We start from the raw sequence: 71,329 nt of genomic DNA, 5'->3' as shown, positions 1-71,329 counted from the left end.
CAGGATGTTATTAATGACGTCAAAAGTTTTTTACATACTTGCTTCAGGCTAAAAGACTTAGGCAGTTTGAAATATTTCTTAGGTTTGGAAATTGCTCGCTCTTCTGCAGGGATTGTGCTTAATCAAAGGCAATATACAATTCAGATCTTAGAAGATTATGGTTTTGCTGGATCTAAACCAGTCCAAACACCAATGAATCCTCGTCATACTTTGGCACAAAATGAGGGAGATCTTCTTCCTGATCCAACTCATTATAGGAGTCTGATAGGCAGACTTTTATACTTGACTATTACTAGACCAGATATTTCTTATTGTGTCAATTCTCTTAGTCAGTTTATGCAAGCCCCTAGGACAGCTCATTTACAAGCTGTTCATCATCTTCTCAGGTATTTAAAGAAGAATCCAGGTCTAGGCCTGTTCTATCCTTCCTCTTCTTCAACTCAGCTGCGAGGCTTTTCAGATGCTGATTGGGCGACATGTCTTGACACAAGGCGATCAGTCACGGGATATTGCGTGTTCCTTGGGGATTCTTTGGTTGCCTGGAAGTCGAAGAAGCAATCCACTGTCTCAAGATCATCTGCCGAAGCTGAGTACAGATCGTTGGCTGCTGTGATGAGTGAAGTGATATGGCTTAGACAACTCTTGTCTGACTTCAAGATAGATAACTCTCTTCCCACAGTTATCTACTGTGATAATCAGGCCGCTATTCATATCGCCTCGAATCCAACTTTTCACGAGAGGACAAAACATATTGAGATTGACCTACACTTCGTACGGGATCATCTCAAGTCCGGATCCGTTAAGTTGTTACCGATTCGAACTCATCACCAGCTGGCTGATATTCTCACCAAGCCGTTGGCCTCTCCGGCGTTGCGTGACATACAATCCAAGATGAACCTCAAGGATATTTACCGTCCATCTTGAGGGGGAGTATTAGAGTTAATTATTATTCAGTGTTTAATTAGTTTTTATATATAGCTGTCGTTTGTAGTTTTAGTCTTCGAGTAAACGGTGTGTCGTTTTGCTCTTGTTTTTAGGTTTATATATAAACGTTGAGGTGATGTTTTTGATTCATTAATTCCAGAATAATATTCAGTTGTGCAATCATTTTCCTGATTGACACAATCGATTCTCTCTACTCTTCTCTCATACAATTCAAGCTCTAGAATTGTAATAGTTGTATGATATGCTCGTGTGATTAACAACCAAAGTGAAAAGAACGAACATCGATTCTACACTTGGTCATTCTTATCCATTTTTGGTGTGTCTCGATGAAAACATTTGTTATACTTGTGAGTCATTCATCATATCATATGCCAACTTTTTACACATCATACAAGAAAATATTTTTTATTATTTATTTATTTATTCATATCATCAATTATATTACTTGGGATAAAAATCACTACAATGATGATAGCATCAAAAGATGATATAAATAAGTTCCACTGTATTCATAGTACTGTGTGTTTATTATTTTATTAATTTTTTATTAAAAAAAAATAGTGAACATCGGTGCTAAAAGTGACACCATTGTCATAATTATTACAACCAACAATTTTAATGTGTAAAAAAAAAAGTGACATGATATTGTCACATAAGCAATAAAGCAACTTTGGTTGCTTGCATTAGAATTGCTCTTAGTGGCTTTTATTATGTGTGGCTTCTAGATCCTTTACCCAATCCTTAGCTTTACATTCTATGCTTCAAATTTAGATGTGATTTTACATCGCCTTTGCTTGTAGAATTTTTAGAAAAATCACATTTTTAGGCTGAATTGGCTATGTCTAATAACTATCTTGTCTCGTTTCATTCTGATATAGCTATTTTGTTAAAATTGTAAAATTTTGGTTATTTTGTTAGTAAAATTTTGGTTATTTTGATAATCAACTGGCTGAATAATTGTGGATAAAATAAAATTAAAAAAAAAAAAAAAAAAAAACAGCGCACGCACAATAAAAAAAAATAAAATTACAAAGTGATGACACTATATAAATTAGACTAGGTAGATGAGGACAATAAATAAACAGCCTGGATCAAATAGTGTACGTCTTGAAAACAGTATGCTAACTGTTAATCATAATTTTATGTGAATGCGGTTATATCATTTGTATCATTATTAGTATTTGAAAGAAAAGTAGTGCACTCGTGCGTATGAAAGCCCCAATGATGTTTGAGTCGCAACAATATTTCCTGATACATAAAATATGAAACAGATTACGGTTTTTCAAATAAAAAAAATGTATTATAAAAAGGAATTACATTAGAGTCTCCAGCATCAAAGTTAGATACTATATTGCTACCGACAGTTGGTGGGTCGTTACTTTGATTAGGATTTAGGATAAGTAAATAATCATCATTATGTAATAGATTTTTTAAAGGGCATTGATATAATCATATGATTATTTTGGATGATTTTTATCTAAATAAAAAAGAAATTATATCTTAATATATTTATTATCAAATATTGGTCAAGAAATTAAACCCATCATAAAATACTAAATTTTATGATAAATTTATCATATAAAATATAATTTTGTGAAAATTTATAAAATTATGTGACAAAGTTAACTATAGATATGAAAAGAAAACAATTTTAGTAGATTTTGGTAAAATAATATATATATATATATATATATATATATATATATATATATATATATATATATAATCTAGTAGTACTCGTGTTCATTTTTAGGAGACCATGTATGGTTAACGGAGACAAAGTTCTCCAAATATATCCAATGAAGCTGCTTTAGTTGGCTAATTCATACATGGATACGATTACTTTTTTAACACGCGTTACATGTCGTAAATTATTCCTTGATATGCTCCAGTATAGTATCGATACCCAAGTTTCACCGTAGACTTAAACGTATTAAAACGTATATGTTATCAAGGCTATCAAATCTATAAACATTGCTTTTGAGTCATCCATGTTATCGAATAGAAGGAATGATATGTAACTAAATTATAGCATATATTCACTAAACACCAAAGTATTATAGAACTAAGTAAATAAAAATATTATAATATACTTATTCGGCGCAAAAAGAACAAGATATGACGAAAATTCTTTACGACAGGCGTATCTAATCAAAGAGAGAAAATAAATATTGACGATGTTGTGAGAATACGTGATTGATGAGTTCAAATGTAAATGTGAGAGTCCATTTTACTTTTGTAAAGATCCGCAATATTTACATTTATCGAATGTGAACTGCCGGACGCGTGATTTTATATACTTATTTTCTAGTGATATCTACCGAGTTACGTGTCCTTGGTCGTCTTTAAGCTTGTAATTAACAGTCGAGTCGGATATTTATTTTCTTGGTTTGCGGTCTCGTTCTTTCTATGGTTTGGCTATTCCTATTGACCCACCAATTCCTCATTTATTCAAGGTTATGCTTGTAAGGTTACACTTACATCCTTATTTTACGGACTAAACGTTCTTTCACTTTATCAGCTCCTCGAGTCTTAAATAGCTCGAACTCTCTGGGGCTATTATGGTGAGAATGTCGATGTTGTTTTAAAATGGTGACAAAAAAATTATTTGATTGTCTCATCCAATTTTAAAAGCTACTTACAATCTAAGAAACAAATTCAAGGATGTGATCTAGCATTTTTACGATCAATTTTGTAGTACAAAGTACAAGCCTTATGAGCCACAAGACTTTAATGAAGTGACATTCATGATTCAAAATCAATTAGACTTTAATGTCTATGATTAATGGGCTACATATTCGCCGCTAGATATTGAGGCTTCTTTGAGAAGCTTTGACCTAGATTTTCAAGAAAGATATACAATTCCCAATTTTCATTTTATGAAGCTTTATTTTATTTCTCTCTCGGCTTTCTTCACTCATTGAATTTTTCTCTCGATTCTCACCGAAATAAACACGATATTCATCGTATTTTGTCGCGTCTTAATTATTTCCTCTCATAAACTATTGTTTTCTTTATGACTTCGATGCAATCAATGTGATCCTTTCTCTTCTGCATTTTCTTATCGAAAATTTTAAAAATACATTTATTTTAGATTTGTTTACTTTCTAATTTTTTCTTGGACACCAGTTAATAGGACCTAGCTTTTACTTTCACTAAGGGTGGTCCGAACATACATTTTGATTAGAGTATTGACAACCGTGGTGTCGAGTATGGGTGCCTAATTCCAAATATATATTGACGGAAAAAATCACCTCAAAGCAGTCTCGACTATTCGTGATAAAAAATGAGTCGATTTAGATTTATAAAGATGTCTCAGAATTCCGTAACGATATTAAATCCAGTTCCAAAATTATGAATAAAAATGAACGAAAGAAGCTAAATTGATAAAATATGGCTGTGAACCTTTTTAATGGATATGAATGTTGAAGAACAATAGCTAAACGATTGAAAGTTATAGAACAACGAGCTCAAGAACATAAGATGAATATCAAAAGTATAGGTTAAATGTAATGTGCGGAAATATGTTTCATGATCTTGTATTTATAGCTGCAGGAGATGATGGTTGGCGAGCTCTTATCTTCTTCTAGGGCCATGTCGCGTGTCAAAAGCGGATCTCGTCGGTCTTCTCGAGGCCACGTGTCACCTTCTGACCCAGTCTGGATAGAACAATTGAAGGGTTTGTTATGCGGTTAGTATGCATTGTCCGGATCTTTAGGGAGACGGTTGAATGGTTTGATGAACGAGTTGACCTTTGAAAAATATTACATTTCTAGGTTAGGATAGATAGAAATTGGATTTGAGAATTGGGGAAAACTAACTCTCATCTTGAATGATTGAGAGTGAAAATGTTTATTCCAATCTTCTGAGAAAAGTACAAGTATAAGGCTTTATATAGCCATGAAACATAAAGAAAATAAAGGAAAATACATTGAAACAAATAAAGGAAAAACAACTTGTTCAACTTGTCGTTTAATAGACATAAACGACACTTATGAAAAATATTTGATCTCTAATAAAAAGATGAACTCGAGAATGCGGCCTATCTGACCTTTATCAAGGTTAGCTCGGCTAACGAATTGTTCTCGAGATCGAATTGGGGGTTAGTATGCGGGTTAGTTTCATGGGTCTAGGTCAAATTAATTTTAATTTGGGCCCAAATAAATGCGTGTGAATGGAGAACGAAGTCCAAAAATCAACACCATTTAAAATTTTTATTTTGCCAAAAAATTATTAATTGTTTCTAATTCCAAAACTATTATCAAGTTTGTCAATAAACATAATTATTTAATGACAAATTCCTCAATTATTAATTATAGTTTTCGAATAAAAACCAATTAATAGATTTTAGTAAAATAAAAGTTTTAAAAGATCATGGTTTTGATATAATCTCGTATTCGATTTTTACGTACCAATCATTAGGTTTGTACCGAGGCCCATTCGAAGATGGTCCTTGGTGCTCCCCCGAGTCTCCCGCCGGTTAGCTAATTAATATTCTAGTCTCAAGAGCATCATATCTAGATACTATATTGCTACCGACAGTCGGTGGGTTCTGCAGCTTAATTCCTTCAATAATTTGAGAATCCTTTTATTAGGAAAAGTAAATTCATCGTCAAAGCCATGCATATAAGTCAATATAATATATTATTTTATAGGGCACAAGAGAATGACACTGTTGTTAATGGAGACAAAGCCCTCAAAGTATATCTAATGAAGCTGCTTATTTATTAATTTTTCAACACGGTACATTGTTCTATGTCTTTCTTAATCCGCTACATATCAACACCCAAGTCACACCGTCATCTTAATCACACACACACACACACACAAAACCCTATATATCATTTTTCTTTTTCTTTTTTCTTGCTTCTTTTTAATAAAGAGATGAAATTCTCATTAAACAGCTTGGTTCTCCAATACATAAGCTTGGTTCCTATATATCAGCTTAAACGTTGCTTTTTAAGCAATGATATGTAAAGAAACTATAACATATATCTAATACGTAAATATTATAATACTAAGGAAAACATATTCTAATTGATCTCACCCCAAATGAGTATTTTATGCATGTATTTTGTCTGCTAATAATCTCGACATCCTACCGTTTACAGTGGCCCCCATATCGGCTATAAATTCGTCTCTAATAAATGACAATCTAGTAGAAAACTATATAACAACTAATTGCAATCTTTGATTAATCAAAAATGGAATCAAATAGATATAAGAGTGGGTTGGGACGTTAAATAGAGACCTATGGATACTATTGTCTGTTTTTGTATACTACAACTTTAAGGGACTTTTAATATATATATATATATATATATATTATATTAAGACCGCACCTTTAACTGATTTGATAAAATATTGTGGATCCCATTGGCCTTCTTTACAAAAACTAAGCATATGCAGTGACTATCATTGCACGTTAGGAATAGAGGAACAAACGTGCATTATTATTTGACCAACAACACAAAATATATCACTACAAACAATATGTTAAATGGTGTCAATATATCCCTATATTTTCTTATACAACGGTAAAATTAGTTGGTCCTTTTATGCAAAATTACAACTTGCCCACAAATTAATGAAAAAGTTTATAAAATAATGATAATCGGATATAGGCTAACATATTTATTATTTCTATGAAATTGTTAACATTAATTTAACTATAAGAATTAATTTACGAGCGTATATAGAACGACAATAGCTTATTGGAATGAACGGATAATTTGTCGGTGTAAAAAGTTATATATGATAGAATTTTTGTCACTGAAAATATGGGTGGTACGAAACAGCTATATTTATTATACATGATTTAAGTAAGCTTCTGCATTACTCGTTAATTTGATAAGAAAGAAAATAATGAAAGAAAAAGACAAAAAATGATTCTTCCATAATTGATTTAGCATTATAAATGTGGAGCCAACCCACCAATTACCAAAGTGAATTCTGATTCCCCAATTTTCCCAAAAAGGAAATACTCATAATTCAATTTTCCGATTGAATTTTGATTCTTGAACAGAGAAAACTATAAGATACACTTTACGAGTAAGAAACATACCACCATAGTTTTATTGGAATGTAATTATGCAAATGGATAATTTCTTCTTTTTTTTATTCCTAATCACTATCGCATGATAGAATTTCACAGCGTCACTGAAAAATGGGAAATATGCAACAACGTTGTGATATATATATATATATATATATATATATATATATATATATATATATATATATGTAAATATAAGTGAGCTCTGCTCGTTTGGAAACAAAGAAAAAAAAATTGCAACTAGTCAATTTTTTTTTTTTATATTTTAGCAAAAATTTTATTTTATTAAAAAAATAAATAGTTTACCAGCCGAAATAAATTAAATCAATTTAACTAATTTAATTTACTTCGATCTATTTTTCTAAAAAAATAAAATTTTGATTATTTTTTAAAAGAAAATTGTGCTATTGAACTACTAGTTTACCACTAATCACCAAAATAATTCCGATTCCCCACTTTTATTAAAACAGGAATGAATGAATCATAATTCAATTTTATTTTTTCTGGTCGATAGGCAATACATGTAGAGTCTACCTGTTTTGTAAGGAAACATAATGTGTATATAATTAAAGATTTTTACATAGATACACGGTATAGTTTTTGTATTTCATTAATATATATTGTAAACATGTAAAATTCATATTAAAAACTCAAAAGGAATCAAATTGTATTAATTTCTGATATATTTAAAATTCAACTATTATTTTTTCCACAATTCCAAAAGCTTATAACTCTTACATTCTAAATAATTCAAACTAAAATAAAAGATCAATTTAATGTTGTGAACTAGTTACGAATCTATGAAGAAGAAGAAGAAGAAGAAGAAGAAGAAGAAGAAGAAGAAGAAGAAGAAGAAGAAGAAGAAGAAGAAGAAGAAGAAGTTCAGTTCAATTAAAGCAATTCAAAACCAAGAATTGAAATTTCGCTGTAATCGGATGGAAACTGGACGGAAATCAGAGTTTTGGAGAGTCTCAGCACCAGTTCTTACAAAACCGAAACTTTCCTTGAATTCCGTAGTAACCCAGATGGTAATTAGGATGGAAACTGTTCGTGAAAACCGGCTTGGTTCAGTGATTTTTTCCAAAAAAATCATGATATTTAAGAGGAAACCGGGACCAAAATCAGAAAAGTGTCGAAAAGTTTTAGAATTTTTTCTGCTCGGCTGAAGGCGATTTATCACTGTTTTCTGTCAAGTCCAAGAGATTCCTTCCTTTTTTTGGTAGTTTGAAGGAGACTCTTCCCTACGTCCTGACGGAAAGCGAGTGTGGAGATTGGTAAGTGTTTAAATCCCGACGAGCTTCAAACCTTGATGAAATATAGTGTTTTTAATGAAGTTTCTTATGAATTTTTTTTATAATGAAGTTCAATTTCTTAGTTTCTAACATGATTATTGGTATTAATCTGAATTTGTATCCAATAAATTTCAATTTTTTTTGTTAGATCCGATAATAGGGTTTTGATTTGAAAGAGTTTTTTGGTTTTTTTTGTTAAATTAATTGTGGAATATGAATGTTTATGTATAATTAGTTGGTTTTAAACATGAATATTATCATTATTTTGATTTTATATTCAAATTTGTTTAACTTGTTTGTTAAATCCGAATTTATTATAATTATAAATAAATATTGTGTTGTTAATCTTTGATTCTAGTGTTGGTATTTGGTTTATCATTATGTTGAAGTATTTGAATTATAGCTTGTAATGTAATGAAGATATTGTAAACTATTTCTATTTTTATCATATGTTATGTATGAATTTTTATAAATATTTCTTCACTGGATTTTTCTCGATAAATACGCTAATTGACGCAATTCCTTGATGATAATACCATTAAAATTCATTGATGGTAATATTTTTTTACGGTAATACTATGGTACATCACTGGCTTTGGCTTATCATATTCATACTAGTAAAATTTGAGTCGCGAAATAATAACGATATTTCAATACTTGTTCAAATTGAGATGTGTATTTCACTATTTCATATCAAGTCCATGGACCAATGAGCCTTTAAATAGGCAATACACGGTGTACAAATCAGAATATAAAGTACACTACACGTGGACAAAATAGTAAAATTGTAAAAACTGTAAACGACATTGTTCAACTTAAAAGTTAAACCTGTGGGAAAAAAAAAACAAAACAAAACAAAACAAAGAATAAAAGCTGACCTAAAACGCAAGTAACTTTTTATTTAAATATGCTATAATATCAGGGTCAGAGCCCAAGGAAAAAAAAATCAGAAATTTATTGGAAAATATATGAATTTTCTATATATCTTAACAAAGCAGAAAATACAATGCATCATAAATATGATAAAATAAAAATAAAACTTAAAAAAAATAAAAATAAAAAAAATAAAACATTATAAACATATTTGAAACTTACTATACTAGTAATAATAAACCAAGAAAAAACTTATTCCATAGTAAAGCCCTACCAATGGACCCATGTCCCAATCACCACCACCCAAATCCAAGCTGTCACTAACCCAACTCAACACATCTCTCTCTCTCTCTCTCTCTCTCTCTCTCTCTCTCTCTTAAACCACCACAACATTATATTATAAACCACCACAGCACAACACAACCAAATCCTCCACCCCAACAACAACAAAAAATCAGTTCAATTTCTCTGCCGACAAGGTATTCGACGAAATGCCGCAGAGAAGCCTCCTGGTCGTCCTCCTCGGCGCCGTCACAATGACGGCGTTCTTCTCCGCCCCATCGGAGGCGCACAACATAACCCGAATCCTGGGAGCCCACCCACAGTACTCCTCCTTCAACAAATACCTAACCCTAACCCACCTCGCCGGCGAAATCAACCGCCGGCTGACCATCACCGTCCTCGCCGTCGACAACGCCGCGATGTCCGGTCTCCTCTCCAAAGGCCTGAGCCTGTACACGATCCGGAACGTGCTTTCGCTCCACGTGCTGGCCGATTACTACGGCACGAAGAAGCTCCACCAGCTCACCCACGGCACCACGCTCGTGTCGAGTCTGTTTCAGGCCAGCGGCGACGCCACCGGAACCGCCGGCTACGTCAACATCACCAACATGCGCGGCGGCAAGGTTGGGTTCGGAGTTCAGGACAACGAGAAGCTCACGGCTCACTTTGTCAAGTCTGTCAAAGAAGATCCGTACAAGATCGCTGTCTTGGAGATCAGTCAGGTATACCATAACCCTGTCTTTAGCTCCCGTAGATCAGAGTTTTACACTACTGACTAGTAGGTGAGAGAGTAGATAGATAGATCTGTTGTGGTGTGAGGTCAAAAATTAGTTTGTCGGCAATGTGCAAATTTATTTTTTTTTCTCCATTAAAATGGCTCTCCAAACGAGAAAATATATTGATAAAAAGAAAATAGAATTAGAAAAAGAAAAACCTTGGGTCAAAATTTTTGTTGTCGGCAATGTACTTTGATTACTAAAAAATGAATATTATTCTTCTTTTCTGGATCTGTGACTAAGATTTATTAATTTTTTCAAATATATATATGTATGACAGCTAGGCTAATTAAGCGAATCTTCTATTTTATTCAAAAGGGGTGAATTATTGGATTGTTGATTCGGCGATCGCATGTTTTTTATTCTAAACAACTGAACGTTTGATTTACAGTATTGTTTATATTTAATGGGAAAATAATACATTTATACCCTGTGTTTTAGTGAAATGTCGAGTTTAACCCTCGATTTTCAAAAATGTCGAGTTCATACCCTCTGTTTAACTAAAATGACGAAATTATACCCTCTGTTTAACTAAAATGACGAAATTATACCCTGAAATGAATAACAACGTCACAAATCTCCCTTTCATTGATATTAACTCTTATATAAGAAAAATCGAATCAAATCTAAATCAGTACCCTAACTTCCAAATTCTCAATTTTGAAATAAAAATAGCCTTAAATTGAAATTAAATAATAAAACTCACTTCCTAAGAAATGACTTCATTCTGTGTTCGAATTGTAACTCTAAATCCTGGATTCTCTGTTCGAATATGCGATTTTGATGACTACCAACTATCGATGTTTACCCCTTTGCCTCTTTTTGTGTTCTTCACGATTAAGAGACTGTTGTTTATTTTTTAGTTTTTAACTAAATTACATATATGGCGCGAATGAATAAAGATAATTGGTGTTTATGTATAAATATTATAGTCAACGTCAATGAAAAGTCAATAGAAAGAATATTCGTGACACTGTTGTCTATTTCAGAGTATAATTTCGTCATTTTAGTTAAACAGGTGGTATAATTTCGTCATTTTAGTTAAACAGAGGGTATGAACTCGACATTTTTGAAAACCGAAGGTTAAACTCGACATTTCACTAAAACACAGGGTATAAATGTGTTATTTTTCCATATTTAATTAAAGGAGGAAGAAGAAAAATAAGTAATGAATTAAAATTCTACACTATTATTACTATTATATGTTCAATCGACTAAAAAAAAAATCGATTTATTTTTAATCTTTTTTTTTTACCATGTTACAATTAACTTTGATTTTTTTTTATTACTTGAAATCAATCTAAAAATATTTATACCTTTCGGACAGTTTCGGTATTCAGAAACTAACCAGTTAACGATCGCCTATAATTTTCAGATAAAGGGACCTAAATATTTCATTTTGTGTAAGTTAAATCATTGAGATTATTTAAACTTTAATCTCTATTCTTTGTAAGTATACCCCTAAACTATCTAACATCAAAATACACACACATTCGTAAAAATCCATCAATACCATATACAATATCATACACCACAGACACAGCTCATATTGTCACTCAGCACAGTTGTCAAATACTATTATTTATAGTCAATCAAATGACTTAGTTTTAGTCTAGGTGTCACAAGACTTCATTCATATGAACTTAAATTCCCATGTCTTAATTACATGTCTATATATATAAATAGGGTGGGTTTTACTTTTATATAGTTAAATAGTACACTGAAATTGCTAAACTCATTAAAGTTTGTCTAAAATTAATTTTAAAACAATATGTAAATAGTTAATTAAAACGTTTGAAATTGTTAAATAATCAACGTTTCGTAAAGTTTAGGTAAATATCCATAAAGATGATGTGGCTTAATAAATGTAAGTGACTATTTACCTAAAATTTACGTATGTAAATTTATGAAAATGATTATTTACCTAAAATTTATAAAACGTTGGCTATGTCAAATTGTAAATGTGTCTATTTACTTAATGGACCAAAAAAAATATGCAAATTCTGAGTTTTTACATTTTTTTTTGTATTGAGAAATTCTTGTGATTAAATTTTTTAAATCAAATACTTAAAACTTTAGCTATTTTACTTTTAGCTTCAAACGACGATTTTGTATAATTTTTTTTTTGCGACAACGTATCTGGGATTCAGGTACTGACGTCGGAGGAAGCAGAGGCTCCGACGGCGGGGCCGACGGAGTTCAACCTGACGACAATCCTATCGAAGCAAGGCTGCGAATCGTTCGGCGACCTTTTGAAATCGAGCGGCGCCGACACGACTTTCCAGACGAGCATCGAAGCCGGGCTGACGGTGTTCTGCCCGAGCGACGGCGCGATAAAGTCGTTCATGCCCAAATACCACAACCTAAGCGCAGGAAACAAAACCTCGATCCTCCTCTACCACGGGCTGGCCACGTACAACAGCCTCCAAATGTTCAAGCAGAACAACGGGCTGTTCAACACGCTGGCCTCGGACCGGTCCTCGAAGTTCGACTTCACCGTCCAGACCGACGGCGAGGACATCACCATCGACACTTCCGTCGTCACCGCCAAGCTCACCGGGACCCTCATCGACCAAGAGCCCCTCGCCGTCTACAAGGTCGACAAGGTTCTTCTTCCGCACGAGATTTACAAGGCTTCGGGCTCTTCTTCTTCTTCTTCTTCGCCGCCCAAGAAAGGTGGCGGGTCGAAGACCGACGATGACGTGGACGCTTCTGCGGATGGGCCGGACGCGGACGCTCCGGCGGATGATTCGGATGACCAGGTGGCGGATCAGGACGCCAACGGGGCGGGCTTCGTCGAGGTTGGGAAGTTGGGTTTGAGTCTCTGTTTTGGGGTGGTTTTGCTTCTTGTGTGATTTTTTTTTTTGTGTGTTCAAGGGTTGAGTTTTATGTTTAAGAAGGAAAGGTTATAAAATTTGGGCTCTTCTTGTGTGGGGCTATTGAAATTCTTTTCTTGTCGACGTTCTTCTTCTTTGCTGTGGAGAATAATCATGGAATTGTTTTTTTTTTTTTTTTTTTTTTAATCCTCTTTGTAAAACATTTGTATAGGTGCCTTTTTGTTTGGTATGATGATATGTGAAATGCAGATTCTTTGCTTTTTTATTTATTTATTGTGAACTGAGGATTGTGAGTTGAGTTTATATGGATATAAATTCTTTTTTGCTCGGACTTTGTATGGTTATTTTTGCTCTTCTTGGGTGGAGCTTTTTCATCTTTGTTGTGGAAAATAAAGATGGTTTATTTATTTATATATTTTGGTCAAGTCTTCTTTAAATATGATAATTTTGGAAACTATGACTAGTAGTGCAAATTATTAGGTAATATGTGTTGTATATTTTTTTACCTTTGTACTTTTTATTTTCAGCGCCTGCCTACGTAATACAGTATTGGGTATCGTTATGTAACTAAAAAAAATAGTTACACGAAGGTAATAATAAGATAATAATTACGACTATTTGTCACCGACAAAATGTTTGGCTTTGATTGAAAACCGATAGTAACTTGGCTTGTGGCCGTTGGCTTTTTTCTGGCCGTTGCCATTGCTTTTTAAATAACGAAATTTGAAAGTCTATAATTCTTTAATAGTTAATGATGATCATAATATATTTGACTTCATCATCAAATCCAAGGCTCACATGTATAAGTGGACGTTTCGTACGAGCAATTCAATTCAATCTGTCACATGACATTAATATATTATTAACCTTAACGTGCATTTTTCTCAGTTTATTTACCGAAAATATTCAGTTAAAAACTTACAATTAATCGTTCAGTAAATTATTTCAACCAAAATGTTTTGCTACCTAATTAAAAATAGTTAAATAAAAAATGTTAAGTATACAGAGTTTGATTAATGATATATAAAAATAAGTATGTAAATTGTGATGAGTATGATTAATAATATATGCATTTTCAACATCGAAATGATACACATGGTTAAAGTCTTCAAAAATGGATATTTTAGTATAATTTCATTTTAAATGCACATAGATGATATTATCAGACACTCTTTAATAACGTATTTTTAAAAAAAATAATAATAACAATATGAATTTTTAAAAAATATACTATTCACTATCACCTATCCACTTGGTGCTAGTTCATGTCCAATGAAAATTGATTTTTTTCTTAATACTTCATAGATGTATCATTTAAAAAAAAAAATCTTATTAGTATTTAGTCTTCAATGAATTTCAAAAAAATCGGTTGTCATTTTAAATTTCAAATTTCACTAATTTTGTAATGTTATAGATCTCCGATTATTGAACAGAGATTTTCAAATGTTGTTAGTATGGATGCTATAAAGTTTGAGTTCAAAATTCATTTTTTTTTAATTATTAAGTATTTGTTTTAAAATGATCTTAACAAAATTGTTATGAATTTTGATTATTATGTTCTTTTGATCTTAATATTTACTAATACTAGTTTTTTGTAGGATATTTTAATTAAAGATAGTATGGATCTATGGATAAGTATTTCATAGGAGGCAATATTGCGCGTCTACTATCCCTCCCACTCATTTATATAGAGGGATCCTAAAATATTGAGTGTCGATCATAGGAAATTTGGATTGACAGCTGGGAGGACATAGTTGTACCACAATGGTCGATGATATCCTATTGTGAGGAGTTTGAGGTCCAACACAATTTGTAGGGCTAGCAACCTGACACGCATGTCGTGAGCACGCATGTAGAGATCAAAAGGATGCGGGCTAGATTGTGAGCTGCTCCTTCGAGCATTAGATCACATGAGTTGTGAGTCAGGATGTCGTAGTAAGAGACTTCGGGTGCGGGTGTCGCCCTTAGTCAAGCATATGCCTACTCGGTGCGGTAGAAAGAACCTCATCGAAAGGAATTAATGTTGTCTTGGTCTTGTCAAGAGCTTAGAGCAGGCAACTGGGTGGAGAGTCACTATTGTTGTTGGTACGACATGCACCCTGATGATCAGGAAACACAGAGATGAGGCGAGTGTCATAAGAGACGACGCACATGCATGTCGTGGCACTGGGATGCAATCCTAGTCCTATTATACTATACGTGGCCATGAGCAAAATATTTGTGAGGTTTCTGAGGAAAAGCAAATAAAAATAAGATGGCCTTAACTCCCAGAGTCATGACACGAGCCAATTATTCCATTGCAAAATTCTCAGCTCGTGACATCTTGAGTGTTAATCCAGAAAATAACATTAATATATACCGACTAAAATTGCAGAACTAGTCTTTGATTTTGGGTTGTTGGGGTAGTGGTGTTGACATAACATATGCAATGTAAATTAGAATATATGTATATATTAATATAATTACATTAACAAAATTTATATTAGGAAAAATGACATTTTTCCCGCTCAACTATGTCACCTTTAACAAGTTGCTCACTGAACAAAAAAAAAACAGCATTCTCACTCCTTAGTGATAGTCACAATTTCACATTTACTCATTCTATTACAATTTCCGTTAAAAAAAAAAAAAAAAAAAAAAAAAAAAAAAAAAAAAAAAAAAAAAAAAGTTAAATGGGCATGTACATGTCATGTGATGACTAAAATGGAGCAAATTATGATTATACCCTTCCAAATATAAGTCTGCCTATTATTAACAAAATCTCTCTCTCTCTCTCTCTCTCTCCTGTGTGGTACTTAGGATAGCTTAGTGGTAATTCCACACCACCTCCTGTGTGGAGGTCGTGGGTTCAATCCCCACTGCAGCAAAGCTGCTTCAAAAACAAAAAAAACAAAAACAAAAAATCTCTCTCTCTCTCTCTTATTGTTCCCATATTTCCAATCGAAATCAAGTCTTCCTTTCAGAGCTTGGATACCAGTATTTCAATGGAGGAATATTTTGCTTGATAATCTAATTATCTATACAAGCCTAATAGCCTATTTAGCTCTTCTCTCTCTTTGTTATCCTCGAAGACAGAGATATGTGTTTGTGGGCGAGTCCGATGTCGAGACCAGTGAGCACAAGACCCACGGCGAGTCTTCGACCCATGGTGAGTCTTTCTCTCTCATGTGGGCAAGATGAAAGCCGCGCCTCTGCCTTCGTCCCCCAAAGATGCTTGGAAGCCCAATCCCAATGAGCCACACCGTCGTTGAGAGAGAGATCACCACCACTCCAAGAATTTCAAGCCTTCTATCGTCGGGAACCACAACCAATGACTGCCAGAATTGAGGTCAGACTGAGTTACCACGTTTTTGTGCTCTTCGTCATCGTCGAGAATCCCGTCAAAAATTTGAGCAGTCATTTTCCATTCATGACAGCAGTGAAGGTGTTTGATGTCATTGATATTGATTAATTTGTTCTTTTTTTTTTAATAAATAATGGTACTTGTTAATGTAAGTATGAACTGGGTTTAAATTGTTCTCTGAAATGGCATTTGACAATTGGGTTTGCCGATGTTCCAACCATTCAAGTCTTGAGTTAAAATTTAGGTGAAATTGGTTATTAAATTAATTGTTTCATCAACCTGAATGTGAGAGAAACAATAGATGAGTGTGTTTATATGTGTTAAATCTGAGAAAGATAGGGAACTTTTTTATATTTGTTTTTATTTTTTGTTTTTACATTTTAAAACAAAGATTACCATAACTTTTTTTGCCCAACACATGATAGACACGTGGTCAATTTCTAGCCATTTTGACGCCAAAAATTACAGAAAGACTAAATATGAAACTGTGACTATCACATTGAGGAGAGAATGCAATTTCTTTTTAAAGAGCAACTCGTTAAAAGTGACATAATTGATGAGACAAAAATATCATTTTTTTCTTGGGTTATTAAGTTATATAACCATACGGCTATAGTAAATTGGGATATAGCCCACCTTTGATTAATTTTTTATAAATAGCCAAGTGGACTTATTAACAAATTAGTAACAGACATATTTAACCCAATCGAATTCCCGCCCATTATTTCCATCCCATTAATTTAAATGGAAAATAAATATTCGGTCATAACTATTCGCGCAAATCGAGGGAGCACCATTAACACCGAAAATCAAACATCACACGCAACCATAACCTTCACGCGATCCAAAAAAACAAAACCCAAAAAATAAACCTCTTGACCGAAACCCTAAAATCCATTGAAAGTTCTAATAAAAAATATCTACTGGCGATTGAAGAACAAAGAGATTTGAACCCCGACGGCAAAGAACAAGGTAAGAAAGAGCCATTAACGTTCGGGCGATTTTTTTTAATATGTTGGTTGTTCTGAGAATTTTTGTCGATAAAAAAATATTTTCGTTATATCAAAAGGGGCTTTCATAATTGGGTTTCAAAAAATGGAAAATGACTGTCATTTATGGGTGTGTAAATTAGTTCGAGTGAAAGTGTTAATGGTTTGGAATATTTTGTTTCGAGTGAAAGATGTTAATGGTCAAATGGGTTTAAAATCCAAAAAAAGGGAAAAAAAATGGGTCTTTGGATTTTATTTCTCTATGCCGAGTGTTTATGAGTGTAAGTGTGTTTAAATTTTTTTTCTTATCCTTTATAGTTTTTCAAGTTTTGATTTATTTTGCATGCGTGATTGTTTTGGTTTTCCAGACCGAGATTATTTACACAAATAAGAAGAAATGGCTAAAAAGTCTCCCGCCAAGAAGAAGGTCAACACCGAAATCAGAAAAGAGAAGGAGATGAAGTGAACGAGAAAGAAATTTAAATAGCCCAATGCATGATGTTAATGTGTTAATGTGTTGAGTATTGTTAATTGTTTCTGTATTACTGTTATATGACGCTAATTTACAATGACTGTAGTAAATAACAAATATAAATATGTAAATACATTGTAAATGTAAGCTTATTTTACAGTGAGAAAGAAATTTGGACGTTCAACAATCTGGAATTATGAAACACGCTGAAGGGAATACAATTTTAATGTAAAACTGGGGCCAAAAAAATGGATCAGGAAAAAGGCGGCCAAAATAAATATCAGATTTTCAAGAAATGGAAAATATTGAAAGATTGTAATTTAATGCTATTAACCGAAAATAGAAACCAAATCAACTAGAAACATGCGGTTGGAACTTTTAAAATCTGCTGAAAAATTCGAATTCCACGTTTGAAAACTTGCATGATCTGTTTGAATATTTGATTCAATTTTTTTAAAAAATTAACTGCCTAATATAAAAACTTGGCCGAAATTATCAAGGGCAAACATGTAAAAAAAATAGGCAGTTAATAGGCTGCCACATATTCCAGTTGGCTATTTACAAAGTATTTACCAAAGATTGGCTAATTTACAATTCCTATAGTTTAGGTGGGTTACGTAGCCAATTTTTTGTTTTTTCTTTATACTACTACAATTACATTAACATTGGCATTCATAAATCCCTTCCACATCATGATTTGTTATCTTATGTAAAAAGCAAGCATTATTTATTTTATTCTAAAGTGCCAAATATTTAAAAAGTTTATATATATATCTTTTCTTAGAGTCGGTCTCTTATTACACAAAATAGAAGAATCGGAAACATACATGATTTATTACCCAAACGAAATAACACAGTCATTAACTTCTTGTTTACTTTCCTAGCAAGGAGTGAAAAAGAAAATGTCACCAAGCCTATCATTGCTAGGCGAATTGCCTCCATATACCAAAAGGCCTTCTTTGCCATCCAAAAGCCCACCAGAATAAGCACACCACCCACGAGGCCCGGGATGTTGGCCCAATTCCAACCCATCATCCCATCTCTTCCACTCCAAAGTCTCAGTGCTCAAAGTATACACCTCTTGGGCAAATTTCCCGGCCCCCATGTGGCCCAAGTCACTCGGGTCCACTTCCCCGCCGTAAATAAATATGTAATTTCCGATCCGCGCCGTCGAAAACACGCTCCGTGCCGTAGGCTTTTCGCCACTTGTCTCAACCTCGGCCCAAGTCAAATGGGCCGGGTCAAAACAATGCACATCGTCCGCTTCTTCGCCCGCGAAGCCGTAAACGACCCATATCTTTCCTCGGGCCACCACCAACCCGGGCCCGCCTCTCCCTTTACATTTCTCGCCAGCCGATGGATATTCGATCCACTTTTGATCGACGACGTCGTAGGCCCATAAATCGTTGAGCCGGCCCGTTACGCCGCAGCCGCCGAAAATGTACACGTGGCGCTCATCGGATGCCGTGGAGTGGTAGCTCCGGTTCGGGGGACCAACATCCCCGGAGGATAGTAGGGTCCACTTGTTTGTACACGTGTCGAAAGAGTATAGCTCGTTGAGCTCAGTGTGCTCGTCATCTCGGCCTCCGAAAACATAGATGGTCGATCCGACGGTGGACATTGTGACACCCACGCGCGGCGGCGGAACATCTCCGGTGGTGTCGACCACTGACCACGTGGCGTCTTTGAGATCGAACACGTGGATGTTGTTGTCTACTGGGACACGTGGCGAGTATTCGCCTCCGAAAGCATAGGCCTTGTTTCCTACTAGGGTAATAGCGTGCGAACTTCTTGCCCCGGGCCCACTTCCTTCCTGATCAATCTGATTCAGATTTCCAACAACAAAATAAAAGTAAATTGCCTTGGATTACACCATAATTTTGAAGTTAAATGCAATCAGCGGACATTTATCATTATTATGAAAATTAAGAAATAAAGGGCACTGAAACATGGCTCGTACATCCAACAATTAAAAAAGTTGTGTAGTATTATTTGTTTTTGGTGGTCACTATCAGACAACTTGTGTCGTATTATTGGCTCGTACATCCAACAACTAAAAAAGTTGATGCACTAAAGTGACTCATTCTAGCAAAAGGATTTGTCACGAGTCACACATCACCACCTTAAAAAAAATAAAAATAAAAAATAAAAAATTTACTGTCATTCCATCGGCACTTACTTTTTTTTTTTTTTTTCTTCGATTTCTTTTTATTCCTATGCTTTCTCAATTAATCCACAATTATGATTAAGGAATACAGGTTTTCATTTACCACCTCGTCCATCAATATATGCTAGTCAGTGTAATTCATCTGAAACAAGAAGAATACTGTAATACCTGGTATACAATTAGTAATTAGGACATCAAAACGGATCACAAAACCTTCATATTACTATTACCTAGAGCGGAAGACCTGATTTTCTCGAGAGATTCTCGAAAGATGGTTGAAAAATATGCATAAGAATTTCAAGACTGGTAAAGTGTTAGTACTTTTCATTAAAGAGATCAATATATATGTGGAATATGCTAGAATAACAATACTATGGTTTGAGATCAACCAGTATTAAAACGTCAGTCATATTTTACTTTGAAGAGAAAAGAAAGACACAAGAGGACTTTCTTTTTGGGATAGAATCAGAACTTTTACCTTGATCCATCTTCCTTTTAGAGATTCCATGCTGGGTGAGAGGAAACTACTTCTGAATTGAGCTCAAACAGAACAGACGACTCTTTTTATATAGTTGAGAACTCTCTCTCTCTCTCTCTCTCTCTCTCACGCACACATTGTATATTAAACTTTATTTCCATGGGATAAATTTTGGCCGGCTAATACCTATATCACATTATTTTCCCTAAAAAAATACTACGTCACAAAATGGCAGTTCTTGTAATATGAGGTAAATTATGAGCATTTTGAAGGGCATTTCTACGTTATATTTTATACGATAAAAACAATCGGACGATAAGGCATGCCATGAGCCGTTTTTATTATAAAACTAAGCCAGAATCACGCCATCAATTATTGGTCTATTTTTTCAATAACGAGAGATGACAGCTTACAGCTAGTAATTAAATTTGGTGGGAGAAATGGAAAAAAAGATAAAATTTTAGAGGGCAAAAATCAAATATGAAATTTAGGAGGGGGTCTATATTTAATAACTTAAAAGGAGTAAAAAAAAAAAGTTTTAAGAAAACAAAAACAATTGTCTGTAAGTTGTGATTTTTAATAAATTCAATTTTTACTATATATTCTTATATACAAATACATAAATAAATAACTAAAGGGACTAAAAGTCTAAAACCAAATGAGAGATAGTAGGGGCAAAACAAAACTAAAAAAAAAATTAAAATTAAAATTAAAAGTTGGGGATAGAGTCTAGAGTCTCTTGACCCGTCCCTAGATATGACCTACATGTTTTCTTGTTGATTAAAAATTATACACTCAAGTCCTCACATAGTATAACTTATTAAGAACATAATGCACTCACTGTCACACTTCAACATAATCTTAGTAACTTAGTATACAACAAAACCTTACAAATATTACAAAACATTGAAAGGGAATCATTTTGTTAATTGACAGTATACAAGAACTTATAACTTATTCATATGGATATAAAAACAATAAGAAATCACAACAAACTTGTACAACTTCATAAAACAGAATATATACAGCAGAAGAAAAATATGTAGTGCACTAAAAACATGAATAAAGAGAGCGTTACTGAGTGTATATTTAGAAAACAGTGAATGAGCATATATATGATAAGTTGTTCTATGAAAATGCATAATTTTTTATTCTTTTTGAAATTACTGATTATGATCAGGAGTCACTATGCGATCGAGAAACTGGTTGTTGAAGTACAAATAGCTTGATTTTCCAGAAACCGTGGTCGTGGAATAGGGACTGAATCCGGTGTAGCCGATCTCTGCTTTAGCCGAGCATATTTTGGAGACCAATTTGAAGAGCTCGTTCTTTTGGTTAAATGGTTGAGCCGCATATTCCTCTACTGGCATCCACTGCAGAACCCAATAATAAGGAAACAAAAAATAGAATCAGTATCGACAAATTTGAAAAACCACAACATTTCGACAAAAAAAAAAAATATATTAATAGTATGTGGAAATCACCTTGGCCTCTTCGATTTCTACAGCCTGTGGCTGAATGTCGAATGATTGAGGTTTCAGCATGCACACGAAGAACAAATCCGATTTCGTAAAGAACGATTTGTGGCTCTGCCTGTAGAAATTACAGCAAGGAAAATTAAATGAATAAATAAATCAGCTGTGAAGAATCTGCTTTGAAGAGCTTTTGAGAAAGAAATCCCTTTACCTGAATGCTAAAACTTCAACGAATTCTGTGTCGATCTGTATTAAAGCATAGTATAAATGTCAGACTCAAATTGGAACTTTGAAACTTTGTACTACGTAACACAAAAACTCACCCCGGTCTCTTCTTTCACTTCTCGAATCGCAGCGGTACAGATATCCTCGCCCTATTAACGGTAAAAATGTCTAGTTTTTCAATAAACATACATTAAAGTCTAAGCTGATTTCTTTGATGAACTCACCTCATTGACAACGCCGGTTGGGTATTTCCACACTCCGGTGCCTTTGAACCTTCCGCTTTTTTCCTGAACTACGAGTACCTATATAAAGAAAGTAACAATCTCATGAATTCAACAAAAAAATCTCATCTGATTTTAGACCATTGTCGGATACAACATCTCCATATAACCTTAATCTACAAACCAATAACGAAAATGTAAATTTGACACAAAATGTCCCAAAGCTAGCTCGTAGACGGAGAATTTTCAGGTACGGAAGCTTTATAAGAAGAGCGTGAAGTTTGTAGGAATGAACATCTACGGATGACCAAACACCGAAACCATGTTCGACTCTGATACCATGTTAGAAGTGGGTCTAATTAACTCGCAACTGAAGGATTGTCAAGCACTTATACGGAAAAATAAATAAAAGTTGTCAACCAGCCAATGTGAGACTTTCCGATACATATATCTTGGAAACTGCTTTCTCAATCTACGGTCAGATTTAGAAATGGAAATTCAAAAAACTAGGTTCGACTCCGATACCATGTTAGAATTGGGTCTAGCTAGCTCACAGGTGAAGGATTGTCAAGCACGCACTTATAGAAAGAAAGAAAGAAAGAAACCACCGAATCAATGCGAGACAATTTTGATACCTATATCTCGGAAAGTATCCCCATTTGATACCTATACCATGCCTAAGTGACACACCGAAAATTAGCATCGAAATCGGAAAACAAGCCCATAAACGCAAACATAACCACACCTCTCTATTGCTGTTCATGACGAAAGCACCGATCCCAACTCGGTGCGACGCATTCTCGGGAAGAGAGTTATCGACTTCGGGAATCCAGTACACTAACATCAAGTAATCTGGCTCTGCATGGTGGTACTTAAACCCTTCCTGCAAAAACACACACACATATGAATCAGTACCTTTTTTATCATTAATCCCAAACCCATATGAAAAAGAAAAAAAAAACACTAACCTTGATGGCAGTGTGAACGAGATTGGATTGCTCAATAGGCAATTTTATCCAAACGCCTTTCTTGTCCTACAAGAAAATAGCACACACAGATGTACATATAAGCAATTAAGCAATATTATTATAAATTCAGACAAAATCCCTGGAAGACAAGTCTTACTTGAAGCCTCCATTGCGACAAGGAAGCTCTGAGCAGAGAAGCGAAGTCCTGAGGATCCATGGGTTCTTTAACCTCAACGGTAACGCCTCCATGTGAATCGTTAACAGCTTCGAGAAACGTGATTTGACTATCGGCCATGACTTCCTTTGCTAGAGCTGATGAGATCGTTGAGGCTGGCCTGGGTTTTATACAGGTTCGAACGTTGATTCTGAGATCTGGAGGAAGACTTTTTAATTAGAGAGATGGTAGAGGAAGAGTTTTCTTATGGAGTTTCGCTGTCTTGACCAGGTAATTGTGAAAAAGTAACTCTTTTGTTATTTATTTGTCCTTTCCTTTGTTGACCATTGTATGAACATTAGAGTATATTACATATATTTGATTATTAATCGTCATTTATTAAAAAATATATATAGATATATATTTTATTAACCCTTTTATTAATCGTCATAGAATTTTCTCAACCACACAAGCCATTTTGAGTTTTGACACGAGATTTGAAGATTTGGTGTGGAAAAGTTCTTCAATCCATACTAAGCCCATCTTCAACTAAAGCTGAGATCGAGGAAGAAGCAGAGCAATCGACGCCGCCTTCGATTGGGAAGCGCCAAGTAGTGCAACTTCGGAGAAAGGTAAAGAAAAGCAAAATTGAGAGTTGGTATATTCCTAACAAAGTATATACAACGCTTTATTGAGTTGGAGAGAGTGATTAATAAGCGTCTTTTGAACTACTTTACACCATTTCCAACTCTCTCCGCAATCACTCGGCAATGGAGTGGACACTTATGGATCTAGGAATTTAGTTTAGAGGGGACACAAATTATTTTTAGGATAATTTACAGGAACCCCCCCCTCCCCGAACTCTTACTCGATTAACGAAATGCACCTTCAATTCGGATTTTCAAACTCACACTTATGTTGACTTTTACCCCCTTCGTCAATTTTTTTCACAAACTGTTAAAATTTTGATGACGTGAAGGTCACATAAAACTTAAAGCATGTGCAATTATCAAAATACCCTGAGTTCTATTATTATTTTATATATATATATATATATATATATCTATTATTATTATTATATTTTAATACATAAAAAACGTTAAAGAAAAACAAAAAATATCTCTGAGAGTCTCTTCGTCTCTCCATCGCTCTTCAAAGCCCAACTCACAAATCCGATCAAATTCTCGATAGAATTTGGGGGTTCCAATGACAATCACCACGAGCTCCTCGTCCGGATCGGAGTCGGATTCAAGAAAACGACGATGGCGGTCATATAATTGAAGATGACGCAGTAATGGCTCCAAAGGACGCGAACTGTTCGTCCGAAGTTCGATCGAGATTGAGAGACTTTGTAAGGTCAGAATCTATGTCAATTTTGCGCGAGTAAGCCCAGAAGCTTGTCGACCAGCAGGTTCTGGACTTCGAATTTCTCGTTCAAACTTTCGCTCTTTCAGGTGATTTTCAAGTAAATCATATCCAGATCGATGATCGATGCAATTTAAATCTTGAATTAGGAATAGCTAAAGTTTTAAATTAGGAATAGCTAAATCATATCCGTGTTGCCTAGCGATTCTGCAGAGTTGTAAATGTCGGCGACGAGAGTGTCAGAGACGGCGATGACGTCCTCCACCGTGGACTCCAGCCTCGGGAACGCCTCGCGGACGCATATCGCGTAAGGTCATCGCACTCCCAGGAGTCGCTCGCCGAGACCGGCGTATCAGCCGCGGGAGGGAAGTCAGAGATTTGGGTCCTTCTCGGCGGACCAAAATTTGGATATTTGTTTTTCTCATAGAGGTAAAAAGCCTTGACCTTAGTGTGGCCATGAATATGTTGTTGTTCGTAGTTGAAATATTTATGTGGTGTAGATCTCTTCTCTAACAATCGTTGTTGAAAGAGCAGGGTCTCACATAAGTTGGAAAAAGATGGAGGTGGTGGAAGAAGTGCGGTGATGGAAGAAGATGAGGAAGAATTAGATCTATATATTTTTTTAATTTTTTTTCTTCTAATGTATTTGGAGATTCAGAAGAGTATAATAATAATAATAATAAAAGACCATTATAACCTCAATAAAGAGCTCACATGCCTAAAACGTGCGAACCTCATGGATGGTAACTGATAAACTTTGACAGAAGGGGCAAAAGTCAACACAAGTGTGAGTTCGGAGTAATTTTTGTTGAAAATCCGAGTTGAGGGTGCATTTCGTTAATCGAGTAAGAGTTCGGGGGGGTTTCTTGTAAATTATCTTTATTTTTAATAAAAAGTTATTTTACAATTTCGATATTTTGATGGCATTTAAAATAAAATTATGAACAATTTAATTAAACACTTTTATGGTCCGATAAAATATCGATGTTGATAGTTTTAAATTAATTATAAAAAAAAAACATTTTAAAATTTAGAGCCCAAGAGACTAGATTGGGTTGGAGATGAATTACAGTTTGAAGTAACCTAAATTGCATTTATAGAGTTTTGGGTTGGAGATGCTACATGATTTTTGCTTCTATGAACGCATGGAAAGATGTCATGCTTTTCAAGTTTTGGAGTCTAATTCATCTGGATCATACGGTAAAATTATTTATTCAAAGCCCTTGTTAGTTCTAGTTGCTCTTTATAAGTGTTACGCGACGATGTTCTTTGTAAAGTGCAAATTTTAGCCACGTCGTTAAAGAGACAAAATAAGATGATGAATCATATCCCACTCATATTTTCGATGCGACAATTGTCGCATCTAAAACCCAGGTTCAGCCTTTGATGCGATAAAAGTCTCTTTAATTTGTAAAAGTGTGAGAATTATCAGTGGGTCTATACTAAGAACGGACAACAAACGTATACCGAGTCTAAAGAGGCATTAGTTAGTAAGTTCACGTTTAGGCTTTATTTGGTAGGAGGGATTATTGGAGGGATGGATTAAGTTGGAGGGATTTGGAGTGATGGATTATACCAAACAACAAGTGGATGAATTTTAATATTTCCTTTTAACATACCAATCAAGTTTTGGGAAAGATACAATCCATCCATTTCTTTTCCTTCCATTTCCCTCATCTTCAATCCCTCCTTCCATATTTCCCTCCTCTCTACCAAACAAAGCCTTAATGTCTTTGTTTATATATATTCAATTAATAATATTTTATTATCATATATAGACAGCGATGCAATCGATCGTCAATATAATTGGCCAAAGAGAAAGAGCTTGAAGTTAAGCGTGAGCGGCATACACAATATGCCGTTACATGCACTGTCAAAGTTGTGTTCATTTGATTTTTACACTTCTAATAAAAAAAAAAAACAAAAAAAGACATAAACAATATGCCGTTAAACATGCACTTTTAAAATCGTGTTCATTTGATTTTTACACTTCTAACTACAAAAAAGTCGTGAGCGCCTACCTAAATCTTTTGTTTGTTGTAATGTTCAATAAATAAAATATATGAAAACTGAATTTATCAAGCATCTTAGATTTGTGTTAAAAAAAAATGTTGAAGCTACTGAGGCTTAAGATATTAAAACCTAAAACAACGGCTAACATTTATTCACGGTGATCTATTATGTCCTTAACTTCATTATTCTGAGGTGACTTTTAAAACTAGAAACTACATATTTATGTAAATATTCACTCCTTCAATAAAGAAAATGTTTATAGAAAAGTTCTATCTACAACTAAATGTTTACGACTCCACTATTAATATTTATAACTTAACAGTGATATTTATGTTTTAAAACTAGACCCTACTCACAGATTTTTTTTTTTTTTTTTTTACTTTAGAGAGTACATGGTAGCTTATGAGTCTTTTTTTTTTTACTCATTTAATATTAGGTCCATTAGTAAAATAGTCAATTAAATTTTTTTAACATTGCTAAATAGCCAACGTTTCGTAAATCTTAGGTAAATAGTCACAAAGATGATGTGGCCCTATCAGAAAATTTTATGTTTTTCAGGTTTGCCCCTCCTTTTTATTTCCGAATTTTCATTTAAATTTTGATTATTAATTCAGCAATTTATTTAAGGGCACTGTAGATTTTTAGCCATTTTTAAACTTAAAATTGCATTTTAGCCACCGTTTAGGTAATTTATGTTTATTAGCCAGGCGAATTTATTACCACTGGAAAAAGATTTCTTACCCCTAAATAACTTCCACCATATATAAGTGATATAATTAAGAAATAAAAAAGGAAAAAAATAATCTTGTAACTAATTCCTTATTTAAGCAACTATTAATTAATTTTTTAATCGACTCTCGGAAAGAAACAATAAAAAAAACTACATAGAGCAAATTTAAAGCAAATCAAAATTGCAAAATTAAAAACCTGAGAACGCACGAAATTATTAACGATTATTACCGAATATTACTTAAAAAGAAAAACACCATAAACGATTATTACCGAATATTACTTAAAAGAAAAATAGCAGAAACGATTATTAACGATTAGTACCGATTATTTACTTTATATTTTTTTTAATAAAAATCAGAAACGAAAATCAATCGGTAGTTGTTCAGTTTGTGATCCCCACCCACGACCCTAAAGCTGATGACGTGGCACTCCACGTCCAGTCTTTCCTCTTCGGTTCTTTTTTTTTTTGTTTCAGTTTATTTTGAATTCATAAAATCCAGATCCTATAATTAAGGAATTTAAAGAATAATGATAATTTTTAATACGAAAATCAATTTTATTAATTAACTAATAAGGGTATATTCGGTACAAAATAAGTGGTTTCACTTGCCACATCATCAATTTGGCTAATTATCAATTATTAACTAAACGTTGGTTAAAATAAAATTAATATGTTTTAAGTGGTTTATTTGTTAACAATTCTCTTTATTTAATGAATTTTTTTTTAAAATTTGAATTTTAAATTCTCTCTTATATTTCCAAAAATATAGAAAGCAATTATTTCTACATTATTTCGTGGATTCCTGATAGCATATCAATGCCCAAAATATACGCAACAGTTATTTTTCTGATTTTGTGTTCTTTAAAATCGTAGTTCACATTTATACGTATTTAAAGATATTTATAAAATATTTACAATTATGAACACATATTAACAGATATTAATACATTTATTCTACGTTTTTATTTGAATATATTTGTGAGTCATTCATTTAAATTTGAATTGTGTTATGTGTTTAAATTTAGAAATTAATTATTTAGTTTACTTAATCGTGTTAAGAGGGGCAATTTATCAAATACATTTAAATAGCCAACGTTTGAGCGGGAATGATATGTATGAGTATTCTTGTAAAATTGCGCTTGTAAATAAAAAGCAGTGGCTATTTACCTATGATTTACCAAACGTTGGCTATTTAGCAATGTAAAACGTTTAAGTTGACTATTTTCTTAATTAATTTTTTAATATTAGATTTATTAATAAAAAAATAAATCTAAAAAAATACTTAACTAAAAAAAATAAATCTAAAAAATATTTAAATTAATAAATACGTACATTAAAATTTGCTTATATAATTCATAAATATAGTAATAGTTTCAAACGAGTAGAGTATTGATAGAGTCATGGGTAGATTACTAAAAAACCATATCCTAATTCCTACCCATATACATATAGTTTTTAATGGATAATATCCGTACTCTATTTGTTACCATTTATTCGGGTAAAACCCTAGCCGTGGTGAATAAGGTTTTGCGGGTACGTGTGTACACGAGTAGAATTGTTATCTCTAATTATAAAAAAGTTCTAGTTTTTTATTTTTTAACTGAATTAAATTATATATTTCGGACTATTATATTTCCTATTATGACATTATTATTCAGATTTCCTTTTTTTTTCTCTAATTCCTAAATATTCGTATATTTCTTTTGTATAAATTTTCAAAGGGAATGCAAAGAAAGCTGATAATGGGTTTATAACTTGCAACTTGTTTTGATTGCACGTACCTTTGGATATGACTTGAGAGAAGGGTAAAAGTGAACTTGAACAAGACTGGATTGCACAAGACTGGATTGGTATCGGAGAGATTATATGAGACGGCGATGATGCGAAGCTTTTAGAGCTTCCCAAAAGATAAAGAAGTACTTTGATTGCGTTTATTCTCTGCATCTAAAAGGGTGTGTTGTGTGTGTGAATTTATATAGGTAATTGATACCAAAGACTATGGGAAACACTTATTATGAGATTTCCTTTTTACGCTACAAGGATTGAGTAATGGATGACAAGTTGGTATTAATTTATATATAGCATCTCTGGCTTAAGAAACTGTCGTGGAGTTGGAATTCTTCGTTTGCGCCTTTCTTTAGTGTATGAGACACGGTTAAGTGAATTTTCCAAGAAAAAGAATAGAGAAAACCTACCCATTTGAAGGAGAAGAAAGTCATAGAGTCATGTCTTTATTTACCAATGTATCTTCGTTGCCGTGTCACACCACCACAATACTGGTTGACAATTTTTGTCTATGGCGTTTTTTCCGTGAAGTTGTGGTGTAAATTTTGCTAAAGTTAATGGGAAATACGGCATGATTAAGACAAAATTGTTCTATACTTCCATCTTAACCTGGAATCAGGCTGATTTTCAAAAATAATAATAATAATTTAATAAAATCCAGATTTGGGCTATATGGAACTAAAGTCTTGATTTTTGTTTTTTCAAGACAGAAAATTTATTTCCGATTTTCTTATTTTGGAACGTAAGGAATTGTTCTGTTCTAATCCAAAAGCGTAAGATTTCAAAAATAAATTGGAAACTACAAAAATAACACTTTTTAAGCGTAAGATTTCAAAAATATTTGCTATTTTAAATCCTTTCAAAAGTAGCTGTTTTTCAAATGATAAATATTTTTTTTTCTAAATTAAATTGTAAACAATAAATAGAGATAAATAGAGTCTAAAACAGTAAACAAGTTTTTTTTTTTTTTAAATTTCTAAACATAAAAAAATAAAGAAAAGTGAAGGATTACAACTTAAAAAAATTATTTTGTAATAAAATCTTTAAACATACTATTTTTGCGATGAATTACAAATTTTATTTTTTAGTTGAAGCAATTTTCACAAAAATAAAATACCGCCAAAGACTGCATTCTACAGAAGCAGTGGAATCTAGTGTCCCAAAAACCATTTAGTTCTTACACAAGAATATGTGGAAAATTAATCTACATCTTGATACTAATTTAATTGGGAACAAACTTCCTCTACATGAATAATGTGAATGCATAATTATTTTTTGTGAAACCAAATATTATTTGGTACTTTTAGATTGATATCACCATTACAAATATGACTTTTAGGAGCGACGAAAAATATTAATAGCGACATGTCGCTTCTAATTAAAAGCGACATTTTCATATTAGAAGCGGCATGTCGTTCCCACCCCAATCAACGAAGAAACAAAATTTCCGTTTAAAAAATGTCAAACTCAGTTTAGAAGTGAAATTAGTCGCTTCTAATGTTTTTTTTCGCTATTTAGAAGCGACAAATCGCTTCTAAGGTCGCTTTGACTTTTTGTGAAATACTGAACGCTTTGCTTTTTCTTCCCAAATTTTCAGTTTTTAACATAACAACGCCGTTTTGTGTGACCTAAAATTTAGAAGTGATATATTGCTTCTAAAAGTTAGGTTAGACTATAAATTCGAGTTTTATCTTCTCCACTGAGCCTTTCGAAATTTTCAGAAAATCTCAAAACTCTCTCTCTCCGATTCTTCTTGGATACTCCGGCCACCACCACCACCACCACATCTCCGATGAGTCTCTCTCTCTCTCTCTCTCTCTCTCTCTCTCTCTCTCTCTCTCTCTCTATCTATCTATCTCGTGAAGGTTCGGGCCGCCATCACAACCATCATCTACGCCTCTTCCGGCTACGCTCTGTCTCATTCGTCTCTCTTCCAGGAAAGTTCCGTCTTGGTGAGTTCTGTTATCTCTCTCTCTCTCTCTCTCTCTCTCTCTCTCTCTCAATTTTTTAATTTATTTTTGGATTTCGGCCACCCCCACCCCCTCCGACCCCAAACGCACTCCAGCCCACCACCATCATAACCCTCACCCCCACCCCCTCCGACCTCAAACCCACTCCAACCCATCACCACCACCACCACCCCTGCCCCCAAACCGTGCACACTTCAAAAATCCGACCTAAACCCTACACCACTAAAAATTTAGACCCAAATACCCTTCACCACCACCTTGCCATCCCTATGCCGCCGTCCATTGCCATCCGCCCCTACCCCTGCCCTCCGCCGCCCACTTCCACCTCCAAATTCTCCATACCCCACGACCACACCAACCCCATCACTACCACCACAACCACACTGCCACACCACAATCCTTCCGCCACGGCCACACCACAACGATCACATCACGGCTATCTCTCTATTATTCATACTCTCTCTTTTTATTACACACAGACGCACCGTCACCATCGCAGCCCATTCGGGCAACCCCGTCGTCGGCGTCGTAGCCCGCCTTGCAGCCCCGTCAGCTCCATTGTAGCTCTGCCTCATAGCCCCTTCTCCGCCTCTTAGCCCCATCGTCATCGCGGCCTCTTCTCCGCCTCGCAGCCCTGTCTCTGCCGCTTCCTTGCCACCGTCGCCACTGCCTTGCAGCCTCGTTGCCTCGCTCGCCGTCTTCGAACTCGTCTCTGACGTGAAGGTAAATATTAGTTAGTTTAATATTATGTTAAATTAATTTTGTTCATTTGTATGATATTGATTAATGTTAATTGATTAGTTAATAACTTAATATATAGCAAGTTAGTTAAATAACTTGTTATAAAAGTGTTCGAATGGTTTCTATGATATTGAGTAATTTGTTAGAATGGTTAATTAAATAACTTGTTACTAAAAGTATTAATTAAAAAACTTAATATATAGTTGTTAAATAATTTGTTACTAAAAGTTTTAAATAACTTACTCAGTTAGTTATATAGTTAGTTAGTTATATGGTTTATTGTATGATATTGTGTAATATTAGAATATGTTTAATGAATTTATGAATATGTTACTAAAAGAGGTAAGTAGGTAGTTTAACACTTTTACTTAATTTTGTAAATGACTTTAACAACATGTTTAGTTGATAAATATTTATTTGAAATTGAATTGAAAAGAATATATGTTTAGTTAATAAATGCATTGATTTGAAATTGAATTGTTAAGGATTTAAATTAGGGCAGTGTAGCAAATTTGCCGAAATGAAACTATGAAATTTGTTTTTAGCCTAAGTTTCACAAGTTTTAGGGAAATAGTCAACATGTTTACGTGGCAATAATTAAGGTCTGATTTGCCCTTATTTATTAACAAATTCGTCATTTTCTCTCTCCTATTTTTTCCTACACTTTTTTTTACATAAAAATTTCAAAAAACCATATTTATCTCATATGAACTCGAAATTGAGTGATTCCAAATCCTACGGATTCGTGACGCCGAAATCTTCAAAAATAGATCCATTGAGTTTGATAAAAAAAAATCATGTTTAATACAATAGATGTAGAAAAATCATGTAACTACCTTAAATATGGAAATAACTGAAATTTTTTGAAATTATAAAAAAAAAAATGGAAACGTAAATATGATGCATTAAACATAATTTTTCATAAAAAAAAATGGATCTATTTTTGAAGATCTCGACGCTACGAATTTGTAGGATCTGAAATCACTCAATTTCGAGTTCGTATGAGAAAGATACGAATTTTTGAAGTTTTGATGCAAAAAAAATTATTTGAAAAAAAGTAGGATTAACAAAGTGACGAATTTGTTAATAAATAAGGACAAATCAGATCTCAATTATTGCCACATAAGCCTTTTGGATATATCCTTAAAAATTGTCAAACGTAGGCTAAATCCAAAATCATATGTTTAAAGTGGCCTAATTAGTTACAAATCTCTTTAAATTATTGTTAAATTGATTAGTTTATCATGGTTAACTGTTAATTTGTTGTAATCGAGCCAAATAGGTGTGGCTTAGGGTTTAGTTGGTATATATATTTATAAATATATATATACATATATATATATATATATGTTTTTAAATGAAATTGCATATTTTTTATTTGTAGGGAAAACTCTACCGAAATTTCGGTAGAATTTATAATCAAATAGTCTAAAATATCTAATTTTCTCAATCATGTCAATTATCCGACATCAAATTTCAAAAATAATGTCCTCTCCTCTCTCTCTATCTCTCTCTCTCTCTCTCTCTCTCTCTCTCTCTCTATATATATATATATATATATATATATATATATATATATATATATATCTTCCGAAGATTTATCCCCTATGTTCAACGTTATGTCAAATTCAAGTAGAGATTGGATTAGTGAGAATGATCGATTGAGTCTCCAGTACAAGTCAGGCATGAATGAGTCCGTCTGACACGTTTCACAATGAATAATGATCACGAAGTCAAGTGTCATTTATGTGCTTGCAATAACATGAGAAACCAACAGATTGGAGTTGTTAGGCATCATCTCTTATCCAATAATTTCACACCCTAGTACACAACTTAGTATCATCACATCGAGCCACGACATGCCATTGTTCCTGAAGAACCAGAGGCAACCTTTGAAACCGAGCGAGGCATTGGTGGATTACGCGATGCCACTCACGATATCAGAAATCACGACGATTATGATGATGTCGTGGATCCGACCCCGAGTGAAGTGCGCGGAGAAAAGGAAGTTGATGATCTCTTCGCTGAGTTGAAAGCAGAGTTATACGATGGCCATAAGGATTTTTCGTCGTTGTTGTTCTTGGTTTCATTGATGCACATCAAAGTCACGAACCAATGAACGAACAAGTCGTTCACATAAATTTTGTAGCTCCAGAGGAAGTCGCATCTTGCTAGAAACAAAATTACAGAGAAGCAGTATGAGGCAAAGGCTAGGCTGAAGCGGTTCGGCGAATGACTGCGTGTTATTCTGGAAGGGACTCAAGACCACTGACGTTTGTCCAGCTTTCAATGAAAGCAAATGGGTGGTTGAGGAAAAAGTACCGCGTAAAGTTATACGATACTTTCCGCTGAAAGATTGGATGAAGCGGTTGTACGCATGTCGACACACGTCCTTTATAATGCAATGACATGAGAAAGAACCGGTAATGGAAGAGGGTGTTCTACGACATCCTACGAATGGGAAGGCGTGGAAGAATCTGAACGAGAAGTATCTGGACTTTGTTGCGGAGTCGATGAACGTTCAGCATGGACTTGATGCTGATGGTTTCAAGCCTTTCAATGAAATGAGCTTGTCGTATAGCATGTGACCGGTGATAATGACCACGTACAATTTGTCTCCTTGACTTTGCATAAAATATGAGTACTTCATGTTGACGCTCCTCATTCCGGGCCCAAAACCTCTTGGAAAAGACATCGATGTGCTCTTGCAGCTGCTTGTCGAGGAACTGAAAGAGTTGTGGGAAAAAAGGTGTCTGACTGCAAGATAGGGAAAAGAACAATGAAGTTTTTAGATTGCGAACCACACTACTTTGGACGATCAATGATTTTTCGGTACGAGGCAGTTTATTAGTATTGAATGGACAAGGGTATCTTGCTTACCCCACGTGCACCTTTGATACGCATGAGTTGCCTATTAGAAGCAGAGTCATGTATTACGACCATCGTCAATACTTGCCAGATTTTTACCAGATGAGAAAGTGCAGCAGCCACTACAAAGTGCGCGTAAAAAAAAAGAGAGGCCTCCGAAGAGGTTGACCGCGAGTGACATATTCGAACAAGTCAACAGTCGTCATTGTACGACACCAGACAAACACTCTCAAGGAGTGAAACAAAAGCGAGACTCAAGAGAACTAAATTGGACTAAGAAAAACATCTTCTACGACTTGGCGTACTGGTCAGAGTTGACGTTAAAGCACAACTTGAATGTGATGCACATAAATAAGAATGTGTGCAATAACCTGCTTGGGACGTTGCTTGACATAGATCGACAGGAAGGATAAGGACACCGAGAAAGAAATGTAGGATTTGGTTGACGTAAACATCAAGACTACTTTACAGTAAGAGAACCGTGGGAATAGATGGTACAAACCGCAAGTTGCATACGTTCAGACACCGAAGCAGAGGCATAAGTTTAGTGATTTCCTCAAGTCTATGAAGTTCCCTGAGAGACTTGCTGAAAATTTGAAAAAAAAACTATCACTACTGATGGGAAAGTGATGGGGTTGAAGACTCATAACCTTTACGTGATCTTGCAAAGGTTGTTGGTTGTGGATATCGGTCTTTATGTCCCAAAGCCAATTCAGGAGACGTCGCAGAGCTGGACAACTTTTTTAAGCTCATTTGTTCCAAAATCTTACGAGCGGATGATCTCAAGAAAGCGCAAGATGCGATCGTTGAAATCTTGTGTATGCTGAAAATCATATTTCCACCTGCATTTTTCACGATCATGGTTCATGTGACGTTGCATCTATCCGAAAAAGCTCTTGAAGGCAGTACGGGGCATATGAGGTGGGTGTACCCATTAGAGAGATACATTTGAATGTTAAAGCATTTCGTGAGAAATAGAACTAAACCAGAGGACTCCATTGCCGAGGCTTACCTTGTAGAATAAGCTTCCCTTGCCGAGGTTTACCTTGTAGAATAAGCTTTAGCGTTTGTTGCAAGGTAGTTGAAGAACGATCTAACCTCGAATGAAGTCATTCAAGCCCATGAGATCTCTGTTTTCAGTTGGAGAAGTACGTGTCTTATAGAAAGATGAATCCGACTTGATTGGACTACAAATCGAGGGAGGAGCTAGAGTGGTATATTTTGACCAATTGTACCGAAATAAATCCTTATAGGATGTACGCTTTATTTATGTTTACTTAAACATTACTTTTCATTTTATCATCAATGATTAATGTTATGAAAAAAAAGAGAACATTGGGATCTGAGGGACGCGGAAGGTCGGTCCGATGTTGATGAGGCGCATAGGAAAAAATTCAGAGTCTTGTTTGCGAAATGGGTAATAATAAATATTGTCTTTATATTCGAATCAGTCGATCAAATTTATGTATGTATTAATCATTCTATACGCATCTTAAACTGATATATGATCTTTAAACTGGTGGATTTGATGTGTTTGAAGAGCTATACGCTTTGTCTCTCGAACCATTTCAGAACGTTCACGTTTATCTGAGTTGTGTGGTCAACGGTGTCAAATTTATCACTTCTCGTCGTGATGATATATGTACCACTTAAAATAGCGTCTTGTGCATACCTGTAGATGACTACACTTTCTATAGCAGGATGGATGACGTTGTAGTGCTAAATTATCTACATGATTGCAGAGTCATGTTATTCCGATAACGTTGGTATAGTGACAAGCACGATGCACAGAAAAGAGTACGTACAAATAACATTTGTGGAACGACAAGTGCTTATGTGGTTAAAGGGTTTGCAGATGAACCGTTTATACTCGAAGCTAAAGCAAAACAAGTCTTCTACGTGGACGACCCTCAGAATGCTGGAGAATAAAATATTGTCGAAGATTGTAATCATCGATTTGTGTGGGACCTGCCTGACATAGACTTGCCAAGTTTTGCTTTAGATGACTACTTAAAACAATGATGTATCCGAGTTGTGTGGTCAATGGTATCAAGTTTATCACTTCTCGTTGTGATGATATGTGTACCACTTAAAACAGCAGCTTATTCATATTTGTAGATGACTACACTTTCTATGGAATGATAGATGAATTATCGATATGATTGTCGAGCCGTGTTATTTTGATGTCATTAGTATGGTGATAAACACAATGCACAAAAAAGAGTACTCACAAATAACATTTATGGAACGGCAAGTGCTTATGTGGAGAAAGAATGATTTGCGACAAACCATTTATACTCGCTGCTAAAGCAAAACAAGTCTTCTACGTGGATGACCCTCATAATGTTGGGGAATGGAATATCGTCGAAGATTGTAATCATCGATTTGTATAGGACCTGCCGACGTAGACATCCCGTCTTCATCTATAGTTCCATTGTCAGTTAATCAAACTGACTTCGATCCTCTATCTCATCGTCACAAAAATTCTGAAGTAGGTCTTGTGAGTGACGATAATGAAAAAGACAAAGAACTAGATGATTTTATAAACGACAAAGAAGTTGATGCCGTTGTTGATCATTTTGTTGGAGACAACGTTGATGATGATATTAAGTTCGATGAGACTGATATTTTATCTGATGATCCGGAAGGTTGAGTAATGTTTTAATTAGTTTCGTTTATTTTCACCTAAATTACTAATACTTACACTTTCTAACATGGTATTTTTTGTTTGTTAAACGCAGTATGTCCACCGTTATAGGCAGTCGAGGCGGTGATCCCCCAGAGACACCTCAATCTGGAAGAGGGCGGTGATCCCTCATAATCCCTCGTGGAGTGAGTTACATCGCAGCAGCGGGATGCGATCTTGACGGGTATACATAACGACTTCGAATTTGTGTACAAATATTTTGAGACCGGGGAGACACTCCCAACTGATTGACATCGCACTCTAATAGAAAAGGCTATCATTCGCGACACGAAGAAGCGTTTCCATGATGGGAAGGCAAAATACGTCACACTTGTCAGAAATGTTTGTTGCGGGAATTGGCGAAGAAGAAGAAGTCGAGGGCGTTGACAGTTGACCATTGGAAGGCCGTGTTGGACAAGATGAAGACCGAGCAGTTCAAGATAATAATTAGTAATAATTTTATTTACATTTATTTACATGAACTTATAATCATGTTTTGGAGAAAGTGTCCGCTCGGAACGATGTTAAATTTTCTTGGAACTCATCGCTATTTGGTTCCATTTGAATGTGGGACTTTCTATTCACTTCTAATACCTCGCCAAAAATCAATAACGGTGGTCTTATTTATTTTCACGACCTAGCTTCAAAGAAAGCTAAGCAAGAGAGAAGATGAAATTTAGGGAAAAAAAGAAAAAGAGAAAAATGATTTCATTGATTAAAAAATAACATACAATGTACAGTATTGAACCAACACCGATACAGTGTGGAAAGACCTAATTAACCCTCACTAACATATTAACTTGATGGCTAAACTGTAAAACAATAAAGACAGATAAAAAGTCTAAACTAAACACACATTCAACTATTATTTGTAAAATAAGTAAAGCTACTAACATTAAATACTCACTAAACTAATAATCAGTCTTAATACTCTACCTCAAGGTGGATATGAAAGAGATCCTTGAGGAACATCTTGGACGTGATTGAGTTCAATAATGGTTATGGCAAAGGCTTAGTAAAAACATCGGCTAATTGATGAAGAGTCCGGACCGGAAGCAACTTCATATCACCACGCTACAAATGCTCTCGATCAAAGTAGAGATCGATCTCTATATGCTTTGTCCGTTCATGGAATGAAGGATTTGAGGCGATGTGGACAGCTGCTTGGTTGTCACAAAACAACACAGTCGGACTTATAGACATGATCTTTAAATCATGCAAAAGTTGTTGCAGCCAAATGAGCTCGCTTGTAGTTGTAGCTAGAGCTCTGTACTTCACTTCTACAGAAGATCCGGACACCGTTATTTTCTTCTTTGACTTCCAAGCTTTCAAGGCATCTCCCAGGAACACGGAGTAGCCCATCACTGATTTGCGCATGTCATGACGCGTGGCCCAATCTACGTTTGAGAATACTCGAAGTTGTGTTGTCGATGAAGGTGAGAAGAGGAGTCCTAATCCTGGTGCTCCTTTAATGTAACGTAAGAGATGGTAAACTGCCTGTAAATGTAAATCACAAGGAGCTTGTAAGAATTGGCTCAAAGCATTAACAAAATAAGTAATATTTGGGCAATATATAGTTAAGTAAAGTGATCTGCCAATCAAACTTCTATAATGTGTGACGTCAGATAAAAGGCCATCAGAAGAGTTGAGATTATGTCTTGGATTCATAGGCGTTGAGACGAGTTTTGAATCCAAGAATCCATAATCTTCAAGTAGCTGCAAATCTTATTGCCTCTGATTGAGAACAATACCCTTTGTAGACCGTGCAATCTCAATGCCAAGAAAATATTTCAAAGGTCCCAAGTCTTTCCGCTTGAACTTAGACTGCAAAAAAGTTTTTACATTGTCAATCACAGAGGAATTTGGTCCTACAAGAATGATGTCATCAACGAATAATAATATATCAACAAAAAAATCATTGGCGCCATGCGTGAACAAGGAATAATCGGACTTGGACTCTGTGAAACCAGTAGTGACAATGGTTTGAGTGAAAGCGATATTCCACTGTCGAGAAGCATGTTTAAGACCGTATATAGATTTGTGAAATTTGCACACACACGCTTAACACTACTCTATTGTTGCTCCCCCTGAACATCATACCCAAGAGGCAGGTACATGTAAACCTCCTCGAATAGCTCTCTATTCAGAAAAGCATTGTTTATATCAAGTTGAGCCAACAACCAATTTTGTGAAGCAGTCAAAGCAAGAATAACTTTGACAGATACCAGCTTTGCCACTGGAGAAAATATGTCAATAAAATCAACACCTTCCCGCTGATTATATCCCTTAGCAACTAAACGTGCTTTATGTCATGCTAAAGAACCATACGAATTAAACTTATTGTTGTGTTTCCATCTACAGCCAATAGATTTTTTATCTGGTGGTAAAGACCATTTTTTGTTCTCTTCCATGGCTGATAATTCCTCATGCATTACTTGTACCCAGTTTGGGTATTTACAAAGCTTGATGATAATATTGTGGCTCAAAATTATGAGTAACTAAGTGAACAAAGCTTTGAAACTTGTTGGACTAGTTATCATAGGATAAGACATGAGAAATAAAGTGAAGTGATGGAAAGTGTACACCAGTAGATGTTTTGAGAATATTATAGTGATAATCTCTTGACCGAGTATGGGGCATTTGTGGTCGATCTGATCTTCGAACAACTCCATCAGGTATGTCTTGCATTGGTCAAGGAACGATATATATGCTCTGGATCAGTAGGGATACAGCTTTATGTGATTTCTTATCTCAGGTATCATGTCTCTAATTTCATTTGCATTTACAATGTCGGTGTGTGGTAAAGCAACATCGGGGAAATGATCTATAGGTTTTAGATTTGTAGTGATATCATGAAAAAGAAAGAGTTGTTCATGAAACACGATATCACGAGAGATAAAAATTTCTCTTGTGAGTAAATCTAAAAGCTTATAGCCTTTAAAATATGGTAGATAACCAATGAAGATGCAATTACGAGCACGTGGTTGAAATTTTGTTCTATTTGCCTTTGGAGTTGAGCCACAAATCAAACAACCAAACACATGCATACAACTATAGTCAACATCTTTTCAAAACATTATCTCATAAAGACACTTATGAAATAGTAAAGGACTAGGTGTTCAACACATTCACCCCAATAGGCAATAGTAATTTGTGTTTGAAAATAAAGTGATCTGCAACATTAAGATAGTGTTGATGTTTTCGCTCCACAACTTAATTTTGTTGTGGAGTTTCAACACACGAATATTGGCGCTTAATCCCTTGTTTTGAAAATAAATCAGCAAAACTTAGTTCCTTTGAATTATCAGATCTTAATTGTTTTTATAGAAACAGAAAATTGATTTGAACTAAAGCACAAAAAAGGGGTAAAATAGTATGAACATCAGATTTGTTTCTCATTAGGCATATCCAGCAAAAACGACTACTATCATCAGATTTGTTGATTTAATTTCTTGATTCCTCTTATAGCACATACAGATCATGTCTTCGATCACCCTTTCCAATCGTCTTCTTGGACTTGGTGTCCTGAATATGAAATCCAATGTGTGAGAAAGAGACAACAATAGATGAATTCAAAGTCCAACGAGCTCACAAAAATCATATTAAACTTGAAACCAGGAACTAACAAAACATCTCTGAGAATGATGTCATGGCCACGCTGGATGTCACCATAACTACGTACATGTATTACCATATGATTGGGAGGAGTAACTGTAGAATTTCGCAAGGATTTAAGGCTTTTGAACATGCACTTTATTTGCACATATGTGGCGTGACGCACCTACGTCTAAAATCCAAAATAAATTTGATCTCGAGAACAAACTTGTACTGTTATTGTAACAATGAGAACTTGTGTTGAAGGTAGTCATGTTGATGTTACTCGAGTTTCTTAAAGTAGTTGGTGCAGTAAGGTGGTTAGAGACCATGTTGATCAAGTGGTGGATCTGATCGGAAGATAGATTGGGCATGGATGAAGAACTTGAATCGTGTTTTCCATCGGATTGAGTGCAAGATCGAGCCTTCCACAATGTTTGCTTTGCCGCTGAATCTTGGCTTGTACCCTAGTGGAAATCCTTGTAGCTTATAGCACTTTTCCACAGTGTGGCCAACAATCTTGCAGTGAGTGCGCACACGGCGATCTTTCTAATTGTTCTCTTGTTGATCATCTTTGACAGCCATGGCAAGAGATCTCGAAGAATTTTGGCCTCCGATTGACTTAGAGCTGAGTGAACGTTGTTTCTCCTCTTATGCCACCATCGCAAAGACCTTGTTGATTGGAGGCAGTGGATCCATTAAGAGGATTTGTCCACGAACAGTTGTGAAAGAGTCATTTAGCCCCATCAAAAACTTCATTGCATACTTGCTCTGAATGAAATCAATCAAATCTTTTGATCCTCCATATGTGCCACATGTGCAAGAACATAGGGTTGAAAATTGTGTAGCTCTTCCCACAGTTTCTTCAATTTGGCATAGTAGGTACCAACTGATGCCTGATCTTGAGCAAGGTTCATGATCTCACGCCTGATTTGGAAAATATGTGGTGCGTTGCTCTGTTTAGGTGTAGATGACTCTCGAAGCAATTTCTTTTTTTTACAAGAGTTAAGAATCCACGCCGTCACGATATATTTTTGTTCCTTTTCCAAGAAGCGAGGCGATTCGCATCTTCTCCATTATGTTTTGCGATGGATCCGTCGATGAATCCCATCTTGTTCTCGACTTCGAGATAAATCTTCAACAAGCGACTCCAGGTAGGGTAATTTCCATCGTTCATGAGCTAAGTGACGAGAATCATGTCTGCGGAATTGGAATGATGAAGATAGAAAGGATCTAGGGTTTCATCAACCATAGATCTTCGCGAAGTAATGCATGTTGCAAATTCCTCTCCCGTTTGAGTTCCAAGGCCCGCCATTGACAAAGAAACGATCAGGAAACAAGGATGAAATCGATGAGAGGATGATTAGCTTATAGAAGCTAAGATCTGATGAAGAGAAGTGTAAATCGCTTTGATACCATTTCACGACCTAGCTTCAAAGAAGGCTAAGCGAGAGACAAGATGAAATTTGGGGAAAAGGGAAAAAGAGAAAAAAAAAATTGATTTCATCGATTAAAAAATAACGAACAATGTACAATATTAAACCAACACCGATACAATGTGGAAAGACCAAAATAATCCTCACTAACACACATAGCTTGAGGGCTAAAACAATAAAGACAAATCAAAAGTATAAACTAAACATACACGCATCTATTACTTGTAAATAAGTAAAGCTACTAACACTCCATACTCACTAAACTAACAATCATTCTTAATATTTATAGCTCTTGTCGCCGAATTCCTAGCGGTTCAACATCTGGAAATCACTTAAACTCCACGAGCCTAATCCAATATCAGTGAGATTCAACACCAAACTCTTTTGCCAACATGACACAAAAGAAACAACAACAGCTACTATTTCCACTACAATGTGGTCCCGATAGATTGGACATGTCCATATGTGCATCGTTTACTCCTCGTGAGGGGCTCGTGGAATACTAATTGTTACTTTTACAATCAATACCGTAAGGGCGTGAGAAATTTGCTATGCTCACTTTCATTGATCTTGTTTGGCGTATGTTAATTTCTCTCATAGCTTCTTAGCTCGAGCAAACATTGGCTACGGTCTTCTCTCTATTTTAATCATAGGTTTGAGCTCGAGAATTAGTCTCATTCTTTGCTCTGGAACTATCTTAAAAAATGAACTTGTCTGTGATGTTTGGAAGTGCTTTAGGTTACACGATTTCCGCTGCAAATTCAACCCAACGACCCTTCAGAAGTGAATTCTATTGCAACTGGTAAATAAAATAAAGATTGAATTATTCAAGTCTGTCTCAACAGAAAAAGGATTTAGGTGCACCCGTTCATACTCGTATCCATTGTCATTCCTAGTCATACTTTTGTTGAATTCTCTATTTTTTCACTACTATTTCCTAAAAGGTTAAAAGAAATAAAAGTGCTTTCATGTATTTGTTATCTTAATAAAAATTATGTAAAAATTAAAAATAAGCACGCAATACGCACAGTGCGCATTACTGAATGCCAAGTGTATAATTCCTCTCTTCGTTTGCTGGATAATGAATGTCTAATTGATTTTCTACAAGAATCTCATCAAGATATTATTCGTACTTTTTTTTCTTTCTAAAAGTAGTAATTTTCAATAAACGAATCAATAAAGACACGTTGCTTTTCGTCATATTATTATTTTTATTTGCATCTGGTGGGCTTATTTAAAAGAAAAGTTAGACATATAGTCTATTCAAAGTTAAAATTCTAGTCAAATTATCTAAAAAATTAAGAAAGTAGTCAAAACTAAAGTATGACGCATGCACTATTTAATAGAGACATATGTATAGATTTGACTATTTCTTTAATTGTTAGAATAATTTGGCTATAATTTAATTGAAGATTGTTTTTTTTTTTTTTTTAGGGAGGGCTTTATAAGTAGTCAATGATACAAGATAGGATATTTACAAATATGGGGGGCTGGACAAATATAAATAGGGTAATTAAGCTAAATGGCCTCTCGAAAATAAGCAATTTATTTTTAGTCCACATTTAGTTAATTAATGGTAAATAGCCATTGAGATTTATTTACAGTCAAAATGGGACAAGATTGCCCTTTGTTATTCCCGTCCATTTTGTGATCACGGTTATTAAATGCCATCGGCTCAAATATTTGGTCATTAATGATGGCGAAAATTGAGGAAAGTCATTATAACCGTATCCATTCACACGCTATTTACTGCTCTTCAAAAAAAAAGGATTTGGCCGCCATCAATGGCCGAGCCCGAGCATCCCCCTCCTCTCTTTAATCGTCATCGTCTCCTTCATCTCCTTCTCCTATCTTCTTTTTCATTCCTTGCGCGCCATCAATGGCCGAGACCGAGCACCACCCGCGCGTGTTCCAGCCGAGAAAACGAGGACAGCCACGAGCCGCCGAGGATGCCGGACCGAGAGGAGACACCGGGAAACGACGCAGAGAGCATCGGAGAGTTGATTTCACAGCCATAATTGGTTCTGGCCGTGCGTGCGTGTGAAATGGTTCTCCCCGCCTCCAAGCTCCGCGAGAGGCAGCACCTCCTTCAGGCCGCCGCCACCACTAATAATCACGACCACCACTAATAATCACGACCACCACCACGTCACCACCGCCGTCAAAGCGTCACTTCGTCCTCCTCTCCGCGATCTGCGTCCAATGTCCCGATCTGCTACACCGCGAAGAACAGTTTTTTTTTTGTTCAAACATATTTACAGTATATTCGTGTAAATAAGAAGCATATTTACAGTATATTCATTGTAAATACAAAACATATTTACAGTATATTCATTGTAAATACAAAACATATTTACAGTATATTCATTGTAAATAAGAAGCATATTTACAGTATATTCGTGTAAATAAAAACTGGAAAAAATTCTGTAAATATTTTGGACGTTCTAAAATATTTTGACGGCCAACTGAATATCGTAATTGTAATATTTGAATTGTTTTCCAGAATAAAGTCAATAAATGAGGAATATTTTGCAGATTGAATATTATATTTTGCCACAAAAATAGAAATTGATTGCCTAAGGTCAACCGGTACCTATAACTACTTTCCTAATCGGTTTCCTTAAAAAAAAATTTAAAAAAAACTGCCTTATTTATTTAATTTCGAAATTTGAAAAAAAAAACTGCCTAATTAATTCAATCTACCGAATTAAATAAGAGCAAAAATGTAAACCTAATTTATTTAATAAGCTGCCACGTAAGCAATATGGCTATTTACAGGAAATTAACGAAAGGTTGGCTAAAAATAAATTGCTACACATTCCGTGGCTTAAGCAGCCAATTATTTGATATAAATATCTATTTCTAGAACCATACAAACACACCCCAGAAATAATTAAATGTGGGCATTGCGGCCGCCGGGATCGAATTTAATTGAAGATTGTTATTTGGCTAGTTGATGTAGTTTTTTTTCTTATTTAAATGACTGAGTTATATGGGTTCCACGTAGACCAACTAGTAGTGGTTTATTTTCTTACATTCTGTGGCACAGATTAATATCACATATTGAAATATAATGCTTCCTCTCTCTATCAACAAGAAATATAGTTTCCATCTTCAAAGTTTTTCGACGTTTAAACTTTAGGAAAGTTGTTGAACAACATTTGGAACATCGATCAATACACATGAGACTCCATAATTTCAGCAGTGTTTGAAATCACCTTAAAAAAAATCCTTAAGACATTTAGGAAAAAAATGTCGCTATAAACTAAAAGGAAAATCCACACGTAAAATAATAGGAGAGAAAGCAACCAATGAAAGAGGCTTGAAGAATGAAGCTATATATCGCTTTGCTTGTTACCAAGTGCCAATACAAAGCCAAGTTGAGTCTATTTTAGAGCCCCAAAAAATCTACCATTAAGGACTGAGCGAGTGGTCAAGCTTGAACCTCACTCACACCGGTCACACATATATTTATATATACTCACGGTGTAAAACAATATTATACAGTTTCTCTGTTTTGTCATTTTCCAATGATATAGAAACGATTGCCAGGTAGACAAAGAACACATACGATATACGAGTTCTCTTCATTTCCTTCACGTTATACCATTTTATTTTTACACGTCATTCCTTCCCATGTGTTTATTATAATATTCAGTCTAAATTTTGACTCTCCAGATTCAATTCGTTCTCACAGTCCCTCAGTATTTGGGGGTGGCCTGAAATCTTCAAGCTTGCCGACCAAGTGAGTGTCTTTGATTGATTCGTTGTTTCATTTGACCACTTTTTTTTTTTGGCGGGATTGTTTTTCCGTTGAGTTTGATCAATGAATTTCGACTCTTCGCAGTTTTTTTTAGTGGTTTCATGAGCTTCAGTGGTTCTTGATAAGCGTGATTATGAACATTGAAAGGACGTCTTGAAATTGCTTTAGGAATGAACAGTAAAATAAAACTAATTCAATTATAAAGAAACTCGTGAAGCTTCAATTAGTGGATTCACACTCGAATTAAGTGTTTGTATGAAGTCTTTTTTTTTTTTTTTGTTTCTCTCTAAGGTCTGAAAATGGCATCAGTACTGGCTACAAGTAGAGGCTTTTCTTGTTGCAACAAGTCGGAGTTGATATGTCAAGAGAACCTTGGTTTCTCGGGGTCGATCTCGATCCAGAAATTCCCGAATTCCACGTCAGCAACATGTGCTCAAACTCAGAACCAGAGGCTCCAACAAGTCCAAATGCGACAGTCCGAACCACAGCCCAAACTCGGGGTCAATGGGCGAGCGGTGAAGATGGTCCCGACCAGCGATGTGGCGAGGAATAGAGCCCCGTCAGAGAGACCGAAGAAAGTCAACGGCTATGCCAACGCCAACGCCAACGGAGCTAGTCTGGTGAAAGTCAACCCTGCTTCGAGGACCAGAAAAGCCTCCGCAGAAGAACTTCCTCCGTTGCCTGGGCTGAAGATTTTGCCCTCGGACGAAGGCTTCGGTTGGGCCAACGAGAACTACAACTCGGTGCAGAGGAGTATCGACGTTTGGTCTTTCGTGCTCTCTTTGCGCGTGCGTGTCTTGTTCGACAACGCTAAGTGGGCGTACTTGGGCGGGTTCGACGAAGAAAAACAGGTCAGTTTTCACTGTTCAAGCTAGTTCTTTAGTCTTCTTTCTTTTTGTATAACATTATTTTTGTATTGATCAGAGCAAAAGAAGGAAAAAGACCGCCTCGTGGGTTCGAGAGCGTGTGCTCCAACTCGGTCCGACATTTATTAAGCTCGGACAGTTATCTTCGACGAGGTCCGATCTATTTCCCCGCGAGTTCGTGGATGAGCTTGCCAAATTGCAGGTATAAAGTTTTTTCTTTTTACTTTTTCCCGTGATTCTATTCTATACACGATATTCGAGTTGATTTGTGTTGAATTTGACCCAGGACCAAGTCCCAGCCTTCTCGCCCGAGAAAGCCAAACGCTTCATCGAGAAAGAACTCGGAGCTCCCGTGAACGTGTTGTTCAAGGAATTTGAAGACCAACCAATTGCTGCAGCGAGTCTCGGCCAGGTGTTCTATCGAGCTTAATTTTTGGATAGATACACCTGATTAAGTACTGACTGGCTTGCATTTTCAGGTTCATCGTGCTATCCTACACAACGGAGAGAAAGTCGTCATAAAAGTACAGAGACCTGGTCTCAAGAAGCTTTTCGACATTGATCTCAGTAAGATATCTAGTTCATATGGCTGCTTCATTTGGCATCTTGTTATCGACGTTTGAAATATTTTTTTTTCGAACTTTTGTGCAGACAATCTGAGGCTGATTGCCGAGTATTTTCAGAGGAGTGAAACATTCGGCGGTCCGTCAAAAGACTGGATCGGTATCTATCAAGAATGTTCTACGTATGTTATCAATCAACAAAAAATGTTTCTCATATATATATATTTTAAGGCTATATAGGATTTACTCAGTTGCTTTGGTTGCAGGATTCTGTATCAAGAGATCGATTACATAAACGAAGGGAAAAATGCCGATAGGTTTCGCCGCGATTTTCGGAATATAAAGTGGGTCCGAGTACCTGTATGTTTTCTTCCTATATTGCATTAGATGATTGATATACCGATCTTTTCGGGTTTTTTCTTTTCTAAACGTTTGCTATGTTCGAGGTCTCTAAATAATTTTTTATTTCCGGTTATAGTTGGTGTTCTGGGATTACACTGCCATGAAAGTCCTGACCTTGGAGTATGTACCAGGTTTTGATCTTTGCCTGAAAGGGTCTCTCTTTCGTCTAGAAAAGTATTTAGCTTTCTTAATCATATCATAAACTTCATCGACGGTGACAGGGGTTAAGATAAACCAGTTGGACGTGCTCGATTCACGAGGTTATAGTCGTTCCAAAATTTCATCGCACGCGATCGAAGCGTACTTGATTCAGGTCATTCAGATTTTACTTTTTTTTTTTTCTCTTTGTTTGGAGTAGCATCGTAACAAGGAAATGACTATAACTATCCAATTGAGTATCCAGATATTGAAAACTGGATTTTTCCATGCCGATCCACATCCCGGGAATCTCGCCATCGATACCGACGAAGCGATCATCTACTATGATTTCGGTATGATGGGAGATATCAAGACTTTCACTAGAGAGCGATTGCTTGACCTTTTTTATGCCGTCTATGAAAAAGACTCTAAGAAGGTATGTCTGTCTTTTTATATATCACATCAAGTTCTGATATTTTTTTACTATTCATTGGTGATTTCGTTGCTAGAATTACAAACCAGTTTCCAGATGAATGCAAGTTATATCTTTGTGTAATTCTTGCTTTATATGGCCCTCTCTCACAGGTGGTCCAAAGTCTAATAGATCTCGGGGCACTTCAGCCAACTGGAGATATCTCATCGGTACGTAAACGAGCTGGTAAACCATTTCATTTGCGTCATCGCTCTTTTTTTTTTTTAATTATTCATATATATATATATATATATATATATATATATATATATATATGTATTTAATATTTCAGGTACGAAGATCCGTGCAATTCTTTTTGGACAACTTGTTAAGCCAGACACCAGACCAACAACAGACTTTGGCTGCAATTGGCGAGGTATGCAAAGTTTCTCTGATGCTGTTTTCAAATTCGGAAAACAAATATGCATTTCAGAACTGATTTTGGATCTCTTTGTTATGGATAGGACTTGTTTGCGATAGCGCAAGATCAGCCATTTCGATTCCCGTCGACGTTTACTTTCGTCTTGAGGGCATTTTCGACCCTCGAAGGTTCTCTCAACCGCTCTCTCGCCATATCCATTACCGAATTTTTTTTTTTTTAATTTCTAAATCTCATTCAACGGCTCTGTAAAATTCAGGTATCGGATACATTCTCGACCCAGATTTTTCCTTCGTAAAGATTGCCGCGCCATATGCCCAAGTACAATTTCTTCTCTTTCTTTCTTCTGATCATGAAATAATATTGACACGGCATGATCATGAACCACGAAACAGGAGCTTCTGGATTTGAAACAGAGGCGGTCTGGGACACAGCTCGTGCAGGAGATAAGGAAACAAGCTGATGATGTACACAACCTTGTTTTTATCCGACTTTTTTTCGAGATCCTATTTTCGCATTCTGATTCACTTTCTCTTCTTCTGTCTATGTTTTTTTTTTTTTTTTTTTTTTTTTTTTTTTGTATTGTCAGGCGAGAAGCTACACCATGTCAATGCCGTACCGAGTTCAGCGGATAGAAGAGTTTGTGAAACAACTAGAAACCGGGGATTTGAAACTCCGCGTCCGTGTCCTCGAGGTACGCTCGCGCTTTTACCATATCATATTCTTCAATACTCAAAGTGTAACAAAGTACACATGTTTACGTGGAAAGTGACGAAACACTGGAAAGAAATCCGGCAAACCCACAGTTATGTCCCGTGATGATATGATTTGTCATATTCGGGCCCGACCAAACCCATTCGTGTCACCAAACTCTTAAGAGAACATCTTTTTTTTTTTAAAATTTGTACTTTGCCTTTTTTTTTTTTTTTTTTTTTTTTTTTGCAGTCAGAAAGAGCAGCTCGAAAAGCGGCGATACTACAAATGGCGACATTGTACACGGTCATTGGAGGAACTTTGCTCAACCTTGGTGTCACTCTCAGCAGTCAAGGAAATCAAGTTTTTGCAAATGGATCGTTCGTTGGCGCGGGTAAAAAATAAAAAACAAACTAAAAAATAAAAGCGTTTGGAAATTCTGATTATCTAAAGGTTTGTTGTGGTTGTGCAGGTGTATTATTTGCGTTGTTAGCAAGGTCGATGCAAAGGATAAAGAAACTAGAGAAGTTTGAGAAAATGATTTGATACGACTATGCTCTCTGCACAAATCAAAATCATTTTTTTGTAAAAAAAAAAAAATAGTAATAAAAAACTACATTGATCGTGTACTTTTGCATATGTATGACTCTCATGTATGCAAACTCATACATACACACACTTCAAATACAATACATGTTGGTTATACTACACAAATCACATGTATCATGAACAATATACAAAACGACAGTTAAAGTCGCTAGAGCAGTTATTTACTGCAAAGTTACATTTTACGTATGTAAGGAATTAAACAGTCCCCAAAAATTGGCTAAATTTTTGAACAATTCTCTCTGGTAATTAATTATCAGTAAAATACAAAAATAATTTACCAAATGGCAAAACAACAATGATAAAGCAATAATCCTAGGCTACTTGTTTCATGAGATTATTGGAGTCCCCAGAACCTTGAGCAGCAAGATTCCCACCTATCAATTCTTTTAAGGTCACATCGCTAGAAACCCACCCAAATCTAACCGCACTTCTCAAAACCTCCGCGGACTTTTCCGTATCACTGTTACTCTGAAACCCACGAGCCACAAGGCCACACAGAGCCGGATCGAGATCCGATCCCGATTCTCCTATCTCGTCAATCAAGTCAAACGCCCGCGAGAACTCATCTCTCTTACACAGAGCTCGAACGAGATCATTATTAGCGGAGAAGCTCATCGAAAAGCCTCTCTCCGACATCTCCTCTCTCAGCCTCAAAGCCTCCGATACGTTCCCGTCCCTGCAGTGAGCCCCGATCACGACACCGTAGGCGCTCTCGTCGGGCTCGACCCCCATCGAAACCATCTCCTCGAAGAGAGCGAAAACCTCGAAGGTCTCTCCAGTTGCCTCGTAGCCGCGGAGGAGCGAGGTGAAAATCTCGGCGCCCAGTCCGCAGTCTTCCACTTTCACGCGTCGCATCTCGAGGAAGAGCCGCTTTGCCTCGTCCATGTTCCGGGCCCCGCAGTGGTGGTTGATCATGGTCGAGTAGGTCTCGCGGTCGGGCCAGATTTTGTTCTCGAACATCTCTTCCAAGAGACGGTTCGCGTCTTGAATCCTCTTCCTCTCCAACATCCCTTTTATCACCGCGTTGAAGAACTTCGTGCTCGCCAGCCCTTTGGCCAGCATTTCCCGAAGAACAGGCCTCGCCTCGTCCATCTTCCCGTATTTACAACAAGCTTCTAGAAGCGTCCCGTGGACCCACTCGGGCATCTCGTCCAGGAGCTCGAAAGCCTCGGCCGCGAACCCGTATTTGCAGTAACAGTCGATTATCTTGATGCAAGTCGGTCCCGTAAGAGTCGAATACTTTTCGGAGATCCCGCGAAACAAGCTCCGAGCTTTTTCGATATCTCCCGCTCTGCACTGCTCTTCGATCAAGATCTCGTAAGTTGCGACGTACGGGGTCATGCCCTGCGCGAGCATTTCCCCGAGAACCTCCATGGCCCGACCCATACTGGCGTCTCTGCAGAAACCGACGATGAGGGAATTGTAAATCTTCGCGTCCGGGATCGAACCCTTTTCGCGAAACTCCGAGAATACCCGCATCGCTTCTTTCATATTCCCGGTCATCGAAAGCGCGTCGATGATAACGCCGTGGGTCGGATACTCCGGGCGGGTTCTCGATTCGATCATGCGAGCGAAAGCCGAAAAGGCCGGCTCTAGATTCCCTTCCTTGCAGTGGCCGTCGACCAAGGCTCTGTAAGTCTTCTCGTTGGGGACGAGACGGAGATCCAAAATTCGATTGAAATACGAGTCGGCCTTCTTCAAATCTCCGGCCATGCAATACATTTGGACACAAGCTTCGTAGGTGGATTTATCCGGTTTAAGGCCTTGGGCCAACATTCTATCAAAGTACTCGTTCGCGGCTTCAAACTTACCGGCTTTGGAGAGACCGTATATGAAAGAAGTATACAAGTACACATCGGGAGGGGCTCCGAGTTCCGTCATCGTGTCTAAAACCTTCTCCGCTTCTTCGAGCTCGCCTTTCCTCAGATAAGCCGAGACGAGAGGAGTGTAGAACATAGGGTTCGGCTTCAACCCGCTCCGAACGGATTGTTCGAGTAAAAGACGAGCCTTTTCGATGTTTCCGAGGGTGCACTGCCCGCGGATCATCATCCCGTACGACGCCTCCGACGGAGGGAATTTCATCCTGATCTGATTGAACGTCTTGAACGCCTCATCCATGTCCATGGCCTTGCAATGAACATCGAGCAGCGCGAGATGAATGCTCAAGTTGGGCGTGATTCCTGCACGGTTCATTTCATCTAAGAGCTCTCTGAACTTGACCGTTGGATTCATGGGGGACTTAGATAACCCCTTGGCGAGTAAGTTGTAGATCTTCAGACCCACCGGTAAGCCTAGCCGGACCATCTCGTCCTTGACCTGGAAAGCCTCTTTCAATTTCCCCATCTTCACAAACCCTTCGACGACCGCGTTGCAGGGCTCGTAATCTGGCTTCAAACCCGCTTCGACCATTTCGAACAAAATCCGTTTTGCGTCTTCGACTCTCATCTTGACGGCGAATCCGGTGACGAGAGTCTCGTACGTTGATTTGTCCGGAACCAAACCCTTTTGAACCATCGATCTCATCGTCTCGAGCACATCATCGAAAAGCCCGTGGCGGCAGAGACCGTGGATAACCGAATTGTACGAGAGGACATTAGGGCTAATACCCTTCTCGTCCATTTCCGAGAGAACCCTCTTCGCAGCATGGACGTTACCGTTCTTGAAATGGGCTGCGATCGCGTTCAAAAACGCACGCGAATCAGGCTCGATCTTCAATTCCGACATCCAATCGCGGACCTCAGAAGACTCTTCCGATTTCCCCATCTTCACAAACCCTTCAACGACCATGTTGCAAGACACGTAATCCGGCTTAAAACCCGCTTCAGCCATTTCGACCAAAACCCGTTTCGCATCTTCAAATCTCCTCCCGATGACGAAACCGGTGACGAGAGTCTCGTAAGTGGATCTGTTCGGAACCAAACCCTTTTGAACCATCAAGCTCTTCGTCTCGAGCGCATCGTCGAAAATCCCCGCTCGACAAAGACCGTAAATAACCGTATTGTACGCGAGGAGACTAGGGCTGATACCCTTGTCGTCCATTTCCGAGAGAACCCTCTTCCCAGCCTCGACGTTCCCGCTCTTGAAATGGGCTGAGATCACTTTCAAATACGCGCGTGAATCGAATTCGATCTTCAACTCCGACATCCTATCGCAGACCTTCCAAAACAATCCAAACTCGTCGGCCTTTAACAAGACGCCAAGCACATTTATGCACAACACCAGACTGGGCGTGAACTCATCAACCCTATTCAGGCCTAAGAAAACCTCACCGGCTTCACGGCGCAGACCCATATGCAAATACCGATCGACCAACATATCGAACACAACAGGTCTTCTCGACCCAGAATCGAATCCATTATAAGACTCAACCACAGAGCTCAGAACATCAAGCGGAGACTTCCAAGCCTCTATCATCCGATCGATGACGCTACGAGCGGGAACCAGAGAACCCGAATTGCAAAGCGAAACGATTAGAAAGGAATACAAGTCTAGGTCTTTGAGGTTATTGTCATTATTATTATTATTACCCGGTTTGGTCTGGGTCTGGGACCAGAGGAAGAAATTGATGAGCCTTTTGGGCTCGGAAGCGCAGTTTTGGCTGATCACTGACCGAACGATTTCCGGGGTGAGGCTGTTCGGGATGTTTGAGGAATCCAAGAGACGCGACCAATTGTTGTTGTGGGTGAGGATTTCGGTGATTCGTTGAACCGGGTCGAGGGTTTGAGCTGAGCAAAAGCTGTGCCGATATACACCATTGTTGACGATATTCCGTGGAAGAATGAGACTTGGGGTTTGGCGTATGAAACTCCACATGGTTCGTTGTTTACTGCGTTCAAAGTGGGGGTTTAGAAGAAGAAGAAGAAAAGGGTTTAAGAGTGAGACCATAACCAAACGGTATATAGCTTTGTTTTTAAAAAAATATATATATAAATAAAAAAATAATAAAAAAAATAAAAATAAAAATTCTAAAAATGTTTTTTTTCAAAGTGACAAACAATTGATAAAATGGTTTGTTGCTGATAATAAAAACTGATTTAACGTTTGGTAAAATAAATATATTATACTAAAAAGACTAAAATAGATATTATTAAAAATTAAATAATAATTATTAATATGTTTATTCATATGCATATATATGAATAACGTAACAAGACAAATTACTATGTACTTCAACAGCCAACGACATTTCAATAAAATGCACAAATTATTTTTGAACAAGTTTCACTCTTAGATAGGAAAAAAAAATGAGATAGAGAAAAAAAAATTATGTATAATGATACAAAAATCCTCACAGTTTACGAGGGGAGATAGAATTTAAAATATTATCATGAGCAAAGTACAGATGACTTAGAAACATTTTGTACGATGATATTACAGTAATTTATATAGCAAACTTAAAAACACTTTTTCCAAAAGCTAAGAATCCTAGATTTTCCATCGCATGTACAAAATCTAAAATCGATTTTAAAGTTTTTTGTAAAAACAGTTTTGTCAAACACCGGATAAGCAGTTTAGTTTTTTCTAAAAACAAAAACATGGCTTTTTAATGTCAACCAAACGCAACCTATATAACAATACAACACATAATAATGACTAATGAGAGGCCTGGACCAAAATGCTACAAAAAAAATTAGAAAGTTAATATACAGAAAAATTGTCATTTTAATTTTTTTTTTTTTTTTTTACAGTGGAAGAGTCCCTATCTATTGTATATATTTATGTCGATAAATATTTTAATCATTCAATTTTTTTATCATCAATTCTTATTTATGGAACTCGCATGTGAAAGTCTTTTATAATAGAAAAAAAAAATTGTGATCGATAATTGTACCTAAAAGCTTACGACTAGGCTTTACAGATACAACTATCAAGTTTATTATTACAAATAGTTCCTGACAAGCAAATAATCAGGCTAATTCTACGAGTAAAGCGATGGAGAATTTATGAGTCCATTGGGATGGACTATCCCGTCACAAACGGGGATGAGACATGGGTTTTCTATATCTTCATGAATTTAACATTGATATCCTTGGAGAGCAGAGTCGACACATTTTAACTCGATACAACTTACTTGTTGGTCAAATTTTCAAGGCACGGATTATCTCTAGGTCATTTTTGAGAGCCGGTCTTGGTTCAAATCGTAACTATACATGGCAAAGAAGGTGATTGTTTTGAGTTGGCCCATGAAGAGATGTGTCGGTCCATGAACACTTGTGGCTGCTAGACTCGATTAATCCCTACGTCTCACCATATATGGAAGCGATAAAGGTTTGCAATGCCTTCAAGGAAGTGGAGCATAGTTGGGACGGGAATCTTGTAAGGGTTTTTATGATGAGAGAGACTGCAATATCATCATCCAAATTCCTCTTAATGGATTCTCTTCACAAAACGGTTAGCAATGGTTACAATATATATATATATGGATGGTTTTTGGTTAAGAGTGCCTACAATAACTTATTCAAAAACGGGAAGGAAGATGCAAAGTTGAGGAAAACTATATCTTTTGGCGGCAATTGTCGAAGGTAAAAGCTCCTTCAAAAACTAAGAACTTGATGCGGAGAGTCGTGATGGTATACTTACCAACAAACGTGATGCTCACCCAAACAATGTGATTTTTTTAATCTACGTTTCTGAAATGTCTGTTATTATTTCATGAAAAGCTGTTTGGCTTAGCTTGATTGATACAACAATGGGGCGTTCCATCAGGTATTTGAAGTTGAATTAACAAATCATTTGAGTTTAATTTTTTTAGGTTGTCGGGTTAAGCTTATTTATGTATGTTGGGCAATTTGGAGAGCTAGATTTGAGACAAGTGGACAAATGCAAATAAGGCTGTTTTTCTTGGCGTTACCACACTACTACACTAGACTGAGGTAAATACAAGAGTTCTTGAAGACAAATAACTGATGGTCTCCTATTTGAAAATGAGTTGAAATATGGTTTTGGTACTTTTTTCGTTGAACTCAGTAGGGTAAAGTGGTAGAGCTTGACTGTGGGAGTCAGTTCAGAGTTCACTCCTCAACAGTGGTGAAAGCTATTGTGATTTTGGAGGCACTTGGTTGGATAGCGAAGACCGTAAAAATTCATCAAATCAAGTTGTTTGCAAGCTATCCAAGCTACTAGACACCCAACCTTTTGGCCAAACAATCTTAAATGTAAGGTTTTATTCTCTTAATCAAACTATGTTTCGTTGAACTTTGTTCGCGATTTGTGGACTTTGTCACTCATATTTTAGCATGTGTCTTAAGTTGTATTTATTTCCACATAGAGTGTGTTCCTCAATTAAAAAAAATCTTATTCTTTGAAAGAATTTCGTATATTTTTCTAATAAAAAGACTAATTTTATGAGTATAAAACTATGATTTAAGAAGAAGAAAAAAATGGTAATTGTATATGTTTTCTTAACAAACGGGGCTTGTTTGTATTGGTAATTATTTCAATAGCACAAGTCGGTCTCCATGTTGTCAGATGAACACAATGAATTTTTTTTTTTTTTTTTACTTTTTTCCAAACCAGAGAGAATGAAGCTGGTCATGAATCATGTGGTTGGATTGGGATTAGTGAGCTCAAGCCATCACTTGATAAGGGGTGTTGCATATGTAAAGTTGTTCACAAGCCGATGACACGGGGAGAAGCATGTCATCGCACGAAGCCCCTAACCACTAAATCATGATTGGGAATCAAGCTCTACGTATGGGATCGAAAAGTTGCTTTACCAATAGAAGATTTTCGGGGAACTCATTTTATTTTTATCAAATGGTGTACCATTTGAATTGGTAGTAGCGACCTTTTTGCATTAATCAGGGGCGTAAATCAGAGTTGCTAAAAATACACGAGCATATAAGGAAGTGTCACTCCATGTTCACGGTAGAGAATTGCCCCATCCTAAAATTAGAGAATCCAATTCAGATTTTGAATAGCACGTTGGCTTGAGTACTTGAAATCATTGTTGACTTTTAGCAACAAATTATATGTAAAATTGTCCCGCATTTGAAAGGAATCAAAGAGTTATGAGTTCCAATGCATATAAAAGGTATCATAACTCTTAGTTTGAATTATTGGCTTCAAAAATACTTGAATCTTAGAATCATAGTTCTATTACATCTCTATAAAGTCTCATTTTCAATCATTTGCAGATATTTATTATTGCTTTTTCAAACCATTATTACTCTATGCAATTGTGTTCTTGAGCAAGAAGCATAATTGACATAGGTCTACCCATCTAAAAATTACAACGATCATGGATTCAAAGATGTCACCTTCTCCGCCTTCTTCGGACATAATGGTAAGCTCAGGAAGAAGGAAGACAAAGCGCTGAAGAAAAACGTGAGCATGAGAGAATCAACAGGACGGAACGTTTAAATCTTAAATGTTACTTTTGTGGTCTCACCTTGCCTTCTTAGGTGGACCTCATCGTCCACCGCACCAGCCACCACAACAAATATTGCTTGTGTCCAAGGTGCGGCAAGCACTTTAGAACAGTTGATTGGTAATCTTTTTACATTATAATTTGTGGTTACGTCCAAGATTATCATGTACATTATTGGACAATATGATGCATAAATGAGATATCTGGAAAACAAACTTGATCACTGTTTAAAATAAAAATATAATAAAATAATATCCATTTAAGATTCAAAACTTCAACTCTGAATTCTATCTTTTTCCAATTCAAAGTATACATAGGAGATTGTTTTACTAATAAATCGCAGGACATAATTTAGAGACTCATTTATCCGGATTTATTAATTATTTTTGTATTATTTTGTTTTAGTAGGTGGATGTGAAAAAACGGTGTCACCATTCTTCTTCCAATTGATACCAAAATTGAAAATGTGAAAATTTTAAGGAAGCAAAACACTCCACCATGATGAACGATCAAGTCGGAATGGTTGCCCTAAGAGTAGTCACGACGTGAAAATGGATGAAAGGTAACATGTCAAGCTATTAACAAAAACTATAGGGCTCTTGGTAGGCAAGGCAAGCATTTTAATTTCATTTTCCTTTTAATTTTCATTCTTAAATTTATTTTTTGTAATTAAGAAAACTGACATTAGTGCAAAAGAAAAGGCGATAGCTCATATGCACATTAAGGCGTCCCTGTAAGGTAATCTTCATTTCTTGTCCTTAAATTCTAAGCATTGTGAAACTTTGAGGCGGATTTATTTTATTTTCGGGATTTTGGTGCACGTTTGTTCTGGTTTTAATTTATTTTTAGTTTCTAGTTTGTGTTGACTTCTATTTTTTTGTGTTTTTTATAGTGTGATCATGGTAAATTGTTATTGTATCGTTGGATCCTCATTTACTACAATTCCTGAAAGAGAGTAAATGTTCGATCACTTAACACTTGAATCCATAATCGATTGATTTTCGACACTTTCATAATAAGTGGATCTTTCTCAAATAAGAGATTCAATTGAACTCAGGGTTAATAAGTGACTCGAAGGGTATAACAAGAATATTTTATCACGACATCTTGGTTTCTTGACAATATTGTCACAAATTCTTCAGACAAAATTTGGGTTTCAATCGAAGGTTTCGTGATAACATGGTCTCGAAAATATATTTTCGTGAAAGTATTGTCACGAAATCTTTAACCAAATATGGGTTTTTGTTGAAGATTATGTGACCTTGTTGTCACGAAGACCCTACTTTGTGACAACATAGTCACGAAATCTTCAACGGAAACCCGTATCTGTTTAGTGATTTTCAGACTTAATCCCTAACAAATCTTACGGATTTCGGGACATCATTCAACTAACAAAAACATACGTCTGTTTGAACAACTCGAACAAGAACCACCCAGACTTAATGCCTACGCAAAAAATAAATAAAGAAATTTACCGGAAGAGAAAGGTCGGAGCTTGCTGCAGAGGTGGGAGAGAGCTCGTTGCGGAGCTTGGTCGGAGCTTGGAAGTGGTCACTGCCGAAGTGAGAGAGAGAAAGAGCACGGGTGAAAAAAATAAGTTGAGAAAGAGAGATAAATGAGAGAGAGAGAGAGAGAGAGAGAGAGAGAGAGAGAATAAATATATATTTTGATTGGTTAGGGCTTTTTTTGGATTAGGTAAAAAAATTATAAAAGAAAAGAAAAATATGTTAATTGAGATAAGGGTAGATTAGGAAAAAAAAATATCTTTCTTCATTTAGTCTTAGATCTTTTTTTGAAAAATGCACAAAAGTGGAAATGCCCCTCTTTTTTAGTACTAAAATCGTTCATCTCCCTTTTTATTGTTGCTTGAGGACAAGTAATAGTTAAGTTTGAGGAGGACACTTCATAAGTGCGTTTTATACCCGCTTATCAAGTATTTTTCAAGTTTATAACTAAGCAATTTCGCAAGTGTTTTGATGTTCTTTGATCAGTTTTTTTTTTCATATTTCTAGTGAGCAACAAATATTTGGAGCTTAAATGAGAAATTACATGATGATTTGGAGGTTTTGGGACAAGTTAGAGCAAAACAAGAAAGGTAGTGTCATCTTCTACATGAATTTGATAATTTTTTTTTTAATAGTACGGATTTTCCATAGTACATGGATTACCAAGACCTAAGTCGAGGTGAATCTAACACTAAATTCCAGTAAACGTACAATATGTGCAAACTTCCGACAACGGGAAGAATTACAAGCACCAATGGAGCACACAAGAGGCTCGTTAAAAAACCCAAAGATTGGCGATGGAAAAATCCAACCAAACTCGGTCCAATAACCACGAATAGGGTGGCTCTTCAACCTGCATAGATAAAAACCTAACAGGAAATCCACTACGGGAGATGAGACTACGGCTAATCCGAGTCCAAAACAAACCAAAATAAAACAAGCATAATACCCTCTCACGGAAAGACAGGAAAATAAACCAGTGACAACAAGATTTAACAAACTAAACACACGAAAAAACAGGTAAACATCCAAATTATCCCCGCTCAGCCCCATACAAACCACCACCACCCACACGGCGCCGCCGGAAAACAAAACAGAGCATAGGTCTCTGGGGTCCACAACCACTGAGAAAAGCTCCACAGCAGTGCCGCGGTTGCAACCTCCTCCGAATGGTATGGATCTCACGGCCGAGGTCCACACGCAAAGGACGACGTCAACCTGCCCAAGATCTGAAGGAGAACCACCATGCCGACCTGAAATAAAAGACAAGAAGTGCAGGCTCCGACGGAGCTCACCGGAGAATACCAAAAGGGGAGGAAGGCAAGGGAAGAGAAAAGCCATTGGAGGGAAAACGGATAAGCTAAAAGCAAAGGTAAAAGATGGGCCTCCCCCCGGCCGGAGCTTCACCGCTGGTCGGACCAGGGCAAAAGTCCGGCGGCTCCGGGGGGGAGCGGCGGCTGAGGGAGGTGTAAGAAACCCTAGATCTAGAAAGCTCTGTTTGGAATAGAGAGAGTTTTTAAAATCACCCTAATTGAATAATTTGCGTGTACATGAATTTGATATTATAAGTGGAACAATTTTATTATTTCTTTGCGGCATCAGATATAGTTTTCTATGGGTTTTCCAAATCATGTTTATGTGTGAAAATCAGTTCAAACTAGAACTGCGCAACATGGACAGCAACTAGCAAGCTTCAGCAACTGAAAATCGTCGTTTTTGAGCCATTTTTAACCTTAGAAAATCATATAAAAGCGTCATTTTCTTTACTAGCTCTTACTAAGCTTTTAGGTGTAAAATTGAACAAATTTTAAATAACCTTGCAAGCATAGTTTTAGAATATCTCACACATCTTTAATTTTTTTTTTTTTTTGAAACGAGAACACCTTTATATTAAGATCTTGCAAATGCCAATTACAAGAGTGGTTGTTCGAGAAAAACCCGATAAAAACTCCAAAAAAGTAAACAGAACAAAGGGACATTTCTCGACTTAAACACTGAAACACCTATGAGCCTATCTGAGAAGAACTTCCTAGAGACGCAAAAACTCTAAACCCGCTGACTGCTCCGATAAGAAACAAAACCCCAAAACGAGATCCACGAAAACCATAGACATCCTCCAAAACTCCTCTCAAGCCATGAGAATACTTCATAAAAATCCAGAACGAATCCTCATGAACTTTGGTTTCCGAACTCTGATTAAATAGGCAATTTTTCGAAGATCTCTTTTATCCAAATCGATCTTCTTAACCTTTCTCTGAGCAGAAAAGACCTTCTCAACCTTGTCCATTCGCTTAACGGGAGCATATACCACCCGATCTACGACGCCTTGCTCTATCCCATCAGACTTTCGAGACTCGGAATCTAGGACGAAAGAGTTATCATCTTCCTCGCTGCTGTAGAAAAGAGCCGCCACGCCATCCAAAGCCTCGAACGTATCATCCCGGATTGAAGCCGACTCCGAAAGCAGCCCATGCTCAAGATCGTAATCGAAAAGAGCCGCCAAGCCATCCAAAGCCTCGCACGTATCAGCACGATTTGAAACCGACTCTGAACGCAGCCCATGCTCAAGATCATAACCGGAAAGAGCCGCCACACCATCCAACGATTCGACCGCATCCTCGCGAGCTGAAGCCGGCTCCGAAATCAGCCCATGCCCGCGGTCTAGGGGAACTAAGATCTGAGCACATTCGTTGAAGTGGAGAAGTGCGATTTGGTCACCCGTCTGTGAAAGAAAGTCCTCGCTCTTCGATCCCAGATTGCAGCCATAAAGGTTAAAAGAATGATCGGGCTCGTTAATCCCCAAACACTTCCTGCGAACACTTCCTGCGAACCCCCAATCTTCCCGAGGAGAGTGAGGGGCGAAAGACTGCTCGGGCTGAGCTTCCTTCCCGATTCTTTTCTGGCCAAGCACTGCCTCTGCAAAACTGACTTCCTGATTGACTTCCTTGTTGACCTCGCAGCGTTGACCCTTGTTGAAAGACACATCTGTTGACCATTTTTTAAGAGTCGAACTCAGAATCCTCGCGAAACCTGTCCAACCATTTCTCCGAGAGCCCTCAGGGATTAGAATCATCCTGCCTTCTCCTTGGGCCACCTTCAATAGCCTCAAACAAGAACCTCTCTTGTTGACCATAACATCCACAATTAAAGAAAAACCATTTCCGACATACCTCCTCCAAAATCTGACCTCCGAAACAAAATCCATACATTCTTCCACGATCCCGACCAACCGACAAGCAGCAACCCTACTCAGAAGCAAACTGAAAGAGAAATTTCTTCTATCCTCCAAAAGACGAACGGTTCCGCCGTCCCTTCCGAGAGACACCGAAAAACGCTTATCTTCTATCTCGTAAAAATCTACGTAAACGTTGTCCCTTATAACAACCATGATCGGGCTTCCAGGTTAGAGTTAACGGAAACGAAGGATGAGAGCAGCGGGATGAAGCATATTTTTTTTTTTTTTAAGCAGGCTTTTTTTTTTTTTTACCCGGAGATAAAACTTCTTTTTTGCCAAAAACTCTGCTCACGGGATGACCAGAAGACGAGGACGGAGCAGAGGGAGCCGAAAGAAACCTGAAAAAATACACGGTGGCGGCGCGTGGGGTACACGCGCGACGGAGGCCCGGGCGCGTGGGGAGAGTGGCGGCGCGTGGGATCGGATCTGAGCCGGGAACCGGCACAGATCAGATCGGAAAAAGCTTTCTGGAAGGACTACGGGGGTGGTGAGAGATAAAAATCGTTTTCACCGATCATTTTGGGTGAGAAACTGAGAGAAGAAGAGAAAAAAAATAGGGTTTGGTTGAGGAGAGAGAATAGAAGACCTTTTTATAGTTATCATTTAATATCCATCTTTAATTCTATTTCTCTTATTTTCTTTTCATTAAAAGAAAACCACGATCGAGATGTGGCAGAAGGACGATGTCGTTGTAGGAGAAATGTCGCCTTCAGAATTGCACGTATCACAGCGTTGCACGAGGAACGCCCCGCCAAAATCATACAAAAAAACTTGTCATCACACGCTGCCTTTGGAATCATACAGACCCCGTCATCACACGAGGAACGCTGCCATGGAATTGTACAAACCTCGTCGTCGCACGAGGAACCCCTGAATCGAAATAGTACAAACTCCATGGTCGCGCGAGGAACGCCCATCGCACGAGTTATGCCGCCGATGATGTTTGAAATGAAGCATTTTGCAGCGATTCCATGCGGTGGCAGTGAGGAACGACTGAACAACCTCGCACGTCGTTCATAACAACACAGGCTTTAATTTCGAGCCTGTTAGCTTGTATTATTGGTAATGCTTTGACGACTCTTTAACAGTGACCAATAAATACCGAAGAGAGCAAAACTCTGAGATATGCCATTTCGGTCACAGTGAATAAATATATAAAATACAATTAGTTCATCATCTGAACCCAAATACCCTCTCGCTAGAAATATCCCAATGAACTACAAACATAAAATAAAACCCCGCCGGAGCCAAAACCGCCAATCCCAGCGTCGCCGCCATCACTTCATACATCAATCTTCCCCAAACTCCTCACTTTCTCCAGCGTCGGCAAAACCAACATCCTCTAATTCGTCAAAAACAAATGTGTAGTACAAGACAGAATAACCATTGTGACCTACATAAGCTCACCGAAAAACCGAACAACCACCTTGGTCGTGGGTCATCGGGGAGTTCCACAGGATCAGCATGTCTCGTCAGCACAGAGAGAGTACACGGTGGTGGCTCGGTGGAGACGGCTCGGAGAGTTCGTCAGCGGTTTCCATGTGAAGAACAGAGAATGGGTTTCGACCGTGAGTTTCAAGAGAAAAGAATTCCATGCGTTATAAGGGTATTTGTGTTACAAAAAAATGACATCTGAATTTCTCTTTTATTTTATAAACCAGTCAATCTCTTATATCGTGGATTCAATCCAAAGCACTACAATAGTATTTTTTTTAGGATTTAATCCAAAGCACTGCAATAGTTGTAGAGTGATTAATTTAGTTTTCGTGGATTCAACATTTATGAATGTTTACTACTTGCAAACGAAAGGTACACCTGCGTGTTCTGATATATCGCAAGACTACTGACTAATTAAAATACTTGCATGATAATTTTATCCACAAATACTACAGAAAAAAAAACTGGGATCAACCCATGAACTTTTATTCCTCCACTCTGGTCAAATACAACCTCTTCCATGGCTCATAGTGGTGCATCATCCGACTCATTTACAAGAGCTTCTTTTGCAAGATTATGCACCACAACATTACAAGACCAGGGTGGGAATAAAAACAAATTCTTAGGAATTAATAAAGGCACCAACCTGGCAATATTGTCGACAATCGTTCCAAGATATGAGCGGAGTTTCTCTTTGAGTGCGCAAGCCGTAACCACCGAGGAACAATCGGATCGAACGAGACTTGAGAAGCCAACACCCTCTGTTACCCTTAGTTGCTGCGTCGACACTAACCGCCGCAACTCCAGACCCGCTTTCTTCTCGTATTCTTCTCCGGGAGATCAAACATTCCCAGAACGCATGTTTTATCGTTTCAGCTTCCGTTTGACACATAGGGCAGCGAACACCTTCCACGATCTTCCGTTTAGCAAGAGAGGCAAGGATTGGAGTCTATCCCCGACACGCCCTACAAACCAACATTTAAACCTAAGAGATGCTGAACACTTGTTAATAATATACCTTATTATTGAACACATTTCAGAATACTTATCAGATATTTGAAGCTTCAAAAAAAAAAAAAAACATTCCAACACCGCAAAAAAATGTTGCAAGTGAAAATTCCTAGCTTTCTGAAACATGATTGTTTGAGAAAATAAATAAATAAATAAAACCTTGAGCTATAAATAAAATGTGTTACCAAAAACAAAAAAATTGAGGTTTCGAGATTGTTACAAGATATTAATGGCTTAATCTTATGGGAAGCCATTCAGCGCCATCTCATCCCGCAGCTTCAACGCCTCGGCCGTATTTCTAGATTCTTCGTAACCCTTTATCATCAACATGTAAGTGTCACTGTTCGGAGTCAAACCCTTATCAAAGATGCACCGAAAAAACTCCTGCGCCCTTCCAAGATCCCCCGCATCGCAAAACCCGCGAATCAAAGAATTGTAAGTCGTGATGTCGGAACTCACGCCCTTCTCGCACATCTCCTCATGGAGCCGAGCAGCCTCGTCCGGGTCGCCCCGACTGCAAAGACCGGCGATTATAGGGTTATAATGGTAAACGAACGGAGCCGGTCCTTTCTTCTCGTACAGCTCCGATAGGACCTGAATGGCCTCTTCCGTTTTCCCGTTCGACGAGAGGCAATCGATGAAAAGCTCGTAGCTTTGGGCCTCAGGGATGGCCCGAGAGGCGAGCAGACGCCTGAAGGCCACGAAAGCCTGTTCGAGGCTATCGTGACTGATGTGCTTGTGGATCAAGGCCTTGTAGATGGACTCGTTGGGAACGAGGCGACAAGCCATCATCTCGTCCATATATTCGTACGCCGTGTCAGTGTCTCCGACGTTGACGTAGCCGCGGACGAAAGCCTGGTACGTGTGCTCGTTCGGCCGCATTTTCCGAGCCAACATCTCGTCCAGGTAAGCCCTAGCTGCTTCGAAATCCCTAATCGCGCAAAACCCCGCGATTAGAGAGTTGTATATGAAAACATCGGGCGAAACCCCTTTCTCGGCCATGTCTTTCAGTACCCTTTTCGCTCGTTTGGGTTTGCTCGCCTTCAGGGAAGCAGCGATCACGTTGTTGTAGATCGCGCGGTCCGGCCTCGACCCGAGCGAGGCCATGTCCTCGAGCAAGCCATCGACCCCTTGGAAGTTTCCGAGGGCGTTTAGGGCTTTGATCAGTGCTGCGTATGCCTCGACCGAGGGCTTCAAGCCCTTCCTCTTCATCTCGTCAAAGACCGAGAAAGCCCCGACCACGTCCCCGTCCCACGAATAGCCCTCGATCATCGAGATGTAGATCTTCGAATCGGGCTTGATTCCTCTGCGGACCATCTCCTCGAGAATCTCCCTAGCTCCGCCCATCTGGTTCCCCGCCTTGCAAACCCCGCTGATCAGAGACCTATACACGTCGAGATCGACTGGGAAGCCTCGACCGACCATCTCGTCCTTCAGCTCGATAACCTCCTTGAATCTACCCTTCTTGGCAAAACAAAAGATGAGATGCAAAAAAGTTTGTTTATCCGGAGAAAACCCCTTCTCGATCATCTCTCTCTTGGTCTCTAACACCTCGTCGACCAGCCCGGAGGAACAGAGACCGCCGATCACCACGTTGAATGTAGCCAAATTGGGCTTACAACCCTTGGCTTCCATTTCGGAGAAGACCCTCTTGGCGATATCGGATCTTCCCGACCGGAAATGAGCATTGATGATGGTGGTGTACATCTGCGGGCTGAAATCGATCTCCATCTCCGACATCCGATCGCAGATCTTCCAGAAAGTTTCGAGCTTATCGGCTTTCAAGAGGTCTCTCAGCAGCAAATTGCACCACAGCGCGGTGGGTCTGAACTTCTTCTTGTTCTTCGAGCTTCCCAGGTAGAGAAACACCTCACTGGCTTCGGCGAGAAGCCCTAAATTCCTGTATCCGTCGATCAACACCTCGAAGACCTGAGGACTAATGTAATTCCCTAATTCTCTGAAAGACTTGAACACGGAGTTCGTTACGTCGATCGGAGAATCCCAAGCCTCTATCATCTTCTCGATCGCGCTACACGCGTGAGCGAGAGAGCCGGAGTAGCAAAGCGAAGCGAAGAGAAAGGAATACAGGTCTATGTCTTTGAGTTTATTACCCGCTTTGGTCTGGGACCACGCGAAGAAGCTGACGAGCTTTTTGGGCGCTGAATCGCAGTTTTTCCTGATTACGGACCGGACTATGGTTGGGTTGAGGTTCTTCGGGATGTCCGAGGACTCCATGGGAGGTATCCAGTTGTGGTTTTGAGCGAGAATGTCGGTGATTCGTTGAACGGGGTCGAGTTTCTGCGACGAGAAAAAGGCGTGAACGGAGGTTCCATTGTTGATGGAGTTTCTTCGAAGAAGACGATTTGGGTTTATGCTCTGTATGAGCCTCCACATGGCCGCTGGTGGTTGTGTCGAAAACTTGGAGGTTTTGACGGAGGAGAAGAATAGTACAGAGGGGTTTAGATTTGTAAAACGACATTATAATGTTAAAAATTCAATCATTCAATAATGATAAACGACATTGTGATAATTTGTCAAACTACTCCTACCTGGAATTTAAGTTAGAATAGCTGTCAATAAATTTCATCCCGGCTATTTAATTTCCAATAAGCCACATTCCATTGCTTATTGGAAATGGTATTTCCATTAGGTATTTTGGTGCCTTCCATTGTTTATTGGAAATGGAATTTCCGTTAAACTTAATAGAAATTCATATTTCCATTAACTTCCAACAAAGAATTAAAAAAAATATAAAAAAATCAAATTTAATAGTAAATTTAATTATGTAATAAAAAAAATTTAACAAAAATTAGAATATATACTTAATTATGTAATAAAAAAAACTTTAAAAATTAACTATATAACAAAAATTAGAATATAAACTTAATTATGTAATGAAAATTTAAAAAAAAATTAAGTATAAAATTTATATGAAAAGATTGTTGTAGAGAAATATTTGTAGAGAATTGGAGAGGATTTGAGAGTTTGAGAGAGAAGAAAGTTTGATTTGTGATTAAAATGGTTAGGGCGTCTCCAACCCCACGCCATAACGCCAAATATGGCGTAAAAACTGCTCCAATCACACGTGATAGCCAACACCAAATTTGGTGATTTAAACAGCCACGGTACAACACGGTATTGTTTTTTTTTTTTAAATTAACATATTAAATTCAAATGTTTTTTTTTTCATATATACATATATTAACCTTATAAATGTTTATAAAACACAAAAACTCATCAATTGACTACAAAAATATCAAAACAAAGTTCAATTAAAACATGAAAATTTAAATATAGGTAACAAAGTTTAAATTAAACACATAAAATAAAATGAAAACTAAAAACAATAACATAATTTTAAAAGACGTAGTAAAAACTTAAAACACAATTTAATAACGGGGAAAATTATTTCCAGTTCCGTCAAGATAATTATAATATTGGGTGTAATCTTGATTTTGATCTCCTTGAGCTTGATCTCCATGAGTTTGATCTTCATGAGCTTGATTTCCCTGAGATTGATCTTCTTGAGCTTGATTTTATTGATAATTAGATGCTCGATATTGAGATCCAAAATATTCAGAACATTCTCCTTGTTCTTCATATTGGTTCGTCTGTGCTCTTTTTTGCATAATTTTTTCTTTTTCTTTTACTAGAAATTCACGCATATTTGGGTCGGATATAGTATCCAAATTCATGAATAAAATTTTATTCTCTTCTTTCATTTGAGCTAGCTCAATCTTTTTCTTTCGAAGTTCATTTTTTTTTGTCTCTGAACTTCAATTCTATCAATATTAGAATCTTTAATAGTTCGGACAAGACTCTCATTTTTGTCCATCTTTTTTTTTTAATTCTTCAGCATCTTTTTGTTGTTTCTTTGCTTTTTTTACACCTATTGGTCTTCCAGATAAATTGCAAGTGCCTTCTTGATCGTTCATGTTAAGATCAAATGAATTCATACGGGGGGTTGCAGGTGACCCGATAGAAAATGATGACGATGACGGATGGTTAAGACCCAGGGACTCGGTATTTGAGTTGTTACCACACTAGTACAAAAAAAAAATTTAGCGAAATTTTTAACACTTCGGGTTGACAATCTGGTGCGACTAGTCGCACCCGAAAGTCATTTAGTTGCGATTTTTAGGTGCGACTAGTCGCACCTGATAGTCATACGCATCAGAAAACCAAATTTGTAGTAGTGCCAGCAAATTTCTCAATTCCCTTAAGAATAGGTCACACATGGTCGAATTTGAAGCCTCTTTTGTATTTGGCATCCTCTACCAATAACATCTTGCTTGAGTTAACTATTACATATTGATAAAAGAATGATGATAAAAAGTTAGTTAGTACAAATAAAAAATAAATATAATGTATACATTTATCGACAAAATAAATACTTACAATGTCTTGTTCCGAAGCACCGCTGGGATTCTTATTTTCAATCTGGTTAATACATCCCCTTAGTTTTGAAACAGCAGAAAGAATGGTTGCCATTCTAGTTTCTAAAGATCTTCTTAGTCTAACTTTTTGGATTCCATTTGAGTGATATCTGTTTTAATTCTTGCCCAAAATTGATCTTTTTTTTTTGGGAAATCCCTATGATTGGGTTTTGAGAAATATCAATATAGGTTTGACACAAGAGTATATCTTCTTGAACAGAGTATGAAGAACTGCGACTTGAAGTCATGTTTGAAGAAATGAGGTGAAGAATGAATTTGTGAGGAAATAGGTTGAGGAGTAAGTCTTATTTATAGAAATTGAACGGCTAGATTTTAGAAATGCAACGGCTAGATGTTTGTTTCTGATAATGCTAAGAGACAAGATGTGACAGAAATTGAACGGCTAGATTTTATATCTAAAATTCAATGGTCCGGATCTATTTGTTTATTTCTGATAATGTTCAGAGACAAGATGTGACAGAAATTGAACGGCTAGATTTTAGATCTAAAATTCAATGGTCCGGATCTATTTGTTTGTTTCTGATAATGCTCAGAGACAAGATGTGACAGAAATTGAACGGTTAGATTTTAGATCTAAAATTCAATGGTTCAGATCTATTTGTTTGTTTCTGATAATGCTCAGAGACAAGATGTGACAGAAATTGAACGGCTAGATTTTAGATCTAAAATTCAATGGTCCGGATCTATTTATTTATTTATATAAATGATGAATTTTATACTTGGAAAAATATCACCTCCTTCTTTACCGTATACTTTTTCTCATAAAAAACGATGAATTTTCAATATGGTAGTTCATCTTACATACCATCTTCTTCCTCTTCTTCTTCTTCCTCTTCTTCTTCAGATAATGAATTTTATGAAGATCTAGAAAACAAAGTCATATCTCAAATTACTGAAAATAACAATTTCATGCTAAATCGTATGCTAAATACCGAAGGCTCTCATCGTGGATCTATTCCTGGTCATATCGTTATCAACCGTGATCGTGAACAAGCCGCTCGCAATCTCTTTAACGACTATGTTGAAGTTTAGAGAGAGAAGATAAAGAAAGAGAGAATCGGAGAAGAGAGAGAGTGTTCCGAGACTTTGAATATTTCTTGTGTTTAATATTAATTTGTATCACCTATTTATACATAAGGTGGGTACAAGAGATAGTGTAATAAATACATGTGTAAAAACTACTTCTAGGAAAAAGAGAATAATAAATATACACAGAGAGCAAGACATCGGAAATAACATGAGAAATAAATGCGACGATTTCCCATGAGGAATGAGTTCCAAGGAGAGGACTTCCGAGGCAAGCTCGACGCGGAAGGGCGAGCTGACGAGCTCGACGCGGAAGGGCGAGCTGATGAGTTCGACGCGGAAGGGCGAGCTGACGAGCTCAATTTCAACACCCCCCCTCAAGCTTGACTGTATATGTTGAGGAGGTCAAGCTTGCTACATAGCTCGGAAAAGGTTGCTCGCGGAAGGGCTTTGGTGAGAATGTCGGCGAGCTGATGACCTGACGGAATGTATTCCATATCGATTATTTTTTCTTCAATCTTTTCACTGATGAAGTATCGGTCGATCTCGATATGTTTTGTTCTGTCATGATGGACTGGATTTTTGGCTATGCTGAGAGCAGCTTGATTATCGCAAAAAAGCTTGATTGGACCTTCGGTGATGATCTTGAGGTCGCCGAGAA

At 36.8% G+C, this 71,329-nt stretch overlaps 6 protein-coding genes, 1 long non-coding RNA gene and 1 pseudogene across 8 annotated transcripts; 3 read left to right on the top strand and 5 right to left on the bottom strand.

Moving 5' to 3' along the window:
- Positions 1 to 9,500: 9,500 nt before the first annotated feature.
- Positions 9,501 to 13,363, top strand: FLA2 (FASCICLIN-like arabinogalactan 2). The gene is made up of 2 exons (XM_089613574.1): positions 9,501 to 10,169; positions 12,374 to 13,363. The coding sequence occupies exons 1-2, from the start codon at positions 9,657 to 9,659 to the stop codon at positions 13,076 to 13,078; spliced, it is 1,218 nt and encodes a 405-aa protein (XP_089469700.1). The 5' UTR covers positions 9,501 to 9,656; the 3' UTR covers positions 13,079 to 13,363.
- A 5,314-nt stretch (positions 13,364 to 18,677) lies between these two features.
- Positions 18,678 to 20,744, bottom strand: LOC149407411 (Galactose oxidase/kelch repeat superfamily protein). Of its 2 annotated transcripts, XM_089613562.1 has the most exons (4): positions 20,510 to 20,744; positions 20,262 to 20,334; positions 20,138 to 20,173; positions 18,678 to 19,686 (listed from the first exon to the last, which is right to left on the bottom strand). In XM_089613562.1, exons 3-4 carry the CDS (start codon positions 20,144 to 20,146, stop codon positions 18,745 to 18,747), a joined length of 951 nt encoding a protein of 316 aa, XP_089469688.1. In that variant the 5' UTR covers positions 20,147 to 20,173; positions 20,262 to 20,334; positions 20,510 to 20,744; the 3' UTR covers positions 18,678 to 18,744. The 2 variants fall into 2 exon arrangements, with proteins under 2 accessions (XP_089469688.1, XP_089469682.1); XM_089613556.1 differs by lacking the exons at positions 20,138 to 20,173; positions 20,262 to 20,334 and having other exon boundaries at positions 20,510 to 20,742.
- A 614-nt stretch (positions 20,745 to 21,358) lies between these two features.
- LOC149407409 (nudix hydrolase 2-like) lies at positions 21,359 to 29,708 on the bottom strand. The gene is made up of 9 exons (XM_089613541.1): positions 29,445 to 29,708; positions 23,556 to 23,770; positions 23,399 to 23,464; positions 23,176 to 23,313; positions 22,434 to 22,511; positions 22,308 to 22,358; positions 22,196 to 22,230; positions 21,994 to 22,102; positions 21,359 to 21,882 (listed from the first exon to the last, which is right to left on the bottom strand). Exons 1-9 carry the CDS (start codon positions 29,605 to 29,607, stop codon positions 21,673 to 21,675), a joined length of 1,065 nt encoding a protein of 354 aa, XP_089469667.1. The 5' UTR covers positions 29,608 to 29,708; the 3' UTR covers positions 21,359 to 21,672.
- LOC149407410 (uncharacterized) lies at positions 24,800 to 25,517 on the top strand. Its single transcript, XR_016296776.1, has 3 exons — positions 24,800 to 24,908; positions 25,131 to 25,346; positions 25,452 to 25,517. It is a non-coding gene; the product is annotated as an uncharacterized LOC149407410 (long non-coding RNA).
- A 16,515-nt stretch (positions 29,709 to 46,223) lies between the features above and the next one.
- Positions 46,224 to 50,681, top strand: LOC149407408 (Protein kinase superfamily protein). Its single transcript, XM_089613532.1, has 19 exons — positions 46,224 to 46,295; positions 46,422 to 46,488; positions 46,798 to 47,357; positions 47,431 to 47,574; positions 47,659 to 47,784; positions 47,852 to 47,939; positions 48,024 to 48,117; positions 48,202 to 48,295; positions 48,414 to 48,468; positions 48,559 to 48,650; positions 48,741 to 48,911; positions 49,061 to 49,117; positions 49,240 to 49,323; positions 49,412 to 49,496; positions 49,586 to 49,647; positions 49,722 to 49,793; positions 49,916 to 50,020; positions 50,272 to 50,413; positions 50,492 to 50,681. Exons 3-19 carry the CDS (start codon positions 46,806 to 46,808, stop codon positions 50,563 to 50,565), a joined length of 2,097 nt encoding a protein of 698 aa, XP_089469658.1. The 5' UTR covers positions 46,224 to 46,295; positions 46,422 to 46,488; positions 46,798 to 46,805; the 3' UTR covers positions 50,566 to 50,681.
- LOC149407407 (uncharacterized) lies at positions 50,609 to 54,515 on the bottom strand. Its single transcript, XM_089613522.1, has one exon. It carries the CDS (start codon positions 54,511 to 54,513, stop codon positions 50,941 to 50,943), a length of 3,573 nt encoding a protein of 1,190 aa, XP_089469648.1. The 5' UTR covers positions 54,514 to 54,515; the 3' UTR covers positions 50,609 to 50,940.
- Positions 54,516 to 64,628: 10,113 nt separating this feature from the next.
- LOC149407406 (uncharacterized) lies at positions 64,629 to 67,630 on the bottom strand. The gene is made up of 2 exons (XM_089613511.1): positions 65,406 to 67,630; positions 64,629 to 65,139 (listed from the first exon to the last, which is right to left on the bottom strand). The coding sequence occupies exon 1, from the start codon at positions 67,577 to 67,579 to the stop codon at positions 65,426 to 65,428; it is 2,154 nt and encodes a 717-aa protein (XP_089469637.1). The 5' UTR covers positions 67,580 to 67,630; the 3' UTR covers positions 64,629 to 65,139; positions 65,406 to 65,425.
- Positions 67,631 to 68,721: 1,091 nt separating this feature from the next.
- LOC149407405 (uncharacterized) lies at positions 68,722 to 69,472 on the bottom strand (annotated as a pseudogene).
- Between the last annotated feature and the right edge of the window lie 1,857 nt (positions 69,473 to 71,329).

The sequence above is a fragment of the Urtica dioica genome, chromosome 1, assembly GCF_054948205.1.
Source record: "Urtica dioica subsp. dioica isolate 48M chromosome 1, U.dioica_male_clone48M_v1_H2, whole genome shotgun sequence".
Lineage (NCBI taxonomy): Eukaryota > Viridiplantae > Streptophyta > Magnoliopsida > Rosales > Urticaceae > Urtica > Urtica dioica.
This window is presented reverse-complemented; position numbering and strand designations above follow the sequence as displayed.

Excerpts from the sequence above, each read along its gene's own strand:
- FLA2 (XM_089613574.1), top strand. The coding sequence starts at position 9,657 with ATGCCGCAGAGAAGCCTCCTGGTCGTCCTCCTCGGCGCCGTCACAATG. Across the intron at positions 10,170-12,373 it reads CTGTCTTGGAGATCAGTCAG|GTACTGACGTCGGAGGAAGC; the intron begins GTATACCATAAC and ends TCTGGGATTCAG.
- LOC149407411 (XM_089613556.1), bottom strand. The coding sequence starts at position 20,539 with ATGGAATCTCTAAAAGGAAGATGGATCAAG. Across the intron at positions 19,687-20,509 it reads TAAAAGGAAGATGGATCAAG|ATTGATCAGGAAGGAAGTGG; the intron begins GTAAAAGTTCTG and ends AATCTGAATCAG.
- LOC149407409 (XM_089613541.1), bottom strand. The coding sequence starts at position 29,607 with ATGCAGAGAATAAACGCAATCAAAGTACTTCTTTATCTTTTGGGAAGC. Across the intron at positions 23,465-23,555 it reads TGTCGCAATGGAGGCTTCAA|GACAAGAAAGGCGTTTGGAT; the intron begins GTAAGACTTGTC and ends ATTTTCTTGTAG. Across the intron at positions 23,314-23,398 it reads TCGTTCACACTGCCATCAAG|GAAGGGTTTAAGTACCACCA; the intron begins GTTAGTGTTTTT and ends GTGTTTTTGCAG.
- LOC149407408 (XM_089613532.1), top strand. The coding sequence starts at position 46,806 with ATGGCATCAGTACTGGCTACAAGTAGAGGCTTTTCTTGTTGCAACAAG. Across the intron at positions 47,940-48,023 it reads GCTTTTCGACATTGATCTCA|ACAATCTGAGGCTGATTGCC; the intron begins GTAAGATATCTA and ends ACTTTTGTGCAG. Across the intron at positions 49,118-49,239 it reads CAACTGGAGATATCTCATCG|GTACGAAGATCCGTGCAATT; the intron begins GTACGTAAACGA and ends TTAATATTTCAG.
- LOC149407407 (XM_089613522.1), bottom strand. The coding sequence starts at position 54,513 with ATGGTCTCACTCTTAAACCCTTTTCTTCTTCTTCTTCTAAACCCCCAC.
- LOC149407406 (XM_089613511.1), bottom strand. The coding sequence starts at position 67,579 with ATGTGGAGGCTCATACAGAGCATAAACCCAAATCGTCTTCTTCGAAGA.